General features: G+C 46.2%; 2 protein-coding genes and 1 long non-coding RNA gene across 32 annotated transcripts; 2 read left to right on the top strand and 1 right to left on the bottom strand.

Annotated features, from left to right (window-relative positions):
- Positions 1-4,699: 4,699 nt before the first annotated feature.
- Positions 4,700-9,307, top strand: LOC127331717 (uncharacterized). 17 transcript variants are annotated; one of them, XR_007869952.2, is made up of 7 exons: positions 4,700-4,944; positions 5,139-5,422; positions 5,595-6,770; positions 6,865-7,047; positions 7,907-8,100; positions 8,324-8,640; positions 8,870-9,307. It is a non-coding gene; the product is annotated as an uncharacterized lncRNA (long non-coding RNA). The 17 variants fall into 17 exon arrangements; XR_007869964.2 differs by having other exon boundaries at positions 8,512-8,640; XR_007869959.2 differs by having other exon boundaries at positions 8,544-8,640.
- A 370-nt stretch (positions 9,308-9,677) lies between these two features.
- LOC127331716 (short-chain dehydrogenase reductase 3a) lies at positions 9,678-10,946 on the bottom strand. Its single transcript, XM_051357895.2, has 2 exons — positions 10,766-10,946; positions 9,678-10,686 (listed from the first exon to the last, which is right to left on the bottom strand). The coding sequence occupies exons 1-2, from the start codon at positions 10,792-10,794 to the stop codon at positions 9,774-9,776; spliced, it is 942 nt and encodes a 313-aa protein (XP_051213855.1). The 5' UTR covers positions 10,795-10,946; the 3' UTR covers positions 9,678-9,773.
- A 4,958-nt stretch (positions 10,947-15,904) lies between these two features.
- On the top strand, positions 15,905-22,946 carry LOC139835978 (uncharacterized). Of its 14 annotated transcripts, none has more exons than XM_071825954.1 (14): positions 15,905-16,704; positions 16,895-16,936; positions 17,054-17,169; positions 17,369-17,549; positions 18,199-18,344; positions 18,427-18,870; positions 19,391-19,473; positions 19,570-19,637; positions 19,883-19,927; positions 20,015-20,329; positions 20,398-20,475; positions 20,821-20,958; positions 21,069-21,165; positions 22,609-22,946. In XM_071825954.1, the coding sequence occupies exons 1-4, from the start codon at positions 16,336-16,338 to the stop codon at positions 17,385-17,387; spliced, it is 546 nt and encodes a 181-aa protein (XP_071682055.1). In that variant the 5' UTR covers positions 15,905-16,335; the 3' UTR covers positions 17,388-17,549; positions 18,199-18,344; positions 18,427-18,870; positions 19,391-19,473; positions 19,570-19,637; positions 19,883-19,927; positions 20,015-20,329; positions 20,398-20,475; positions 20,821-20,958; positions 21,069-21,165; positions 22,609-22,946. The 14 variants fall into 14 exon arrangements, 13 of the variants coding, with proteins under 13 accessions (XP_071682055.1, XP_071682048.1, XP_071682053.1 ...); XM_071825947.1 differs by having other exon boundaries at positions 20,821-20,929; positions 21,035-21,165; positions 22,609-22,944; XM_071825952.1 differs by lacking the exon at positions 22,609-22,946 and having other exon boundaries at positions 18,427-18,609; positions 18,713-18,870; positions 20,821-20,929; positions 21,035-22,525.
- The last annotated feature ends 48,996 nt before the right edge of the window (positions 22,947-71,942 follow it).

Here is a 71,942-nt window from a genome sequence, read left to right on the forward strand (position 1 = left end):
GAATAATACGAAAATGTAGAAACTTATGAAAAACAACAATAAGGGTTTCTTTTAACAACAGTATGGTTTCTTTGATTTTAATCAAATTTAAATTAAGAAAATTGAGGGATCCACATGTGCAACGATGTGGCAACACTGAGGAAAAAAAATCTGGATTTCGTGTTTAAGAGGCCGTAGCAACGCACGGACACTTAGCTAGTCTAGTTAGTCAGCAAGCAAGTTACGGCTGCCGCTGTCACGATCAATAATTGCGATTTTGAGGTGCGCGCCTTTCGCACGAGTGAAGCTAAGGAAATCCAAGCTCATCTCGTGCAACACCACGCCGCCGTCCATCTCGTTGAAGTCTTGCTCAAACACTCACCTGACCGCCTTCTCTTCATCTTTTTTTTGACTGTAACTACGGCGGGCATGAGCCAGCCTGAACAAATATTCAGCCAAGATATCTATGAAGCTTTTCAGCCTCTACAAGATGGGTTCAAATGAACCAGAGTACACGGAGGTTACGAGGGAGAAGAAGAAATGAAAAACGCACACCACCAACACACAAGACTAAGGAGAGAAAAAAACAAAGGGCCACCCCTCAACCTGGGGATGGTTGGCCGATGAGAATTCTCATCACGGCCCAGGCACATCAATCACGAGGAAGAGCTCCAAGGACATGAAGGAGGGACAACCCAGCTCGAGGACTCGCCGGAGTAGTCGAACGGCCTTGGTCCGCTGAGATCCAGCACCGGCACTGCACCATCGACGTAATCGAAGGGCAGCGCGCATCCGAGACCACACTACGCACCGACACCACCTGTGTCGAGGGTGTGGCCGAAAGGTCGCGCGCGGCCGAGACGACGCCACGACACCTGTGTGCCACCGGCTGAAGTCGAAGGGCATCAAAGGCAGCGACACCCATAGAAAACTCTCGCATGGAGAACCCACCGCGCGCCAAAGAACCCCACCAAGAACCCGACACCGGAGCCTAGCAACCGGCAAGAAGACGCCACCACCACCACTGCCACGGCTCACCTCGCAACGGAGAGGAGACCGCACCCATGGCCGCCATCTGCATCACCATGGGGCACACCAGCACAGACGGAAGCAGCGTCCTCTGAAACTGATGGCAAGACAGAGGGGCTCCACACCCAACCACGACGGCTTCCCGCGTGGGAAGCGCGTCACCACCATGGCCGCCACTGCGAAACCATGGCACTTGTCAGCCCCAGCGGCGAACTGCTGCAGGCTGATGGCTAAGAAAGAGGCGACGACCCTCGCAGCCACGCCACCGGCCAGAAGCCGGCACAACGCAAGCAGGCACACGCCGCCCGACACCACGCCGGCCAGCGGGCCTAGGGGATGGTGCCACACTGCCACCGAGGCAGGCAACGACAACCACCGCCTTAGAGAAGCCGAACCGGAAGGCCGAGACGCCACCCACCACGGGCCCGCCAGATCCGCGGCACGCCTAGCTCTGGCCTGAACTGAAGCGCCGCCCTGCAGCCGCTCCCTCCGCCGACGCCCGCCGCCAAGAGCCGCCAAAGCGCCGCCCGGAGGCCACCTTGCCCGCCAGGAAGCAGAAGCTTCACTGCGCCGCCGTGAGTCCGACCACAAGTGGCCGGCACCCCGCAAGCAGCCTCTCCACCGCCCAACACCACGCCGGCCAGCGAGGAGACCAACTCACGAGCAACCAAACGAAGCGGTAAACGCTCGTGGTTCGTTTGCGATGGACTAACACCCACGGAGCATGCTCGGATGTCCCCGGTAAGCCCCAAAATTGACCCAGCTTATCAAGCACGCCATTTGCATCAGGCCGCTAGAAATATCTAATACAGAGGAATTACTATTGTGCTGTGTTGTGATGCAATCTTGTTCCTCTAACCAAAGACTCACATTGGAACCGTACTGTTTCATTCTATTTTAATAGTTCAATGATAGCGCATCTAAAAAAAAGTTCAATGAGAGCGGCGATTCTTCTGTGCACGGGACATCTGTGCACGAAAATATTGTGTTTCATCCCGAACCATTACATTTCAGATTTTTCAAAACATAACGGAACATAATATTACCAGCAATGCTGCCCACTGGTTAGGGTCGCAGTGGCGCACCCTAACGACCGGAGTTCGATTCCTGTCAGGGACGAATTTCGGAATTGTCACGCCAAGTCCCGCTTCTACTATATCAAAAAGTGTCTAGTTCCTCCTAGACACGGTTTCATTTTTGTGAACCGAGGCATAGCCCGGTGGTTGGGATGGGCTGATGCATCCCCGCCCGCCCAGGTTCGAGTCTCCGTACTCGCAACTTGGTGTTGTACACACAATCACTTCTAGTAAAATCACAGCGCTTTGGGTTTCTTCCCCTTAAAGCCAAACATTTATGTGACGACGTGGGCTTAGCCCAGTGGTTGGGGTCGTAGTGGCGCACCCCAACGACCGGAGTTCGATTCCTGTTAGGGACGAATTTCGGAATTGTCACGCCAAGTCCCGCTTCTACTATATCAAAAAGTGTCTAGTTCCTCCTAGACACGGTTTCATTTTGGACGACTGGGACTCCTCTTCTCCGTCCCGAAATCGTCCTCCGCCTGCACCTCTGTTCTTCGTCCGCCTTCGACGCGTGCCTCTGTTCTTCCTCCGCATGCGCCGCCTGCTACCAGATCAGGAGACATCTGCCGCGACATCGCTCCCCTATCGCTCCCTCCAAGCGACGGGCGGGGCGAAACCCTAGCCGCCGCCACCACACCCCCCACCTCTCTGTGCCCCTCCCCTCGTCGCCCCCTGAGGCTGCCGCCGGCGAAGCCGGGCGGCGCCAACGAAGGGGGCGGCGGGGCCCTAGCGCCCCTCGCGTCCCTATGTGCTGGCCTGGAGGGTGGCCGCCCATCTGGGTCTCGGGGGCTGGCGGCGGCGCACGGCGATGCGAGCTGGAGAGGCGGTGGCGCGGCCTGGTGATGCTGCGGTGGTGCGGCCTGGAGGTCTGGCGGTGCGTCCTAGGGGTGCGGCGGCTGCAGTGACGCCCTGGCGGTGGCGCGCGGCGTCTGCGGGCGATGGCGGTGCCACGGGCCGGGCCTGGCCGCGTTTTTCGCGCCGCGGCGGCGCCGCTTCGGTTCTCGGGTGGTCGCGGCGGCGGCGCAGCTTCGGGGCTACGGCGGCGGTGCTACATCGGGCGGCGCGGCGGCGGCGCTACTTCGGGAGTTGTGGCGGCGGCGTTGCATCGGGCGGCGCGGCGCGGGAATGCATCGGGAGGCTGCGGCGGCGCGTCTGCGTCGGATGGCCGCGGCGGTGGCGCCGCATTGGGAGCAGCGTGGGCGGAGGAGCCAGCCGGTGGCCATGGCGGTGGTGCTGCTTCTGGTGGCTGCGGCGTGGGGTGGGCCCCGTTTTGGGCCTGTCGGGCCTTTTTGGGCCAGTGGGCTGTGCGGTGGCGGCTTCGGATGGTGCGGTGTGTGCACGTCTGCGGACTTCGGCGGTCGTCCTCGAGCCCCGTGTCGGTGTTGTCGGCGTCCCCTCTATGTGGCGTTCCGGCGGCGCCCATGGTGATCTTCGGCGGTTCTCCGTTGGCTTCGGGATGTGTTACCCTCTGCGCGTCGGTGGCTACGGGTTAGCGGTTGCTGATGGTGGTTTTGTGCCGGTCCTTGTTGGCGGGCACGAGGTCTTGGAACTCTTCGCTGGGCGAAAGCTCTGTCTTGGCGGCCGGCCGGGACCGACGACGGTGACTCCTGTGGGCGCCGCATTCTTCTTGAAGACGTCGTCGAAGCGGGTGTTTCTTGTTCTCCGCTCGGGTTCTCCGGGGGAAACCCTAGACCCCTCGCGGGATCGGGCGTGGGCGGCGCTCTTGCGTCGCTTTGCCTCTTGGGGCCTCGCTTTGGATGTCCACCGGACAAGGGGACTTGTGGAGTGTTTTGGTGGTTTTCGGCGGAGGCGGGTTCGTCTTCGGCCAGGCGGGGCGCGGCCTCGGGGCCGGTGTGGTAGTTGGAGCGGTGGCTCCGGTCTTTCGCCTCCGCCTTTTGCGTTGAGGTGTGGTGTCGACCTGGCTGGTCGTCGACCCGTGTGGAGCGCAGCCTCGGGGCTGGCGTGTGGTGTCGTGTTGTAACGGTTTTCGGCCAGTTTTCCTCATAAACGGGCCAACTCTTTTCTCCTATATCAATGAAAGGCAAAGCTTTTGCCTCGTTTCAAAAAAAAGCAATGCTACACTTACGGGATGTAAGTTACGGGATGAGAGTTACGGGATGAGGTGGAATCAGCCGGTTGGTGCAAAAAAAAAAGCAATGCTACACTTACGGGATGTAAGTTACGGGATGAGAGTTACGGGATGAGGTGGAATCAGCCGATTGGTGTAAAATTGAGGAGGTGGGCCACGTTTTTTTTTCTCTTGGCTTCAAGTCAAGCCCCGTACAGCACGTAAGTTTATCCCGTAAGTCTAGCCCGTAAGACTAAGTGTAGCATTTTTGTAATTAGTTAACAGTATAATGAAACTAGTAGGACCTCTCCACAGCGATTTGAGTTTGCTGGCCGTCGGATATAGATGTTGAACGCTCCAGATTGGCCAAAGTTACCGAACCGTCGCTGGAGAAGTGGAGCCTCTTCGCAGCAGCGATTCGCGTCAAATGGGCTGGCCCATCTACAGGGCTGCTACTCCGCACGTCGAGTTGCCGGTTCTGTGGTTAATCGGGCGAAGAAGAATTTAAATGGGCCTATAGGTACTTTGGTTCCTTTCCTCTCGCAAAACAGGCTGATTAGGGAACCCTACCTCACCTCGTGGCACAAGCGATGGTGGCGCCGGCGGCAGCCGCAGCAGAGTCCCCTCACCCTCCTCCCAGCCAACCTGTCTCTTCGTCGTCCTCCCATTCACTGTCTACTCATCAGCGACCTGATGTGCTGATGGTTTGGGGGGGAGAAGCGGGATGGGGAAGTTGAGATGCTGCGCCGCCGGTGAAATTCTTGCAGGCTCGTGCTTGAGAAGAATAAGGTCAGGCACATGAGGAGTGTAGAGGATCCAAAACCACCTATTTTCCTTCTTCTTCCTCTCAAATTTAATGAACAAGATGCTTTTTCTGTATTTGTGCATGTCTTTTCTTCGGCTGTTACTACGTACACTATGAGCATATTCCAGATTTGAGTCTTGTTCTTGATGAAGATATTATTCCTTGGTAAGTGTAACAGATGGATTCGAATTTGCCTCCAACGTCTATGGATGGCAACGGCGAGCGGACACGCATCACGATGTCGTTTCTCTCCATAAGTTTTGGGCAACTGCTGCTGGTAAGCTCTGCAATTCTCCTCCGCGAGACTGCAATTCCCCTTGCCCAACCCTCCCTTGAGCGAACCACCATGGTAGTGTGACACCACGCCTCCACTCTCCTACGGTAGACAGACAACCTCCTGATATTAAAGCACTGAAGTCTGGATCCCAGTGAAGCGGAGGGGAAGATACGTCCTGTCTAAATGTAAACTACATGAATTCTACTCCTATTTCTTGTGAACTTTGTCGCAATTTTTTTAAAATTTGTTGGCCTTATGTTCAAACTAAGTTTTTGTTTTGATATGGCGTGATTAGATTTTTATTTAATAGCAGAAATATTGCAACTCTTCTAATGATGTGATTATCTAACATTCCAGTGGTACACTCTCGCATGGTGATTTATTCATGTGATGTCCTATGGAATTGCTAATTAGTCGCCCAAGATTTGAGCTCATTCGTCTTGGCAGTACTTACATGCTTAAGGTATATTTTACTAAGTTCACTATATTTTTGGTTCAACTAATTTCCATGCAGTCGCACTATTTTCATATGGTTACAAACTATTCACACCAGTTGTGTACTGCCATGTGAATATTAGTTATAATCAATGCTTATGCAAAAGCAGTCCTAAGGTGCTTGCTGAATGGACCTGCAATTCTCTGAACTGGTTACTGGAGGCTTTGAAGTTATGTGTGTCTATATCTCTTCTATGGTATAGAGTGCTTGAGTTTATAGTGCTGATTCTGTTCCAAATAAAGAAGGGTTTTTGTGCACATCAATTTTCTGAGATCAAGTGGAATTGTTCCATGTTATATGTTCTCAGTGGTACTGCTCATTACGTAGATCAAGGTGGAGGTAAGACAAATGAGTTTTGTCACTCTTCAATGAAACATATTGATTTTGTAATTTTCTTTAAAAAAGTCAATCTTGAAACAACTACAAAGCGGTTATTTGTGCATATCAGTTTTCTGATATCAACTGGGATTGTTCCTATGTTACATGTTCTCAGTGGTACTGCTCATTATGTAGATCAAGGTGGAGGCAATATAAATGGTAGGTTTTTGTGTTTTGTCAATCTTTAATGAAACTGAAACATATTGATTTCGTAATTTTCTAAAGAAAAATCGATCTTGAAACAACTGTATGAAGCAGAAAAGGTACATTCTATATTAGCAAATCATATCCATTGTAGATTAAAGCATGATATTTTTTTTCTGGTTTGTGCCCCTGACTCAATAAGTACTGTTAAATGTGGCGGACACAGCATCCCTGCTGCTCAGGCTTCCGGCTGGCCGGCGCAGCCTATTTTCATTGGTATTTAGCAAAAAAATAACACTCTAAGCCTTCGATTTTACTGTTTGCCTAGGCTTTAAAATATTTTTGGGTCCTCTTGTATTGTGCATCAAAATTTCCAGGTGGATAATGGATTATATCTGACATGATTTCCTGTTGTGTTGGATTTAATGCATTTCTAGGCTAGATGAACCTACTTGCCATATAGAGGGAGATCTATTGTCTGGTCTATGATAAACGATAAGGTTCGAACTTCTAAGGTATATTGTTGTGCTTTCACCTCCTTCCACGTGGATATACGTGGTAGTCTTCTTCGGCCCAATAAACCTAATCGTTGCGCTTTCTACGGGCTAGAATGTTTCCTTGTTGCAGCACGGATGTATATGACATGGTGGAAAAATAAATAATATTTGGTGACACTGCCATGGATTTTGTGCCAAGAAAAAACGGAAGTGTTCTTCCTTAGAGAAGGATAAATCTTGGAGTTGGAGCGCTTATCTGGTGCAAGGAAAGGAATTTGATGAAACAGTAGGAAAGGTACTTCCTACAGAGCAATCTAATATTCAGAATTTAGTTATCAATTTGAATCATTGTTATGAAGGGGGGGAATGAATCTTAATCAAATAGTATGTAATATATAAGCCTAACCATTGTATCTAAAAAAAATTGATGCTGGGGGACACAGGACAAAAGTATCTGTCTAGATAAGCCGCAAGTACTAAGTAAGAAAAACTTTCACTACACATTATCAAATGATTGTCCACTTTTAGTTATAGAAAGAATGTGCATTTATAAACCAGATAGCTGAAATAATTATCCGCTCATGTTCAAGCTGAAGGGCAAACAAATTGGTGGTACACTGTCACAAGACTAACTCCCAATCGGTACAAACATACATATATATTCGGTCGAGAATGCTTTGTTAGATCCATTGCTGCTGATATATCATATACTTGAACGCTTCCAAGATGCTCACACAAAAAATATGTATGCGACCAAATAACTTCTCTCCTTGGATATCCTGAACAGTTCACACATAGCCCAATAACTAACACTCATACTCTCGATCCTGGAGCAAATGGTAAGTTTTCCCTTTCGCGTTTGCCTATACGCGAAGATGCATACAGTTCTTATAATCCATCATGATCGCAGGATTGGTAGGTTTTCAGCACATACGGATCGAACATCCTACAAAAATATAATCATATATGATACAAGTTCTGAAAGCATTGTTACTCAAAGTAGTCTCGGGCATGCTATTATCATTTATTCATGTTACAAAACCATGAATATGAGATATAATTTAGGGTATGCCAAGCTGAGTAGGAACAGTTAATACCTTGAACAGCCAGTCCAATAGCATGATCAAATCTTAAGATATTCATCTCCATCTCAGAGGAACCTAATGAAGCTTAGTCTTCTGGGATGGATCGGACTCAAGGGGCTTACAAAATCACTCCAGTGTTAGCAATTATGCAGTATGGGTGTAGCAGTCCAAGTATATTGATGGTTATTTATTACCTTTGACTGAAGATGCCTCGGTGAGGGATTGGACACTTGAACTATTGTCTGGGTTCTTCCCTTGTACAGGTAACCCTCTTTTTATGGATTTATATAGTCACGTCTCTAGCTTACTACTGTTAATTTTGAGATTTTAAATAGGGATCAAAAGCTATTTTCTTATACTACCTTGCTGTAGCATATAGTACGTGGAATCAAGATACTATTTCTTTTGTGCTTAGATGTGTTTGCCGGTGATTTTTTCTGGTAAGACACAATATACAACTGATGAAAGATTTTTTTAAAAATTTAGGCAAAGGAAGATATTTTACAGGTTTAACTCGGCTCGTATCTGCCCAGCTTGGAACAATTAGCTTCGTCGATCTCTCTCCACTAAATGAGTTATGTTGTGGATTAGATGTGTTATCTGAGTCACAATATATGATAACTGACAAGCAGAAATTTCTTTTTAGCATATCGAATTTGTATGTACATGTGTAGATTCCTTGAAGCCTTGGAATTTCTCTCTTCAGTTAAGACCGAGAGTGGGCTAGCTAATGGGAGCATTGGCCTTTCTTGCCTGGTTTTACTGACTTGGAGGCTGCCCGTGAAACTAAACTTTTGAAGATGGTATGTACCACCTCCGTTCCTAAAAAGATGGCCTATAATTTTTTTTCCAAACACCATGGCAGTCAAAACATGCTTTGTGGCGGAACAATGTAAAGTTTGACCAAGATGATTTTTTGTTCTTATTCTTGCATGAGTTCCTACTCAAATAACTTCCATCTTCTAAATTGTTGTCATTCTATGCTGCAATTGTCCGGTGCTATTAAAATGTTTCTTCTCGTAATTGATGCAGGATATAAGACAATTCGGAGCAATTTGGCCCAGAAGTGCTAACATGATCAGAAGTGATGTAGGAAATATTTTGTTTTGACATGATACAAGATCCTATGAACCATTTTCTTGAGGGAATTCCACATGGCAAGATGTCTACTTTCTTTGGCCTATTTATGTTATCCCAAGAAAATCTTGTTTTCTTTGGTGGTATGCCTTTCAGAGGAAGAGCAGCTTGCTACAAACTAGATTTGGACCATCGGTCCAGTTCTAGATTCAGCCATTAAAGTTAGCTTGGCCTTAGAACATCAGTACTTATCTAATTGTACACCCCTTCTTGAATTTAGTGTACATCACTATTATGATTTTTTTCCCTGTGACATCTTGTTTTGCTTCAGCACAATCTGTAAATTGAGGAGCAACTGAATAAAGATACACATGCATGTTAATTGTTGTCCAACATGGGTACGAAATAACTGGTACATTGTTCTCCATTTTTTGGAGTTTGTATTATTATATAAAAGAAACAACCAAGCAAATAATTATTCATGGTTGCTGAAAAGTGTCAAATAAATTCATCATTTCCAGGGAGTATGCATGGTATTTTGGAATGTGGGTGGTTATGTATAAACTTCTTTTACTCTGAGCGCTAATAAGTACAAAACGCTCAAAAGTTCTAAATTCTAAGTTTAAATTGTAAGTTTTATCCTAATTATGACGGGCGCGGCAACGCGCGCATCTATGTTCTAGTACTACTTGCAGCAGGAATCACAACGCGAAAAACAATGCGATCCTGTGCACGGAAGAAAATCTTTTCTGACAGTTCAATCGATCTAAACTTCAACAATTATCTACATTCATCATTCTCTTGCGGGGATACGTTCATCATTTCATTTCCTGCAACCCAACACGACATCAAGCCGTCTTCAAATCGACGGGACGTTGAGCGGCTTCCCGACGGAGAACCCGCCGTCTACCATAAGATTATGCCCGGTGATGTACTTGGCGTCGTCAGAAGCCAGAAACACGGCCGCCCTCGCCACGTCCTCCGCGCGCAGCACTATGCCGCCACCCATCTCGTTGAAATCCTCGTCGAACACCCGCCTGACAGCCTCCTCGTCCTCGTCGCCAGCCCCCACTGACGGGAGCCCCAGCATGTCCCTCACGGACCGCGTCCCCATGGACGTCGCGATGGCGTACGGAGAGATGGCGTTCACCCTCACGCCGCGCGCCGCTAGCTCCGCCGCCGCCGTGCGCACCATGCCGACGACGGCCGTCTTGGAGACGCTGTACGCGTAAGGGCCCGACCCGCCCAGCACGCCCGCCGTGCTGGCCGTGCACAGGATGCACCCCTGGCTGCGCGGGACCATGGCCCGCGCCGCGTGCTTGATGCCGGCGGCCACGCCCCGGAGGTTGACGGCCATGACGCGGTCGAAGTCGGCCATGTCCATGGACTCGATGGGGCCGCCCGCGTAGTTCCCGCCCGTTATGCCAGCGTTGTTGAACATGACGTCGAGGCGGCCGTGGCGTGCCACGGCGAGGTCCACTGCGGCCGCCACCTGCGCCTCGTCGGTAACGTCGCAGCGGGCGTAGCAGGCCGTGTCCGGGCCGCCGAGCTCGGCCGCGACGGCGTGGCCGAGGTCGTCCTGGACGTCGGCGATGACGACCTTGGCGCCGTTTCTGACGAACTCGGCGGCCGTCGCTTTCCCGATGCCGCTCGCAGCTCCGGTGATGATGGCCACCTTCCCGGCCAACCTGCTAGAGCCGGAGGACGCGGAGAGGAGGCGAGACGAGCCTGAGCTCGCCCTTCCCGCTGCCCCACTCTTCGTCTTCGTCGCGCTACACTCTCAAAGAGCAACCCAGCTGCAGAGCATCAATATACGGCGATGACACAAAATTAACCCAATCTCAATCGTACCTGAGAAGGAGACGCATTGCTTGGAACATCCTTGACGTATCGTGAGCTCGTGATATGCGCGCTTCGTGTCTGACCAAACCTGAGCTAGGCGATCCCAGCTGATTTAACGTAGCCTCAAACCATCTCTCCAATCAGTTGGCACAGTTAAGAATCACTGGCCTCTGTGTCCCAGGCGATCGACATCGATGGCCCGGGAGAGTGACAGCAGACGACTGTGGTGCGATGCGATGTGAGTAAAGACGTACGCTACGCACTCCGTGGAGGCAGCTAGTCATCGCTGCCGCTGTCGCCACAGATAATTATGATCATGAGGTACGCGCGTTTCGCACGAGTAGACTAAGAAAATCCAAGCTTCCATCGAGCCTTAGGGCATGTACAACGCTCCTACGTCAGCCTTCCCTTAACAGCTTCACGTAGGACATTTGCAGACGTGGAGGCGAGAGATAGCGAAGAAAGGCCCAAGCCTTCCCTTCCGCAAGGGAACTTCTCTTATCAGAGCATCCCCACTCGTTGGCGCTCCCCACGCCCAAATCCGGCTAAATTTTCGTCCGGGTTGGAGGAAGATTTGGCGTGGGGAGTAGTTTCCCAGCCGCGTGCCCAGGCGAAGACGACGATGCAAATTTGAAAAACGGAAACTTGACAAACTACGGCTAAAAACGGGAATTTAGACTAAATTTAATGATATTTACTATATAACGGGCGAAGTTCATACATAGAGGCCGAATTCGACTATATTTCGAATTCGGCTAGGGGAATTCAACTGCTAATTTAAAAACACGGCGCTCTACATGCCGAAATGGCGGTAGAACACCGTGTAGTCGCCGCCGTCGTCGTCGGAGCCGTCGTCGTCGACCTGCGGCGGCGCGGCCTAGCTGCTGCTGCCCTGGCCGGCGTCTCCCCACCGAGGCGGGGATGGCTTGTACCATTCGTCGTCCGAGGCTTCGAGGTCGACGAATGGGGCGACGACGCCGGATGGAGGTGTCGCAGGCCGGCGGTAGCGAGCGACGTCGGCGGCGGCGGTTGGAGCGGCGGCGCGGGCGGCGAGTTGCTGCGCGGCGGCCAGGAGCCTGGCCTGCTGCTCCGCCTCCTGGTTGATTCCTACATTTTTGCAAGCATTTAATGTGCTAGAGAAGACCCTAAGCAACAAAGCATTGTACGGTCCATTTTCTTGCCTTCTCTTGGCTGACGTGGAAGGCACAAGGGAAGACTGCTTTCCCCACCATAGTACATGCCCTTAGATCCTCGAAATAGGCTTTCGCCCCGCTTTATAAATAAAGCAGCAACGGCCGAACCGATACCATCCAGCCTTAGATACGGATCTTGCTGACGAGTGGTTCACCTCTTGAGAAATGACTTAGTCTGCACCAAACCACTATGTTTTATTGCATCAATCTGAATCCCCTCCCTGGCAATCAATCGCTCACGCGGTTAGTTTGGCGCGGCAGCGATCTGTCCAACATGCAACGGTCCCCCTTTTTGTCGCGTAGTGTTAATTGCATTCACATGTAGCTGTGTGTTCACACTAACAGCTAGTGTTTCTACTTGCAAGTTACATGCACCCAAGCGCGTTCATGCATGCACAGAGCATCTCATGGATTTGCATTTAATGAGCCAACTTTTCATCACGTTCTTGAATGCATGCATGCACATAGCATCTCGCTCTTTTTTTCAGCACGAGGCATGCTCTCAATTCTCTTTTTTTTGCAATTCCCTTTTGACAATTCTTTTTTTTTGCAATTCCGTTTTTGTTGTTATTTCGTATGGTAATTCATGTTTTTTTGCATTAATTTTTTAATTCCCTTTTTCGGGCTATTGGTTTTTTAATTAGGGGGAAATAACGGGTGGGGGATTCACTTGCAACTCAAATGAACTACCACTTGCTACTCAAATTAAGTACTATTAAATTTACGGTTGATAAATAACAGGACACCGGGTTGAGAGCTTGTAAACTAAAAAATATTCGCTAAAATTTTTCTAAATGAAATTATCTTTTGAGGGTTGGTAGTGATTTATATTTACTGTTGATAACTAACGAGGCATCGTGTTGATAGCTTGTAAACTAAAAGAAAATTCTTAAAAAAATTTACATTCAATTAACTTTTTGGGTTGATAAGTTTTTAATTATACGGTTGATAAATTTCGTATTTCGGGGTTGATAATTTTTAGCCCGAAAAAAAGATTTGTCGAAACATATTAACATGGGTGCTAGTTTTGAAGATCTCGTCGAGACGAATTCATTAGTGAAAACGTATCTTAAATTCGAGTTATCATTTGGGAGATAAAAATTTTAAATTTAGAATTAGGAAAGATTCTCGATGATATCATTATTTTTATCTCGTAGGCAATGCATGTAACATTTTCCATGAATGGCAAATTTCGTCAATTGTTAGAAAAGGAAATATCAGCTAATAACATGTGAGCTAAAAAATCCGTCAAAATATTTCAAATAAAATTAACTTTTAGGGGCTGATAATTTTAAACATTTACCGTTGATCACTCAAGTACGGACGGTTGATTATTTAAATAGGGAGGGTTGATAACTTTTAGGCCGAAAAAAAAGTTTCTCGGAACATATCAACATGTGTGCTAGTTTTGTAGATCTCGTCGAAGCCGATTTATTGGTGAAAATGGATTTTAAATCTGAGCTATCTTAGAAGATAAAACATTTTAAATATACGAAATAGGGAAAGATTCTCGCTGAAATCAGCAAGTTCGTCTGCATGCATGCAGAACTTTCCCTGAATTCAAAATTTGCCTAAAATGGAAAGAAAATTTGGTTAGAAACTAACCGCTCCTTCTCTCCCTGGCGGTTGACCACTAGCTAGGACTGCCCGTATCAATCTGTCTACGATTTTTAAAACCTCAGGAAACTTAATTATATTTCCCAGCATGAATCCCAAAGCAAGAAACAACGTGAATTCGATGGCAATCACATGCACGGGATCACGGGACAATCTCCACTCTTTTCACCCCATGGCTATTCCCTCTCTTGTCTTCCTACTTCTGGGTGCTTTTAGATGCCTAGTAATGATGTTCTTGCACTTGAAATTTTGGATGGGTTCAAAGTTAACATAGTTATCTTTTATTTGGATGGGAATACTATGATTGAATATTATTGGTTATGTTAGGGCTAGCTATATACTCCCTCTGTTACAATGAATAAGGCTAGTATATTTTTTTAAGTCGAGTCAAATAAAATTTGACCAATTTTTTTTTAAATATCAACAAATATAATATTCTGTAATTTGTTGACGAATCTAACTATATTGATTTTATATTTTGCTTTTTAATAATTTGTAGTAAGAACTTGCATAAATTTTACATGGTTTGACTTTTCAAATTTAATATACTAGCATTATTCATTGGAACAGAGGTAGTAAATCATACACTTAAAAAACGTTGGTCTGCATCATTTGTAAATAGATGGAACATTTGCTATAAATAGAACTCTTTGGAATCTACAAGAGAAGATAAACCACATCGGCATTGATTTACGGCTTGCCAGTATGGCATCAACTACATGGCTGAAGGATCAGAAATTTAACACCCGGGGTAACTCTTCCCGCGATGTATCTTCCAGCAGCCTCTACAGCGCTGTGAGCTTTCTAGAGGTGTCTTGCTCATCGGCCAGCACTGGCTAATTTCTCTTGAAGCACAACATCTTGTCCTTCTACTGTAGCCACCGCCCACCGGCGGCTGTGTCCAGCGTGAGGCGCTCCAGCGAAGGTGCGCTCTCAAGGATGTGGATCGTCAGCTCAACCAGGCTTTTGGCTGAACTGAAGCCCGGGATCGTCACCTGCCTGAGGCTGTTATACTGGCACTCCGGCTTGCGCCTTGAGTACTTCTCGTCGTCTTGAAGAACATGATCCTGCCTCAAGGCATCTCGTTGTACCTGCATACACATAAATGTAGGATCAGTATCAACGCCATTGTTCGGGTAAACAAGCGGAAGTACACTAATAGAGATGTGGACAGAAGGCATCATAGCTTGTAGAGGCCTCTGCAGATTTGAGGACTCCGATTTCTAGCTTCTTGAGGTGGATGAGCTTGAAAGGAAGAATTGGAGTGTCCACATTCTAAAGAAGGATAAATCCCAACATTATTATTGCAAGTGTTCTTCCAATTAATATACAAGTGCTATATACCTCTTTGCGAGAGCACAGGATAAGGCTCTCAACATTTTGTGCGATGGATGGAAGCCTGGCTCGAGCATAAGATAGAATGCCGGGTGCAGACATGTAGTAAGACCACACATATCAACATTCTTAAGCTGCCAAGAATTTCAGACAGATATTTCTACCTGGGAGGTCCCACTATAGTGAAAAGTGCAGACGTTTGGAGCATCGATCTCTACCAGCTGCAACATCTCGCATGTTCTAATACAGGTGAGTTTGAGTTGCTGGAGGGTAGAAGGTATTCTCAAGCAAATTATCCCACTGCATGAGGCTACAGTCAGCCGCTCCAGGACTAAAGATTTTGAGAGCAACTGCCCTAATCCTTCTTCAGTAATGTGCACGGCACAAAGACTTAAAATCTTTAATCTTTTCAGGCAGCCAAGTGCGGATGTGCGATGGAAAGCGCAATAAAACAGGCGAAGATCCTGAATAGAACTTGCAGCTGCCTTATCAGACAAAACCAAACACGGGAATAAGCTATAGGAGCTTTCCTCAATGACAGGATACAACGTTAAGCTATGTTTTTCGGTCCTTGATTTAACAGCGTTTTGGAGCCACCTGTCCAGGTAATGGTTTGTAAGGGTGAAGAAAACGGTGAAGAAAACGGTGAAGTGTTTTCAGCTTCACCCCATTGCGGTAATGGTTTTCAAGAACTTTGTCAAGTTTGCCAATAATGCGATTGATTTTCTTTCCTCATATATCTCTTTAAAGTCAAACCAAGTGTGGTCACAGAGTATGAGGTTGGAATAGCATTTCTCCTATAAATGTTCAAAGACTACTCGGCCAAGCAGGCCATCTGAGAGGGGCACATTGATCTGGGTCGCACGTTTGTGAAACTCACCTCCCACTTTCTTCCTCAGCCGTCCGATGTGGTGAATTTTTTCTCACCAGTTGCTTCTCTGGATGAGTCTATGACGCCTAGGGCCAGCTACGTGCGGGGGCCAACGGTTAGAGACAGCCACGTACGCTCGTTCGGGTCACCTTCCGTCTCCATCCGCGGGACAGTGAAAACCTAGATCGAGGCATCCAAATCCGCGACCCAATCCCCGCCCCTCCTCCTCACCAATCCTCGTCTCACCTCCTCCCCAATCATCAGCGGAGGCCAGCGGCGCGCCGCCTCTCCCTCGAATCCGCGGCGCCGGAGAAGGAGCAGCCAGCCCGAGCAGCTTGGGCGGCCCATTCGGGTGGCGACATCGGTGGCGGCGGGTGGAGGTGAGGCGGGCGAGGCTGGAGACAGGCTGGCGCGGGGCGGATCCTCGGCAGCGGCGAACGGAGGCGTCGGGCGCGGCCGGAGACGGTCCGGCGCGTGATGGAACCGCGGCGGCGGCGACCGGAGGCGCCGGGCTCGGCCGGGGACGGACCGGCGCGAGGCCCTCCTGCTTGGGGTTGGCGGCGATGGGCAGGAAGCGGCCCATTGCTTCTCCGCCGCCACACCCCTCCTCCTCTCTTCTCTCGCGCTCATCCGTTCTCTTCTGCCTTGTGCTTGTCTACAGGCCGTCGCAACCCCTAGCCCCAGCGATTGGAGGATGCCCTGCGGCGGGATCCGTCGGGGAAGAAAATCAGTGCTCATGGGAGGAGGCGGCGCGGGGGAGACCGGCAGCGACGAGGACATATCCACGAGCGGCATTACGCAGCGCGCGCGGTGGGTCTGGGTGTGGTGCTGCTGGTAGCGAGGGCCAGGCGCGAGTGTGGCGTCAAGTGGATGCGCGTCGATTGGCGGGCGGAGGCGCGGCGCTGGTCCGAGAGGAAACATCATCTTTCTCGGTGAGCGCCCCTTCCCTCCCCTCACTTCACCTCTCATGCCGTCCGCCTCAGGTCCAGTGGAGAGGAACGGAGATCTCTCAAAATGAATTCCCTTATCTTTGATTTTTGGTTCCTACTCCTACATTCATTAGCATCACGTCTTAATGTGTAGCAGCCGCTTATGATTCAGCCTCTTTTTTCCTCTGTGCAGCAGCACACTCTATATTCGCCCTGCTTGAGTGTTGCAGTCTCGGTTGGTTTCTCCCCCTTCCTCCTCTTCTTTTCTCTCTACTTATAGATTGCCAGAACGATTCATCTTGATGTAACGTGTTAGATACTGATTTTGTTCTTTGCTTATCACTGCTTGAAGGTCAAGGACATCAAAAGTGTTGACTCCATTATGATTTACATTTCAACACTCTTACAACCGGGGATTTCACGAAAATCAACAAGCTCAGCGAAGGAGGATTCAGTGAGGTTTACAAGGTACTCCCTCTGGTCATGTTTAATTGACGAGCCGTTGGTGGTATGTACGTAGCTGTATTCCTCTGCCTAGCCCGCGTCAATTTAATCCGACCGGAGGGAGTACATATGGAGAAATCAGACAACACATTGAAATTCAGATAGCCCCGTTGCAAAAAAGGAAATTCAGATAGCACAATTTATTATTAGTTCCATTTTGCAGAGGGTACTCTGCCGAATAGGGAAGAGAAATAGCAGTGAAAAGACTGCCAAAGAGGTGTCAACACAAGGTGTGGAGGAGCAAAAGTACCTTGTCAGGCTTGTCGGCGTCTACTTGGAGCAGCAGGAGCGGCTGTTCGTTTACGAGTTCATCCCAAATCGGAGCCTTGATAAGATCCTATTTGGTACTAACACGAATCCTATTTCAGTTTATATCTCTATTTTCACTTCAGTATTTGGTGCTTTTCAAACAAATAGATGAGACATTGAAAAAAGCGTCCAGCCTTATTGGGGAAAGAGGTAGCATCAACATTCGTGTGATGCAAATTAATCATATTACATTCATGTTGTTTGCTCTGCATTTAGGATTTTTTAAAATGTTATATTGCCTATACTGATCTATGTAACGTGCCATGTGGTCGTTTTCTTCTTTTATTTTTGACGTTCTCTCTGATGCATGACCTCTCAGTTTCATAACTAAGCATTCCACAGGTTGCAACGGTGTCCAATATAATATATCGTGCTTTATATCGTGGTTTTATGTTACCACATCATTGACTCCATGTTCTTGGTGTAAAATCTAAGTGACCAGACTTATGAAAAGTTTCATTAATAGCTTGGTTTGTTGTTGTTATTACCATTCAGATAAGAGTGATAGGCTGTTCTAAGAGGAATTTGCAAAACTGAAATTCTTATGAAATTTTGTATGCTGGGTTTGTGGATGAGTTTCTATGAAGTTTTGTTTTGATTTTTTTTATGGCAGAGTACTAAAGCTTGACCATATTAAAATTGATAAATCAATATTTTTGATTGCCTGACTTACTTTTTACTCAGGTAGTTTCAAGGAGATAAAGCATTGTTGTGTTTGCTGATCAAGTATGAGAAGGAATCATGTTCAGAGACAGGTTCAATACAACATTTATAATATCTGACATATGTGGGATGCCAAATATCCGTTCTCGGAGGAATTTAGAGCTGAGGTATTTAATTCTCACAGTAGTCAACTTATTCTTTATAAATCGAGGAGAAACTAAAGTTTATCGTTCTCCTATGCGGTTAAAGGTTATTCTTTTGGAAATGGATGACATAGGAGAGGTCTGGCCAGACAAATTATTTGAGGCTAGATGTTCAGTAATACGGAATGGATAAATTCAAAAATGGATGCTGCTGTCCAGTTTTCCCAGCAGGTTACTTTCTCGAAAAGCATACAGCTGCAGCAAGCGTTGGTGTCTCCAGTCAAGAATGGTTCAGTTTCTCGGACTAATGAAGAATCTGACAATGCTCTCAACAATATTCTTCTGTTATACACTCATTCTCTCTTGTTATCTACAAAATTAACTTCTGGTAGGCATTCCTGCTGTAACAAAGGGTACACCATCTCCGCCTCCTCAGTCATCAACGCCAATATCGTTGGTGGCATCTGATGTTGTTATGATGTTCCGTGTCCCAAAACTTGTCTCAATCGTCTCAGAATCTTTGCGTTCATGGACTGCATGTCTGCTCCGGGTATGTTTATCCTCCCCCTTCCCCTTGCATAATTTCCCAACTCCATATGCAGATTGCCCCTATTTCTCAAATCAATGTAGGAAGAAAAATAGTCTTATGTGGCAGTAACTTTACTGTATGTGGTAAGCAAGCTGTTTTACAAAATTAGCATTGATTTTTTACATTCTTGAATTCTATGAATGAGATTGTGAACTTGGTGTTCCATTATCCATCACATATCTAAAAGTAGGCTTTGCCATGCATCCGTTTTATGCTTATTCAGGTTCTAATAAAAAACATACGATACCTCTGATTTTTCTTCACAATTATTCATGTTGGTGCTAACCGGCTCTCACATTTTTTCTTCTCCCATTTGCTCACCGAAAGGCTAATTGATGTTACTTTTATTTTCTTTATACAAGCGCTTTCAGTTGGTATTGCATGTTACAGATCGCGAAATATCAATTTATTTATGTGTCTCATGTCTGTAGGGCCAGTAATTGTGTATATATACTTATGCTTGGTGTGGTTTATTGTTCAGCATTGAGTTAAGAAAATCCATGGTGTGTGCACCTATCTTGTGATGTTGGCAGCAGAAAGGGTTGGTGTCTCTAGGCAAGAATGGTTTGTTTTCTCTGACTAACAAAGAATCTGACAATGCTCTCAATAATATTCTTCTGTTATACACTCATAGTCTCTTGTTACCTACTGCATTTCCAGTGAGTGATGCTGCTGAAGCTTTAGCCTTCGAAAGGAGATTTAAAGAGGCTGCACATGTTCAATGTCAGGTACGTCTCTCAAATCTGCACTAAAGAGGCTTGATGTTGTTCAGGTTGAACCTGATGTATCACCAGTCGAGTGTCAAGCGATAGATGTGTCCTGCTTCAACATTTTGTGAAGAAACCGTTACTTATCATAGTTTGGTCCTAATTTGTCTGGTCAATGATGGGCTGTGTCTTTCAGTGGAGTTTCAGTTGCGTGCTTGCATGAAACTTTGACTTGACTCAACCTCACTCTTCAACCCTTTCAACAGGGTTGTATCCACAATGGGTATCACTGGCGCATGTGGCAAAATCATGTCAGAATTTGATCAATAAATTTTATCTTGTTTTAGTGCTGAAGCATGACCATCTGTACATAAATATCTATTTCACTTACCGTGCAGGAGGTTGGGGAGGACCAGGAGAAGGCACGTGGGGCTGGGCTGGCCTGGTTCGTCGCGGGCGCGGGGAGACCGGCGGCGGCGGCCAGGACCCATCGACGAGCGCCTCCACGGGAGGAAAAGAATAAGAGGAGGTGGTGCTGGGAGACCGGCTGTGGCAATGGCCGGCGAGCTCCGCCATGATCGACCACGAGCCGCCACCGCCGTCGGGCCTCTCCCCCTCGACCCACCTAGCGCCGGAGGTGGAGGAGCGGCAAGGGGTGGCGCTGGGACGGAGGAGGAGGAGCACGGATTCGGCGCCGACGAGCTTCTCCACGAGTAAGGCCGTCGTCTTCCTCTCAATGCATCTTCCCTCTCCCTCTCTCACTTTCTCTCTTTGTCCACAGATCGGTTCATGCGTGAGATGGCGGGGGCATATGTGTGATGGCGCTGCTCCGTGAGATCCATGGACTCGAGATGCGAAGGTGAGCTCTATGTCGTTTTGTTGCCATGGGATCTGCTGACCCGTAAGACGTCTGTGGAATGTGGGGCCTGAGCTCCTTTTTTGGTAGGAGGCCAGAGGATTCCCATGGCTAGGAGGCTGGATAAAATCCCCAAGCTAAATTCCCCGGTTCTTTGATTTGATTTGATTTGATTTGAGAAGTGGAGTAGAACCACTCACCATTCCCAGGCCATCTTGCCCCCAAACTATCATTATTTGAAAACTCATTGATTTGTTTTGCTGAAAATATCAGTGCTCTTTGATGTGATGAGTAGCTTCGTATTCAACTATGCCTATTTTAATTTGGTTATTTTGTATTTACTGACAGACATGCCAAAGAGACACATGCGACCAAATGAGGCCACCGCCACGCCTGGCCGCGGGTGGTTGGATGATGGCGGCGGTCACATAGCGCGTGCCGGGCAACGGCAGTGAGTGTGCGTCGAGCGATGGCTTTGGATTTCCGGTATAATTCTTTATTTGAATTTACATGACAGTCTCAATGATTTACTTGATTTTATCTTTGTTTTGAAACTCTTTAGATAGGAAGCAACATTTGTACATGCCCCGTTCCAGAATATGCAGAGAAGATGGTCACCGCAATTGATGAGAACGAGTTGATGGAAATTAGATTGGTGGAGCGGCCACATGTATTGCAAGAAATGTTCCTCATGTAGGTACTACCATGTTATGTTCATTTTGGTGTGTTCCAGCATAATAAACCAAATAAGGCCCCCTCAATTTTTTTCTAATCACGAGCATGGTTTGGGCTACGTCGTATATAGTGACACAATGACTTTGGATTTCCGGTATAATTTATAGGCCTCACACTTCTTTTGCTATGACCCATTGAATTTTCCCCCTTAAACGCCAGTTCAATGTATATTTGAAACACTAGCTGAGCATATCAGGTAAATGAAAAGGGTAGGCCAATACTGAATGATGGCAACGCTACTTGCAGAGTTATTACAAAATGAAATTAGCTTCAGCATTTTCCTTTGTTAATCTACTTGAATTACTCCATTTGTTGTGTACCTTTAAACTCTTCTTCAAACAACTTGGTTTATTTTCCATTTGTGAAGTAATGGTTTGTAGACTAAAAACAACCCATTGGTATATTTTGTTTTAGAGATACTAACCCATATATAAACATATGTTTGATTCTTTTCGGCATAAAAAATGGTCTTAGTTCATTAATAGAAACAAATGCCCATGGTTTCCAAAAAAATCTGATAACTGTTTACACGATTGCCCACCAAGAAAATGAGATGGTACTATTTGAAATGGTACTTATTCTGTTGTTCCATATTTTTTAATGGTCCGGGCATACATAAAACTGTTTATGATAAAATTGTTGGATCTCCTTGCCATAATATTTTCGTATGCCTAAACAGAAACAACTACAATAGCACTACTTGTGGCAAAGTTACTTTTTGAAGTGAAATATGTTAGTTGGAGTTTCTGCTCCATAGTAATCCTAAAGTAGATCTACTTGTAGTAGTTCAGATTTCTATGACATTGGGAGTAGGAGTATGTGCTAATATTTATACTGAAGGATAGTCTATGGTTCTCTGTAAGAATTTGTTGATGCATTGCACGTTTTCCTGTGGGTTGCAAACTGAAGATATGGCTATAGAAATATTTGAGTCTGTTAAATCTTGATATGGTGGCCCTCCTTTCTTTTCGAAATAATTTGCATCATGTTTGCTGTTATCCTGAGTCAACTGAGATTTCTTTTTTCACAAGAACATAATATGTGATGTCAATATAGTTCTTAGATTTAGCATTGTAAGCGATAGGATGTGTCGTGTTTTGGTACATATGGTTGCAACATGCCACGTGTTTGGTTCTTGGCCTATTATCTTTGGTTTTCGCGAGTTAGATTTCTTCTCGACTCATGCCATCATGATGTCAAGCATTTCATTTTGTTAATCATGTCAGACTATTTGCGCAGATGAGCTGTACTGCATTAATTGTATGCTATTACTTTTTCTTGCACTTCGTGTGCGATCAGGCAGATTATAGAAGTGAGCACTGCCTTACAATACACAGTGCACTCTATGCCTCCATGCTCTCGAAGATGTGAACCACCTGTTCATGCAATGTTCTTTATCAGGTGAGTCCCAGATCAGACCGCGTCAAACGAAGCGTGCAGTTTTTTGGAGCCTAAAAAACGGGACACAGTCCGGGAATGGTGGTATTGGACCAGATGCCCAAGTGTAAAACACAAAGAGGTGGCGTCAATGGCGATTCCAGGGGTGATTAGTAGCCAGGATTTTGTTTCAATGGAGGTGGCTTCTAATCAATCTTGTAACTTATCTGTTCCAAATTTAATGAAATGTCAAGAAACCTTTTCCTGTTGTCTCTTGGAAAAAATACTTTGGCTTGCATTATCATGTGTGGACCATTTCCTTCTTATAACCGTTTGATGAACTTCTGCTTTCTTGATAAGGTAGGTTACTTTTTTGTGAATGTTAACAGAGATTGTTGTGTTATTTACATGTAAGTTAGTCAAAATAATTACATGTTCTGCTATTTGGCGTCAAATAATGTTCAGTATTGTGTCTTCTTCCACTATCGATACAACCATATAGTGGCATGCCTTATCAGTAACATTCCATCTGATACATACTAAGCATTGCTGATTTACTGTAGTTTTGTGCAAAGTATACTCTTCAGTCCAACTGCTTCCTAATGGAGGACTGCCATGTGTATCACCGTTTAAAGCCAATAAATCTTAATCATATATAACAATATGGATAAAACTTATGGTTACAATAAGACTCGCTTTTTTTCTTTTGCGCCGGGGACAACTAAACAAAACAGACGCTTAAAACTTATGATTGTAGTATTGTCTTTCATTTGCCTGTGCGCCGGGTCACACCGGGTCATCTAGTCTCCAGAATTGCAGAAAAACACGAGACACACGGGCAGCACGAGCAGCTGTCTTGCACATGCAGAAGAGAACGTATATGATGTAAATGGTATTGTTGCATTCGTCTTACAATTCTCTTTCATTTCATATATATCTATATACTTTTTAAACATATTATAATTAAAAATCACAGTCAGAATTATAAGTTGTTAACCGAAGGAACCACAACTTGTCGGCAGATTACGAGGGGAGGATGGAGAGTGAGAGCTCTGGCTACCGCGAAGGCGACAGCGCGTCGCCGACGCGCGACTCCTCGTCGGCCGCCGCCACGGCCTGCCTCTCGCTAGGATCCGTCCACCACAGCCTTCTCCTTCCACCCACCACACTCGCACTCCCCTTGCTCCTGTCGGCATCGTCCCCAGATGCTCCGACCGTCCCCTCGACGGAAAGAGTCATGGTGGCGGGCGTTCCTGACGTCGAGCTCCGCCCTCCCCGCTCCGACTCCACCGCTGCCGTCCCCGGAAAATCTGGCAATGTCGCTCCGTCGCAGGAGCCCCTGCCCGTCCCCAGATCGGCCGGCGTGCCGTACCCCACCCCAGGTGCGGCCTTCTTGGACTCTATGCTCCTCCGATTCCACACCATGGTTGCTAGTGTGATCGCTGGTAATGGAGAGGCTCATAAGTTCTGGATCACACCGGCAAGTCGGTCACCAAAATTCAACCGTTTCTGTGTGGCGAATGCCTTGAACTACCATTTCACCGCTCATCCCGACTCGTTCACCGTCGCCGGCCATGGCCGCGGCGTTTTCTGTTCTTTCGCTGCTTCTCCAGCAATTCGCGACTTCATCCTCGCTTACCGTCAGATACGGCTGGGGCGGTCGACGTACCTGCTTCACCGTTCGCGCGCGGAGGCGGAAGCGGCCGTCTCCAACCTTCCGGCCGGGCCTCCTTGCTGGGCGCTGGTGATGTACACCGGAGAGGACGCAGCTCCTCCTGCCGGTTCGGCACGGTCTACGAGCGTGCATGCGTCGTCCTACATGGATTCGGTCAACCCGTGTGTGGATGTGCAACAAGTGGGCCTGGCCAGGTCCCCACTTGCGGCCCAGCCCGTTTTGGTAAGGCACAGCTCTCCTTTTGACCTAGCGCTGCATGCCGACGCTCCGGCCTCCTCCCACTCCGCCCCATCCCCTACCTCCCTCCCTCCGCTGACCCGAATCCTAGACCTGCCGCTGCCTCCATAGACCCGAGCAGCAGGATTCCCGCGGCGGCTCGCCTTGATCCGCCGGTCCTCCCCTCTGCTCTGGTTTCTGGTGGGTGCTCGCGTTGGGAACCGTCGCACGAGGCCCCTTTTTCCCCATCCCTCCGGCTCTCCGGCCTGCGGCCTCTTTTTCGGTCGAGCCGCAGATCCTGGGAGATGGGGACGCCGCCCGCTGCTCCGCCTGTCGTCAGGCGTGGACAGGGCCTCCTCCTCTGGTCCGCGCTCTTATATGGAAGCCCTCCTCTCCCCCCTCCTCCCACCAAAAAACCGACGCCCCGACGCCTTGTTTTCTCCACTGTCAAAGGGAAGAAGCTCTGATTCCGTTGCCTGGCTGCCGAGCACGGGGTTGGAGTGTGCAGGGATCCCACCCGCTGCGCCGCCTGCGGCAGATCAGGTCACCGCCGGTGGGGATGTGAGTTGCCTCCTTTGACTTACTCTCGCTCTGCCCCGTCCCTTCCCCTCCCTGCTGATTCATCTCCTCCCGCTGCTCCCAGGTTTAGGCGCTCCAGGTCTTCTTCGCCAACCACGCCGCGGGTGCCGGCCGCGGCAGCCGATCCGGACTTGGCTCGGAGGCTCCGTATCCTCTCCCGCGTCCCCATCCCGTACCCGCGTGGCTGCGCCATGGAGGTTTCTGGTTCGGGCGGCCTCTCCCTACTCAGAGAGGCTCCGTCCAATGCCGTGCTCTCTGCAGCTCCGGCGACCCGCCTCCTGCATCGTGGCCCTCCAACCTTCGCCCCGATCCCTCTCCGCTTGGCCACGCCTGTGGCTCAGCATGGGCTTGGTGACTGCCAGTGTCCCCGCGCCCCGGCTCGGCCCCAGGTCGTCGACATCTACCTACATACGGCAGGCTAAAACAGCGTGGAGCGGTACGCCTACGCCCTCATCACCCCTGCTGCTGACTCCCCCGGGCACCTGCTTCAGCGCGTTTTGGAGGAAAGGGCCGGCAACCCCCAGGTTTGACTGGCGGCGAGCGACTTCGGAGCAATGATGCTCGTCTTTGCCACCGCGGAGGCCAGGGAGGAGGCGATGGGCTTGTTCCCCATTGCCTTCGATGGGCACGACATCTCCCTGGTGCGCTCGGATGAAGGGGACAACCGCTCCGACGCGCCGCTCCGGTTCTTCGCGCAGATCTCCGCCACCGGCTTCCCCCTGGAGGACTGGGAGGAAGACGGAATCCGGGCGGCTTTCAGCTCTATCGGCAGTGTTTGCTGCATTGATCCCGTCTGCCTCGGTGGGTTGGACTTCTCTGCGGTGCGGTTTGTCATCCGGCTCGCAGTAGAGGAGGCTCCCCCTATCCTCTTCGTCCACAACTCCGTCCGTGGTACCTAGACTGAAGTGCGCATCCGCACCGTCAAAGTCTGGCCTGTGGAGGAGGACTCCTCCTCCTCTAGCCCTGGTCACTTTGGCCTGTGGGCCGCTGCGCCCGCTGCGCCCTCCCCGCAGGATGGTCAAAAGGAGCATCGCCTTAGCGACGTCGACACCGACTCCGTGCCTGGTGACACTCCTCCTCTCCGGGAGAAGCCCAGGCCCCTGGCTGCGTCGGTGCTGAGTCTCTGGGGGGCGCATCGTGGCGAGGCGGCAGGCGGGTCTTGCGCGCGCCGCCGCCATGGATGACATCGACGGAGTCCCTTTGGACGGCGTCCACCACCCTGTCCCTGCTGGCCCTGCTTCGCCAGTGGTGCTGTGGGATGAGATGCTGTCCCGTCGGCTGGCTTCCCAGTTCCCTGAGACGGGGATGAGCGCTGAATAGGTCTCCACCGCTTCCTCTCCGTTCTACCCTTCCTCCTTGCCTGTTTCCTCTCCTAAAACCTTGCCCCTCTTGTTACAGTGGTACGATACGCTCAATGTGCCCGCCACGCCCCTCGTCCCCTCCTCAGGAGAAGAGGACGGTACCTCCTCCGGTTCCGCGGCTGTGGAGGCTCCTCCCGGAGCAGGATCGGTGCAGTTCGAGGAGCACGAGGACGCTGTCCGTAAGCAGCGTGTCAGGCGCAAGAGGGAGGTGGACTCGGCGTTCAAAGCTCGCCGGAGCTCTCGCCTCGCCTCCAAGGAACCGACCGTCTTCACCAACATGCTCTCCAGGGCCAAGGCTGTTAAAGCCTCTCGCTTTGACCTCTCGGGTGGGTCCCCTAGGCTGCGATCTGTGGCGGAGGCTACGGGCTTCACCAGCGGGCAGGACCCCGGACCTCTTCCCCTCCCTCGCCTCCAAGCTTTGGCGGTGGCTTGCGGTGTCGATCCTGACGCCATCGCCACCACTGCCCAGGTGTCTCCGGTGTCAGAATGATGCTGCAACCTTGCAGCATGGCGAACCTACTCCGGCCTTCGTCTTCAGTGGCGGTTGTGGGGTGTACGGATCGCCTGTCTCCTTGCGGTGCAAGGACTTCTGTGTCTGAGCGGCTGTTAAGCTCGCGGGTCTGTCGAGCTTCGTGTGTCTTTTTTCCCTGTCTTTCCCCTCCTGTTTCTTCCTTGGCATTAGGCCAAAATCCCTCTGCAGTTTGCTCCCCTTTTTGGATGTGTGCCTGGTGCTTTGCAGTGTATCAATGATGAACGGCAGTATGTGTTTTAACGTTGGCTCGTGGAATGTTAGAGGTCTGGGCGATGTTGTCAAGTGTGATAATGTTAAATCTGGGCTTATTTCCACCCGGATGGGCCTCCTGGGCCTTCAGGAGTCCAAACTTGGGCCCATTTCAGCGCCTAAGGCTGGCTCTTTCCTCCCCCCCTGCTTGTGACGGTAAAGCACACGTCCGTTGGGAACCCCAAGAGGAAGGTATGATGCGTACAACAGCAAGTTTTCCCTCAGTAAGAAACCAAGGTTATCGAACCAGTAGGAGATGAAGGCCACGTGAAGGTTGTTGGTGAAGGAGTGTAGTGCGGCGCAACACCAGGGATTCCGACGCCAACGTGGAACCTGCACAACACAATCAAAATACTTTGCCCCAACTTAACAGTGAGGTTGTCAATCTCACCGGCTTGCTGTAAACAAAGGATTAAACGTATGGTGTGGAGAATGATATTTGTTTGCAAAGAACAACAGAGAACAATGATTGCAGTAGGTTGTATTTCAGATGTAAAAGAATGGACCGGGATCCATAGTTCACTAGTGGTGTCTCTCCAATAAGATAAATAGCATGTTGGGTAAACAAATTACAGTTGGGCAATTGACAAATAGAGAGGGTATAACAATGCACATACATATCATGATGACTACTATGAGATTTACTTAGGGCATTACGACAAAGAACATAGACCGCTATCCAGCATGCATCTATGCCTAAAAAGTCCACCTTCGGGTTAGCATCCGCACCCCTTCCAGTATTAAGTTGCAAACAACAGACAATTGCATTAAGTACCGTGCGTAATGTAATCAATACAAATATCCTTAGACAAAGCATTGATGTTTTATCCCTAGTGGCAACAACACATCCACAACCTTAGAACTTTCTCACATCTGTCCCTGCATTCAATGGAGGCATGAACCCACTATCGAGCATAAATACCCCCTCTTGGAGTCACAAGTATCAACTTGGCCAGAGCCCCTACTAGCAACGGAGAGCATGCAAGAACATAAACAACACATATATGATAGATCGATAATCAACTTGACATAGTATTCCATATTCATCGGATCCCAACAAACACAACATGTAGCATTACAAATAGATGATCTTGATCATGATAGGCAGCTCACAAGATCTAAACATGATAGCACAAGAGGAGAAGACAACCATCTAGCTACTGCTATGGACCCATAGTCCAAGGATGAACTACTCACGCATCAGTCCGGAGGCGGGCATGATGATGTAGAGTCCTCTGGTGATGATTCCCCTCTCCGGCAGGGTGCCGGAGGCGATCTCCTGAATCCCCCGAGATGGGATTGGCGGCGGCGGCGTCTCAGTAACTTTTCTCGTATCGTGGCTCTCGGTGATAGGGTTTTCGCGACGGAGAGAATAAATAGGCGAAGGGGCAGAGTCGGGGGCACCCGAGGGGCCCACCCCATAGGCCGGCGCGGCCAGGGGCCCCACCGCGCCACCTTGTGGGGTGGCCGCCTCGTGGCCCCTCTTCGTCTCCTCTTCGGTGTTCTGGAAGGCTCCGTGAAAAATAAGACCGTGGGCTCTTGTTTCGTCCAATTCCGAGAATATTTCCTGTGTAGGATTTCTGAAACCAAAAACAGCAGAAAACAGGAACTGGCGCTTCGGCATCTTGTTAATAGGTTAGTGCCGGAAAATGCATCAAAACGATGTAAAGTGTATATAAAACATGTGAGTATTGTCATATAACTAGCATGGAACATAAGAAATTATAGATACGTTTGAGACGTATCAAGCATCCCCAAGCTTAGTTCCTACTCACCCTCGAGTAGGTAAACGATAACAAGGATAATTTCTGAAGTGACATGCTACTATCATAATCTTGATCAATACTATTGTAAAGCATATGAGATGAATGAAGTGATTCGAAGCAATGGTCTAGATGATGACTAAACAACTGAATCATATAGCAAAGACTTTTCATGAATAGTACTTTCAAGACAAGCATCAATAAGTCTTGCATAAGAGTTAACTCATAAAGCAATAGATTCTTAATAGAAGGTTTTGAAGCAACACAAATGATGATTAAGTTTCAGCAATTGCTTTCAACTTGTAACATGTATATCTCATGGATAGTTGTCAACATAAAGCAATATAACAAGTGCAATAAGTAAACATGTAAGAATCAATGCACACAGTTGACACAAGTGTTTGCTTCTAAGATAGAAAGAAGTAGGTAAACTGACTCAACATAAAGTAAAAGAAAGCCCTTCGCAGAGGGAAGCATGGATTACTCATGTGCTAGAGCTTTTTATTTTGAAAACATGGAAACATTTTTGTCAACGGTAGTAATAATTCATATGTGTTATGCATAAAACCTCCTATAAGTTGCAAGCCTCATGCATCAAATACCAATAGTGCCCGCACCTTGTCCTAATTAGCTCGGACTTCCATGGATTATCATTGCATTACATATGTTTCAACCAAGTGTAACAAAGGGGTACCTCTATGCCACCTGTACAAAGGTCCAAGGAGATAGATCGCATTTGATTTCTCAGTTTTGATAGATCTCAACTTGAGGACATCCATACCGGAACAACATAGAAAACAGATAATGGACTCCTCTTTTATGCTTTAAGCATTCAACAACAGATAATATTCTCATAAGAGATTGAGGATTAATGTCCAAGCTGAAACTTCCACCATGATACATGGCTTTGGTTGGCGGCCCAATGTTCTTCTCTAACAATATGCATACTCAAACCATTTAATCATGACAAATCTCCCTTACTTCAGACAAGACGAACATGCATAGCAACTCACATGATATTCAACAAAGGTGTAAAAAGTTGATGGCGTCCCCAGAAACATGGTTACCGCTCAACAAGCAACTTATAAGAACTAAGATACATAAGCGACATATTCATTACCACAATAGTTTTTAGGCTACTTTCTCATGAGCTATGTATTGCAAAGACAAGGGATGAATTTTTTTAAAAGGTAGCACGCAAGCAATTTACTTTGGAATGGCAGAAAAATACCACATAGTAGGTAGTTATGGTGGACACAAATGGCATGAGTTTTGGCTCAAGGTTTTGGATGCACGAGAAGCATTCCCTCTCAGTACAAGGCTTTGGCTAGCAAGGTTGTTTGAAGCAAACACAAGTATGAACCGGTACAGCAAAACTTACATAAGAACATATTGCAAGCATTATAAGACTCTGCACTGTCTTCCTTGTTGTTCAAACACTTTTACCAGAAAATATCTAGACTTTTAGAGAGACCAATCATGCAAACCAAATTTCAACAAGCTCTACAGTAGTTCTCCACTAATAGGTTTAAACTACATGATGCAAAAGCTTAAACATGATCTACTTGAGAGCTCAAAACAATTGCCAAGTATCAAATTATTCAAGACAATATACCATTTACCATATGAAGCATTTTCCGTTTCCAACCAAATAGCAATCAACGAAGCGGCTTTCAACTTCGCCATGAACATTAAAGTAAAGCTAAGAACACCAGTGTTCATATGAAAAATCGGAGCGTGTCTTTCTCCCACACAAGGAATGCTAGGATCCGATTTTATTCAAACATAAACAAAAACAAACAGACGCTCCAAGTAAAGCAAATAAGATGTGATGGAATAAAAATATAGTTTCACTAGAGGTGACCTGATAAGTTGTTGATGAAGAAGGGGATGCCTTGGGCATCCCCAAGCTTAGATGCTTGAGTCTTCTTGAAATATGCAGGGATGAACCACGGGGGCATCCCCAAGCTTAGACTTTTCACTCTTCTTGATCATATCATATCATCCTCCTCTGTTGACCCTTGAAAACTTCCTCCACACCAGACTCAAAACAATCTCATTAGAGGGTTAGTGCATAATCAAAAATTCACATGTTCAGAGAGGACACAATCATTCTTAACACTTCTGGACATTACCCAAGGCTACTGAAAGTTAATGGAACAAAGAAATCCACTCAACACAGTAAAAGAGGCAATGTGAAATAAAAGGCAGAATCTATCAAAACAGAACAGTCCGTAAAGACGATTTTTTTCTAGGCACTTAACAGGCTCAGATGGAAAAGCTCAAATTGAACGAAAGTTGCATACATATCAGATCACGCATGAATTTTTTCAGCATTTTACGAGTTTCCTACAGAGAGATCTACTCAAATTCGTGACAGGTAAAAATCTGTTTCTGCGCAGGAATCCAAATCTAGTATCAACTTTACTATCGAAGACTTTACTTGGCACAACAACGAAATAAACATGATAAGGAGAGGTTGCTACAGTAGTAACAACTTCCAAGACACAACAAAACAGTAGTAAAATAAAAACATCATGGGTTATCTCCCAAGAAGTGCTTTTCCTTAACGTCTTTCAGCTAGGCGCAGAAAGTGCAATTCAAGTAACATCAAGAGAAGAAGCATCAACATCATAATTTGTTCTAATAATAGAATCAAAAGGCAACTTCATTCTCTTTGTAGGGAAGTGTTCCATACCTTTCTTAAGAGGGAATTGATATTTAATATTTCCTTCTTTCATATCAATAATAGCACCAACAGTTCGAAGAAAGGGTCTTCCCAAAATAATAGGACGAGATGCATTGCATTCAATATCCAAGACAACAAAATCAACGGGAACAAGGTTATTGTTAACCGTAATGTGAACATTGTCAATTCTCCCCAAAGGTTTCTTTATAGAATTATCAGCAAGATTAACATCCAAATAACAATATTTCAATGGTGGCAAGTCAAGCATATCATAGAGTTTCTAAGGCATAACAGAAATACTTGCACCAAGATCACATAAAGCATTACAATAAAAATCATTGACTTTCATCTTAATGATGGGCTCCCAACCATCTTCTAACTTCCTAGGGATAGAAGCTTCAAGTTTTAATTTTTCTTCCCTAGCTTTAATGAGAGCATTTGTAATATGTTTTGTAAAGGCTAAATTTATAGCGCTAGCATTAGGACTTCTAGCAAGTTTTTGTAAGAACTTAATAACTTCAGAAATATGACAACTATCAAAATCTAAACCATTATGATCTACAGCATTCTGAAAAATTTCAGCACTTTTATCACAAACAGTTTCAGCAGTTTCAGGCAGTTTTGCACGCTTAATTTGGAGTAGAATTAGAGACATTGCCAACACCAATTATTTTACCATTGATAGTAGGAGGTTTAGCGACATGTGAAGCATCAACATTACTAGTGGTGGTAATAGTCCAAACTTTAGCTACATTATTCTCTTTAGCAAGTTTTTCTCTTTCTTCTCTTTCCCACCTAGCATGCAATTCAGCCATCATTCTAATATTGTCATTAATTCGAACTTGGATAGCATTTGCTGTAGCAAATGACTTAATATCTTTATCTTCATTAGGCATAACTTTCAATTTTAAAAGATCAACATCAGCAGCAATACTATCAACCTTAGAAGCAAGAACATCAATTTTACCAAGCTTTTCTTCAACAGATTTGTTAAAAGCAGTTTGTGTACTAATAAATTCTTTAAGCATGACTTCAAGACCAGAGGGTGTACTCCTACTATTGTTGTAAAAATTACCATAAGAATTACCATAACCATTACCATTATTAGAAGGATATGGCCTATAGTTGTTACCAAAATTATTCCTATAAGCATTGTTGTTGAAATTATTACTTTTAATGAAGTTCACATCAACATGCTCTTCTTGAGCAACCAATGAAGCTAAAGGAACATTATTAGGATCAACATTAGATCTACCATTAACAAGCATAGACATAATCACATCAATCTTATCACTCAAGGAGGAGGTTTCTTCAATAGAATTTACCTTCTTACCTTGAGGAGTCCTTTCAGTGTGCCATTCAGAGTAGTTGATCATCATATCATCAAGAAGCTTTGTTGCAGCACCCAAAGTGATGGACATAAAAGTACCTCCAGCAGCTGAATCCAATAGGTTCCTCGAAGAAAAATTCAATTCTGCATAAAAGGTTTGGATGATCATCCAAGTAGTTAGTCCATGGGTAGGGCAATTCTTTACCAAAGATTTCATTCTTTCCCATGCTTGGGCAACATGTTCATTATCCAATTGCTTAAAACTCATTATGCTACTTCTCAAAGATATAATTTTAGCAGGAGGATAATATCTTCCAATGAAAGCATCTTTACATTTAGTCCATGAATCAATACTATTCTTAGGCAAAGATAGCAACCAATCTTTAGCTCTTCCTCTTAAGGAGAAAGGAAACAATTTCAGTTTTATAATATCCCCATCTATATCCTTATACTTTTGCATTTCACAGAGTTCAACAAAATTATTAAGATGGGTAGCAACATCATCAGTACTAACATCAGAAAATTGCTCTCTCATAACAAGATTTAGTAAAGCAGGTTTAATTTCATAAAATTCTGTTGTAGTGGCAGGTGGAGCAATAGGAGTGCATATGAAATCATTATTATTGGTGCTAGTGAAATCACACAACTTAGTGTTCTCAGGAGTATTCATTTTAACAGTAATAAAAATAAACTAAGCAAACCGAATTAAATAAAATAAAATAAAGTAACTAATTTTTTTGTGTTTTTGATATAAAGAAAGCAAACAAGACAGAAAATAAAATAAAGTAAAGCAAGACAATAAACAAAGTAAAGAGATTGGATGTGACAGACTCCCTGGCCTTGCAGCGTGTCTTGATCTCCCCGGCAACGGCGCCAGAAAAAGAGCTGCTTGTGACGGTAAAGCACACGTCCGTTGGGAACCCCAAGAGGAAGGTATGATGCGTACAACAGCAAGTTTTCCCTCAGTAAGAAACCAAGGTTATCGAACCAGTAGGAGATGAAGGCCACATGAAGGTTGTTGGTGAAGGAGTGTAGTGCGGCGCAACACCAGGGATTCCGGCGCCAACGTGGAACCTGCACAACACAATCAAAATACTTTGCCCCAACTTAACAGTGAGGTTGTCAATCTCACCAGCTTGCTGTAAACAAAGGATTAAACGTATGGTGTGGAGAATGATGTTTGTTTGCAAAGAACAACAGAGAACAATGATTGCAGTAGGTTGTATTTCAGATGTAAAAGAATGGACCGGGGTCCACAGTTCACTAGTGGTGTCTCTCCAATAAGATAAATAACATGTTGGGTAAACAAATTACAGTTGGGCAATTGACAAATAAAGAGGGCATAACAATGCACATACATATCATGATGACTACTATGAGATTTACTTAGGGCATTACGACAAAGAACATAGACCGCTATCCAGCATGCATCTATGCCTAAAAAGTCCACCTTCGGGTTAGCATCCGCACCCCTTCCAGTATTAAGTTGCAAACAACAGACAATTGCATTAAGTACTGTGCGTAATGTAATCAATACAAATATCCTTAGACAAAGCATTGATGTTTTATCCCTAGTGGCAACAACACATCCACAACCTTAGAACTTTCTCACATCGTCCTGCATTCAATGGAGGCATGAACCCACTATCGAGCATAAATACCCCCTCTTGGAGTCACAAGTATCAACTTGGCCAGAGCCTCTACTAGCAACGGAGAGCATGCAAGAACATAAACAACACATATATGATAGATCGATAATCAACTTGACATAGTATTCCATATTCATCAGATCCCAACAAACACAACATGTAGCATTACAAATAGATGATCTTGATCATGATAGGCAGCTCACAAGATCTAAACATGATAGCACAAGAGGAGAAGACAACCATCTAGCTACTACTATGGACCCATATTCCAAGGATGAACTACTCACGCATCAGTCCGGAGGTGGGCATGGTGATGTAGAGCCCTCCGGTGATGATTCCCCTCTCCGGCAGGGTGCCGGAGGCGATCTCCTGAATCCCCCGAGATGGGATTGGTGGCGTGATGTCTACGGGTGCTTCTATTCTTGTAGACAGTGTTGGGCCTCCAAGAGCAGAGGTTTGTAGAACAGTAGCAAGTTTCCCTTAAGTGGATCACCCAAGGTTTATCGAACTCAGGGAGGAAGAGGTCAAAGATATCCCTCTCGAGCAACCCTGCAATCACGATACAAGAAGTCTCTTGTGTCCCCAACACACCTAATACACTTGTCAGATGTATAGGTGCACTAGTTCTGCGAAGAGATAGTGAAATACAAGTAGTATGGATGTATATGAGCAGTAGTAACGGCGCCAGAAAAGTGCTTGCTGGCGTGCAGTTGATGGTAGTAATATTGCAGGAAGTAAACATGCAGTAGAACAGTAAACAAGCGGTGTTTGCAGTATTGGAAACAAGGCCTAGGGATCATACTTTCACTAGTGGACACTCTCAACATTGATACATAAATAAATAAGTTCTCTTCCTTTGTGCTACATATACTCTTGTTTGATAATGAACACCATTCGTTGTGTAGGGCTACAAGAGCACCTCAATGCCGGAGTTAACAAGCTCCACAACATTCGGCATTCATATTTAAGTAACCTTAGAGCATAATAGATCTTTGCAATTTAAACCGAGTACTAACATAGCATACACACTGTCACCTTTACACTATGAAGGGGGAATAGATCACATCAATACTATCATAGTAATAATTAACTCCATAACCTACAAGAGATTATGATCATAACCTACGCCAAGAACTACATGATGCACACACTGTCACCATTACACCGTGAAGGAGGAATAAACTACTTTAATAACATCACAAGAGTAGCACATAGACTAATAGCGATACAAAGCTCATATGAATCTCAATCATGTAAGGCAGCTCATGAGATCATTGTATTGAAGTACATAGGAGAGAGATTAACCACATAGCTACCGGTACAGCCCTCAGCCTCGATGGAGAACTACTCCCTCCTCATGGGAGACAACTGCGTTGATGAAGATGGTGGTGGTGTCGATGGAGAAGCCTTCCGGGGGCACTTCCCCGTCCCGGCGGCGTGCCGGAACAGAGACTCCTGTCTCCCAGATCTTGGCTTCGCGATGGCGGCGGCTCTGGAAGGTTTCTCGTACCGTGGCTTTTCCGTCTCGAAGATTTAGGTCAGGGGGCTTCTTATAGGCGAAGAGTCGGAGTCGGAGGGGCTACGGAGGCTCCACACAACAGGGGGGCACGGGCCCTAGCCTGGCCGCGCCAGCCCCATGTGTGGTGGCCCTGTGGCCCTCCTCTGGTCCCTCTCGGGTGTTCTGGAAGCTTCGTGGAATTCTAAGATGCTGGGCGTTGATTTCGTCCAATTCCGAGAATATTTCCTTACTAGGATTTCTGAAACCAAAAACAGCAGAAAACAGGAACTGGCACTTCGGCATCTCGTCAATAGGTTAGTTCCGGAAAATGCATCAAAACGATATAAAGTGTCAACAAAACATGTAGGTATTGTCATAAAACTAGCATGGAACATAAGAAATTATAGATACGTTGGAGACATATCACGGCGGCAGCGTCTCAGTAACTTTTCTCGTATCGTGGCTCTCGGTGATCCCTCTTCGTCTCCTCTTCGGTGTTCTGGAAGGCTCCGTGGAAAATAAGACCGTGGGCTTTTGTTTCGTCCAATTCCGAGAATATTTCCTTACTAGGATTTCTGAAACCAAAAACAGCAGAAAACAGGAACTGGCGTTTCGGCATCTTGTTAATAGGTTAGTGCCAGAAAATGCATCAAAACGATGTAAAGTGTATATAAAATATGTGAGTATTGTCATATAACTAGCATGGAACATAAGAAATTATAGATACGTTTGAGACGTATCACCCCCCAATCTGCGTTGTTTTATCTCTGTCGACTCCATCGGGGCCTCGGGCGGCCTGGTTAGTGCCTGGGATCAGTCCCTCTTTGGGCTGGTTAACTCTGTTCCGTCTAGGTGGGCCCTCTCCCTGGACCTCTCCCTTAACAACGATGGGAGCCTCTTCTGCTTTACCAATATCTACGCCCCCTGCGATCATGCCGACAAAATCCTTTTCCTTCAAGATCTCGGCTCCCATGCCCCTCCCGACAACACTCCCTGGCTTATCGCTGGGGATTTTAACCTTACACGGGATCCTTCTGATCGTAACAACGGCAACTTCTCCCAGCCAGACGCGGAGCTGTTCAATGACACTATCAATGCCTTGGGGCTTATTGAGCTTCCTCTTCGAGATCGCAAATTCACTTGGTCCAATAAAAGAGATTCCCCCACTCTTATCCGGCTGGACCGTGTTTTCATCAACGCCGCCTGGAACACTCTTTTCCCTTCCTCCTCCCTTTCTTCCCTCACCCGTGACACCTCCGACCACGTTCCCCTGGTCGCCAACATCTCCACGGTCATCCCTCAGAGGGGGGGTCTTCCGGTATGAGGCAGCTTGGGGCCTCCATACTGCGTTCCGCCAGAGGATTATCTCGGCCTGGGCCTCTACCATCTGTAGAGACCCCACGTCCCAACTGGTTGCGCGCCTGCGGCTGTGCAGGTTTAAGTACAAAGGTTGGGCTAAACACACCTCTCCGGCTGCCCAGCGGGAAAAGGACTGTCGCATCCTCATCAACCTCTTGGACCCGCTTGAGGAAGGACGTCCTCTCTCTGTTCTTGAATCAAACTTGCGTCGCCTTACGATGGACGCTCTCCACCGTTCTGTTCATGAACGTTCTCTTTACTGGAAAGCGCGTGCCAAAGTCAAATTCGCCCTGGAAGGGGATGAAAATACTAAGTTCTTTCACGCCTCCGCCACTTGCAAACTCCGTCGCAACTCCATTCCGATGCTATCCGTGGATGGCGTTGAAACCTTTGATCACGCTGGTAAGGCCACCATCCTCAAGTCCTTCTACTCCACCCTCTTGGGTTCGGTCTCCACCACCACGTGGAGTTTCGACCTACACTCCCTTTATCCGGAGGCTCCATCTCTCCCCTATGATCTTTGTGCACCTTTCACTCACAAGGAGATTAGGGAGGCCTTCTCTTCCATGGACAAAACGTCTAGTCCTGGGCCTGACGGCTTCGGTCCGGCTTTCTTCTCCACTTTCTGGGACACTGTGTACCACGACGTCTTCAGGGTGTTCTCTTCCTTCTACGACGGTTCTATCAATCTCACCCGCATTAACAGGGCTTTTTTGGTCCTCCTACCTAAAACTGACTGTGCCACACACCCCTCGGATTTTAGACCTATTTCGCTCCAGAACTGTATCACGAAAGCCATTACCAAAGTGCTGACCACCAGGCTTAAAATTGCGATCCACAGCCTGGTGGACGCCGATCAAACGGGTTTCCTTTCTGGTAGGCGTATCTCCGAGAACATTGTGTACGCGGCCGACCTTATTCGTTGCTGCCACACCAGGAAGGCCCCTGCCATCGTCTTCAAAATTGATTTCCGGAAGGCTTTCGACTCGGTCAACTGGGCTAGCCTTATTGCCATCCTCAGGGCACGTGGGTTTGATGACCTCTGGTGTGTTTGGATGGAGCGCATCCTGGCGTCCGGACACACGGCGATCCTCCTTAACGGTGTTCCTGGGGACTGGATCCGCTGCAAGAATGGGCTCCGTCAAGGGGACCCGCTGTCCCCGTAACTGTTCATCATTGTGGCCGATGTCCTCCAACACCTGGTTCGTAAAGCCTGGGCATACGGTCTCCTCTCCCACCCTATTTCAGCTCACTCTCCGTGTCCTGTCCTTCAATACGTAGATTACACTCTGATCATCTGTAAGGCCGACCGGGGGGCTGCCAGCTGTCTCAAGAAGACCCTTGAGGACTTTGCTTCTGCCACCGGCCTTGCCATCAATTTCCACAAATCATGCTTTATCCCCATGCACGTGGATGCAACCTCCGCAGCTGAGATGGCGACCGCTCTGGGCTGCCCCATCTCGTCGTTTCCTCAGCCCTACCTTGGGCTCCACCTCTCCCCCACTAAGCTTCATGCCTCTGCTTATGCCCCCCTTATTCTTTCTTTCGACCGCCGTCTATCTGGATGGCGGGCGCAGCTTCTCTCTTCTGGTGGCCGACTTGTCTTGTGTAATGCTGTGCTTAATAACCTCGCTACTTATTACATGTGTTCATACTTGTTGTCTGTGGGTGTGTTGGAAAGCATAGATAAGAGACGCCGCGCTTTCTTCTGGACCGGGAAAGACTCCTGCTCAGGTGCCCGTTGCCTAATTGCTTGGGACAAGGTGGTGTTGTCTAAGCAGGAGGGCGGTTTCGGCATCAAGGATCTCCACCGACAGAACAGGTGTTTGCTTCTTAGTTTCGTTCATAGGTTACACTGCTCTGACTCCCTTCCATGGAAGGAATGGTTTTTTGCTCACTTAGGTCCGGACCTTGGCGACTGCTCTTCCACTCCCTCGTTCCTTGAGAGGATCGTTGCTGAGTCCCTCCCCCTCTACCGTGCCATCACTAGGGCGACGGTGGTGGACGGGAGATCGACGTCCTTTTGGTTGGACAAGTGGCTTCGGGGGGGGCGCTCGCGACGCGCTTCCCTGCCCTGCTCTCCCACTGCACGCGGCCGCACGCGTCGGTGGCCTCGGTGGTGGAGGCTGGACTGCACCTCCAGCCTCGCCTCTCTGCTGCTGCGGCGGACGAGCTCCTCACGGTCCGCGGCATTATTGACGCCGTCTCCCTCTCCCAGGGGGATGATCGCCGCGTCATCGACTCCCCCTCCGGCCCTCCCTTCAGCACTCGGGAGGCTTACCGGGCGCTCTCCTCAGGGCGGTCTGTGGACGCCTCTTCCTCTACGACTTGGGCTCTCCGGCTGCCAGCCAAAGTGAAGATCATCGCCTATCTTGCGGACATTGACAGGCTGAGTACTCGGGCGAATCTTTTTTACAAGAACTGCGCGCCGTCTGCTGTGTGTGATGCCTGCCCTGCTGTCGAGACTGGGCGGCACATCTTCTTCGACTGTCCCGCGGCCGCGGCTTTCTGGCGGCGTCTTCACGTTGATGTCCCGGCTGGCGAGTTCTCCGTTTGGGATCTGCCACCCCCGTTTCCGATTGCGATCGATGCTTGGCGCTCGGCGGTTGCTGTACTCCTTTGGTCCCTCTGGAAATCGCGGAACGACCGCGTGTTCAATGCCAAGGACACCCCGTGCTGCGCTGTGGTCCGTCGGGCGTGCGATGACCTCACCCTTTGGTGTTGGCGCTTCAAAGAGGAGTAGACCTCCTCTAGATATTCTCCGCTCTTACTTTCTATCTTGTACTGTATGACCGGTTGCCTGTAACTCCTCACACCCCCTGCCCTTTCCCCCTTTCCATGTAAGATGGATTGACTGCTAAGTCGTTTCGAGAAATAAAAGCAATAAGCGGTGGGGCATGTCCCCCCGTCATTCCTTGAAAAAAAAAAGTTGTTAACCAACAAAATTTAAATGTGCCTTATATTTTACTAGTAAGACGGATGGGAGGACTAGAAAATATGCGGGCTGTTTATGTCTTCAACTGAGAAGACATTTGCACCCAACAAGGCATGCACCGATGTGTTAAAAATCAAAATCTAGGCTGGAGAACAGAAAGCTAAATGTTAGCACTTCGGCCTCACAAGTCACAAATACCACCAAAGCACAAGCTCGCCCGCTCTAGAAAAACTGGCCAGAAAAGAATTAACTGTAATATCCTCCCGTCTCGTCACTGGAGGCTGCGGCTATGGATTGACGAGGAAGGAACTGGGCCGTTCTCGTATACTGCCTTCATCCAGATATATAAGACACCTACAACTTTAACTATGAATTGTAATATGTTATGAAATGAAAAAGATTTGCAAGACGAATGCAACGAAACCGTTTATACATTTGGTATATATTAGTGACCAAAGTTATGCATCAAAGACCCAAAAAAATGTGCCTTATATTATAGAATGGAGGAAGTATTTAGTTTTTTTTTTTTTTTTTTGACAAGAAGCTACTCAAAGAGTATAATGCAACGTCGTGGGATAGAAAGCAAGAACACCACTAATTATGTTTTAATAAAGAAAATGAAGGTTGTCGGATGCACTCTTGTCTGCCGGTAGGGCGACGTAGCTGACGTACATGTACCTGACCGTCAGCTTTACTGGCCAGCGAGTCAGCGACCCACAAAACAATAAAATCATTGGCACCATCAAAATGGTTAATACCTCTGGCTAGAACATCAATAATACTACTAGTAGTAATAGAGTAGTATTCATTTAAGAGAACAGTGAATCCTGATCGTCTCTCCTGTTGCAAAAGACAGCAGTACAATTCAGAGAGACACATCTGTAGTATCTAATACGAACATTCAGTAGTAAGATGTAAGTTTCCCACAATTAGGACAAGATCACAAATAATTCCCTCTGCAGCACAAAACTTTGTATAGCTGAAACTTTCAGCATAAATTCATTTGCAGATCAGCATGTAATTTAACAATTTACCAGCCAACAAACAATGCACATTTGAATAAATCGAGACATGTCACAACAACCATTAGATAGGATTGTCAAAGTCCGAAGCATAATCAGTCAATCACGGGCAGGAAATGAGAAACGAGAAGCAATTACTATGCTCCATCGAGGGAGTCGATATGTACAGTAGAACTAAAAGCTTCACGTTCAATCTTATGCAAGGAAGTGCTTTAGAGTAAGTGTTACTGAAGTAAAAGAGGTGCTTCGAAATCATGTTATGAAAGCAAAAATATCATCCCATGTAATTTATTTAGCTAGTCACTCATAATCTCATTAGAAAATCAATACACAAAATGCACACGCCGGTTCAAATTCCATCTAAGTACAGGTCTTCAGGATCGTTCTTGCTATGAATTTGGATTATGTACTCTTTGCACTCTGTCAACACAACATTTCTGTCTTTTGTAAAATAACTCTGGATTTTACTTAGGAAGTAGGAGCTTTCTTGGATCTAACCTTCAGTCATGTATTCAGGAGTCTATTAAACAAAACGACAGATGCATTTAGAGGAAAACAAGTTCGCAGATTTTCAGGAGTCTATCTTATTGGGTTTTACTTGTGCGCATGTGCCATGCTAATCTGATACGGACAATCATCCACAACCTGAACCATATTTTCACAAGCACCATGAAAATTTGCGAACTTGTTTTTTTTATCACGGGCAGTAGCTAGCCGTAAGAATTAATCATTCCTAATCACCTGTGAACTTCTATGCCATATTTCTGAAGCTTGAGGTTTAAAAAAAATATTTACCGGTTTGCAAAAGTGATAAACTCAGGGCATGTAAAATTCAGTATTCTGAAATGGAACTCTACAGTTTTAGAGGAAACAAATAAACAACCAACCCAACAGACTCAACTTCAAAGAAATCAAATATCTCACCAAAGCTCTTGCAGAACTATCTCTTCACAACGCCTCTAACAACTTCAATTGGTGTGGACAAAGCTTTATCGCACAAAGTAACAAGCCTTTTGTTTTTGTAACTGATGCCGGTAGATTTAGATTGCATGATTTCTTATAGAAAATTTTAAGTGAAGTATGTGAATTCATCACCAAAACTCTACAGGTAGATGCATCATGTATTTCAGCCCTTGCAGTCACGATAATATTTTATTTGTAAGAAGAATGTTTCACTGCCAGCAACACATACCTGTGAGAGTTTCTCTAAAGAAAGATCTTCCCTCGTATTTTGGGACCCATGAGAAGTATCACTTTGTTGGCAATTGGCACCATTTGTTTCAGCCGATGAAGGCATTGATCCCGTATCTGCATTGGCACAACAGCTCATAAGTATGCCACAGTTTTGCTCATATATACAGTTAGGTTTTCCAAGAGGGAACTGGATGTGAACTCTCAATAATCAGAGAAGTGCATGAACATCGTCGAATTAAGGGGTTAAAGCCCCTGATTTCATTCACATGAAACTAATCACAACTAGAAACTAAAACAACTCTCCAGACAACATAACTATCTGCAAGGGAAAGATTGAACAAGAAACTACAGCCAAACAGTTGCAGCACTATTGGCTAAACTTCCAACAACAATAAGCTAGCACTGTCACATACAGAATCAGGTAATGTTGCAGAATCAAGAAACATGCCCAGTAATACACCAAATCAGATTCATTACAAGTTGAATAATCAAGAACTGGACACCTACAGTACTGACAAGTGCAACGATCAAAAGCTCTATGGACAGCTAAATCTAAGCTGCTGAGCACGAATCCAGCGTATAATGACCATCGCCTCGTTGGCCATTTTACGAACTCCTGCAACATTCCCTGACTGAGCCAACAGATCTGAAATGATGTCCGGAATAGTCGCAACTTCGGCTTGAAACAACATGACATCTTCAGTGGAGACCCTCACAAGCTGCTTGGTTTCCTCAGCGATGGATTCAAGCAGTAAGCGGCTGATGGTACCATCTTCCTGCACATTGCTGCCGTTGAACACGCACTTCAACCTGTAGTTGAGAAGTACGAGATTTGCATCCAGCTTCCTAGCGTTGGCCACCTTCTTCATCAAGGGCACCTTCCATCCAAGCAGAGAGCAGAGCTGTAGCTCGTACTCGAACTCGCCGGCCTCGCTGAGGTGTGAGACGCCGCGGACGTCGAGCACCCGCGCCGCGCTCCAGACGCCGCGGGTGTGCGGCGGCGCTGCCCTGAGCGCCTCGTCGAGCCCCTCCACCGAGGAGACCTGCAGCGGCACCCGCTCCTCCTGGAGTAGCACCGGGCGCGATCTCGCGGCCCGCACCTCGCCAAGAGCGGCGCGGGCGAGACCGGCGAGGGAGTTGTCGGTGCCTTCCACTCGCGGAGAGCGGGCGAGGTCGGCCTCGGCCAGCGAGTCGTGGTCGCCCTCGACGCGCGGCGAGCGGGCGGCGAGGACGAGGCCGCGCACCGCCGTGAGGACCACGTGGGCGACGCCGCGCACTGCTGTGACGACGCGGCCGAGGTCGGGATCGGCGACGGCGACGGCGTCGACGCGCGGAGAGCGGGCGGCGCGGATGACCTCGAGCACGGCCTTGGCGACCGCGTGGACTCCCTCGTCGTCGCAGACGGACCTGTCGACGGAGAGGCGCGTTGTGAAGAAGTCGAGCTCGAGCGCCGCCTCCTCGTGAACCGCCACCGCGTCCGCCACCGAGAGATGGTCCAGCGCTTGCTCCAGCGCGCAGAGACAGTAGTCGATCTCTCGCGCGTCATCGACGTGTTGGAGGTTGAGCGGCACCAACCCGTAGTCGTGGACGGCGACCTTGAGGAGGAGCGACAACTCCTTGGAGTCGCTGATCTTGTCGATGCGGGACATGTAGATGCGCGCTCCTGGGGGGAAGAAGAAGTAGAACATGTACTTGAGGTGCACAACCTTGTCGAGGCGGTACACAGGCGGATCCATGGTTCGGCGGTGGCCGGAGTTTGGCCGGAGAAGGAGGGGTTAAGGAAGGGTAGCTAGCAAGGTGGGGAATTGAAACAGGAGTGGCTAGGAAAGGGATGTGAGTATCTCTCTGTTTTTTCTTTTTCTTTTTTCCCATATGGGATATCAAACTCCCAAAAAAGGAGAGGTGCTGTCCCCACGCACGCTGCACGAATTTATTTTTAATAATACGAATTTTCTATTAATTTTCGGAAATGTCACGACATTTGAACTATTTTTGCCATGACTCTCCCAAGCGACCTTTCGCTCCGAAACCCGACGAGAACGACGACCCCAAGCTGTGTGTCGCTCTGGCGGCGTCCATCAAGGTCCACGAACTCGAGGAGGCTGCCAAGTGGCCCCATCTCGCGGAGGTGCTCCGCACCTCCGCGCTGGAGGACGAGGCCAGGGGGCGGTCGAGGACGCCGAGGCCTGGGCGTTGCTGGCCATGGCGCCCCGACAGGAGGAGGCCAGGCGCCAGGCGGAGGAGGAGCGCCACCTCCGCCTCAAGCATGAGGCGAAGCTGCGGGCTGCTGCGGCGGAGCTACGGGAGAAGGAGGCGACACGGCTGACTAGCCTACGCAGGCCGGCCAGCCCTCCGGACCCGCGGTCGGCCTGGGAAGAGGCCCAGTGGTCGCTGTGGCCGGAGTCCCCGACGTGCTCGAGCCACAACAGCGCGTCACCTCCCGGGGGCGTCATAGACTCCCACGTCCAGGAGGACGGAGACGAGGTCAACTGGGACTAGGCGGCGCGCCGAGGGCTGTAGGATAACGTTGCATAGAAAACAAAAATTTTCCTACGGCGAACACGCAATCCAAGCCAAGATGCAATCTAGAAGACGGTAGCAACGAGGGGGTATCGAGTCTCACCCTTGAAGAGATTCCAAAGCCTACAAGATGAGGCTCTTGTTGCTGCGGTAGACGATCACTTGCCGCTTGCAAAAGCGCGTAGAAGATCTTGATCACGATCGGTTCCGGCGCCACGAACGGGCAGCACCTCGTGCTCGGCCACACGTTCGGTTGTTGATGAAGACGACGTCCACCTCCCGTTCCGGCGGGCAGCGGAAGTAGTAGCTCCTCTTGAATCCGACGACACGACGGCGTGGTGTCGGTGGCGGTGAAGAAGTCCGGCGAGCTTCGCTAAGCTACGCGGCTATATGGAGGAGAAGGGGCGGCTAGGGTTTGGGAGGGTGGCCGGCCACTCAAGGGGGCGGCCAGCTTGTGGTCTTGGGGTGGCCGCCCCCTCCCTTGGCCCCTCATTATATAGGTGGATCCCCAAGTGTTGGTGTCCAAGTCTTCGAATAAGACCGAACCAAAAACCTTCCATGAGAGGAAACCTAGCCCAACTAGGACTCCCACCAAAAGGTGGGATTTCCACCTCCCATGTGGGGGTGGCCGGCCCCCTATGGGGAGTCCACTTGGGACTCCTCCCCACCTAGGGCTGGCCGGCCATGGAGGTGGAGTCCCATGTGGACTCCACCTTCCTTGGTGGTTTCTTCCTGGACTTTTCTAGAACCTTCTAGAACCTTCCATAGAACCTTCCGCGACATTTTATTTCACATAAAATGACATCCTATATATGAATCTTATTCTCCGGACCATTCGAACTCCTCGTGATGTCCGGGATCACATCCGGGACTCAACAAATATTCGAACTCCATTCCATATTCAAGTACTACCATTTCAACATCCAACTTTAAGTGTGTCACCCTACGGTTCGAGAACTATGCGGACATGGTTGAGTACTCACTCCGACCAATAACTAATAGCGGGATCTGGAGATCCATAATGGCTCCCACATATTCAACGATGACTTTAGTGATCGAATGAACCATACACATACATTACCAATTCCCTTTGTCTCGCGATATTTTACTTGTCCGAGGTTTGATCTTCGGTATCACTCTATACCTTGTTCAACCTCGTCTCCCGACAAGTACTCTTTACTCGTACCGTGGTATGTGGTCTCTTATGAACTCATTCATATGCTTGCAAGACATCGAGACGACATTCCACCGAGAGGGCCGGAGTATATCTATCCGTCATCGGGATGGACAAATCCCACTTTGTTGATCCATATGCCTCAACTCATACTTTCCGATACTTAATCCCACCTTTATAGCCACCCATTTACGCAGTGGTGTTTGGTGTAATCAAAGTACCTTTCCGGTATAAGTGATTTACATGATCTCATGGTCATAAGGACTAGGTAACTATGTATCGAAAGCTTATAGCAAATAACTTAATGACGAGATCTTATGCTACGCTTAATTGGGTGTGTCCATTACATCATTCACACAATGACATAACCTTGTTATTAATAACATCCAATGTTCATGATTATGAAACTAATCATCCATTAATCAACAAGCTAGTTTAAGAGGCATACTAGGGACTTCTTGTTTGTCTACATATCACACATGTACTAATGTTTCGGTTAATACAATTCTAGCATGATATATAAACATTTATCATAAACATAAAGATATAAATAATAACCACTTTATTATTGCCTCTAGGGCATATCTCCTTCAGTCTCCCACTTGCACTAGAGTCAATAATCTAGATTACATTGTAATATACCTAACACCCATGGCATTCCCCGTTGGTCATGCTTTGCCCTAGGGAGAGCTTTAGTCAACGGATCTGCTACATTCGGATCGGTGTACTTTGCAAATCTTTACTTCTCCATCTTCGATGTACTCGCGAATCGAGTGGTAACGTAGCTTGATATGCTTCAGCCTCTTGTGTGACCTTGGCTCTTGTGCATTGGCGATGGCACCCATGTTATCACAAAGAATGATTAATGGGTCCAATGCACTAGGAACCACACCGAGCTCTACAATGAACCTCTTCATCCATACCGCTTCACGATGAAGCCTCTGAAGCCGCTATGTACTCTGATTGTTGAAGACTTTGCCACCGTGCCTTTGCTTCGAGCTTGCCCGAGCTTATCGCAGCACCATTCAATATAAACACGTGCCCAGATTGTGACTTAGAGTCATCGGGATCGGTGTTCCAACTTGCATCGGTGTAACTTAGTTTACAACGAGCTCTTGGTCACCTCCATAACAAAGAAACATATCCTTAGTTCTTTTCAAGTACTTCAGGATATTCTTGATCAGCTGCCAGTTGTTCCATTCCCGGATCACTTTGATATCCGCTAGTCAAACTAAAGACATGTGCTATATCCGGTCTAGTACATAGCATGGCATACATGATAGATCCTCTATCGCCGAGGCATAGGGGATATTACTCATCCTTTCTCTTTCTTCTGCCGTAGCCGGTCCTTGAGTCTTACTCAATACCTTGCACAGTAACATAGGTAAGAACCCTTTCTTACTTTCGTCCATTCTAAACTTCTTTAGAATCTTGTCCAGATATATACTCTGAGATATCCCAATTAGGCGTCTTGTGCTATCTCGGTAAAGCGTGTTGCCTAATAAATCCGATGCTTCACCAAGGTCTTTCATTGAAAAACTATTATTCAAATAACCTTTAACATCGCTTAATAGTTCTATATCATTCCCGATCAATAATATGTCATCTACATATAATATCAGAATGCTCTGAAGCTCCCACTCACTTTCTTGTAAATACAGGCCTCTCCATGACACTTGTATAAACCCGAAGTCTTTGATCACCTTATCAAAGCGCCGGTTCCAACTTCTTGATGCTTGCTTCAGGTCCATAGATTGAACGCTGAAGTTTGCATACTTTGTCAGCATTTTTAGGATCGACAAAACCTTTGGGTTGTACCATATACAACTCTTCCTCAATGTCTCCATTAAGGAACGCCGTTTTGACATCCATTCGCCAAATCTCATAATCGAAAAATGCAGCTATTGCTAACAAAATCTCACAGATTTTAGCTTCGCTACGAGGTGAGAAAGTCTCATCGTAGTCAACTCCTTGAATTTGTCGGAAACCCTTTGCGACAAGTCGAGCTTTATAGACGATAATATTACCATCAAGCATCTGTTTTTCTCTTGAAGATCCATTTATTCTCGATACCTTTCGGCTATCGTAAGTCTACCAAAGTCCATACTTTGTTATCATACATGGATCCCATTTCGATTTCATGGCTTCTTGCCATTTGTTGGAATCTGGGCTCATCATCGCTTCTTCATACGTCAGGGTCCTCATCATTGTTATCCACAATCATGACATTTAGACAAGGATCATACCAATCGGGAGTGGCACGTTCCCTTGTCGATCTGCGAGGTTCGATAGTTTCCTGCTCAAGTTTCATGATCATTATCATTAGCTTCCTCCCATTGCCGGTGTGGCGGTACAGGTACAACTTACAGGTCTTGCGCTACTCTGATCAACGAGTATAGATTCATCAATCTCATCGAGTTCTACTTTTCTTCCAGTCACTTCATTAGTGAGAAATTCTTTCTCAAGAAAGGTTCCGTTCTTAGCAACAAAAATTTTGCCTTCGGATCTGTGATAGAAAGTGTACCCTATAGTTTCCTTAGGGTATCCTATGAAGACGCATTTCTCCGCTTTGGGTTCTAGCTTGTCCGGTTGTAACTTCTTTACATAGGCTTCGCAACCCCAAACTTTCAGAACGCAACTGACTTAGGTTTCTTATTAAACCATAATTCATACGGTGTCGTTTCCACGGATTTTGATGGTGCTCTATTTAAAGTGAATGCGTCGTCTCTAATGCATAACTCCAAAATGATAACGGCAAATCAAGAAGAGACATCATAGAACGAACCATATCTAAGAGAGTTCGATTACGACGTTCGGACACACCGTTTCGTTGTGGTGTTCCCGGCGGTGTCAATTGTGAAAGTATACCGCATTTCTTTAAATGCATGCCAAACTCATAACTCAGATATTCACCTCCACGATCAGATCGTAGAAATTTGATCTTCTTGTTACGTTGATTTTCTACTTCACTTTGAAATTCCTTAAACTTCTCGAAAGTTTCGGATTTATGTTTCATGAAATAGATATACCCATATCTACTCAGATCATCTTGTGAAGGTTAGAACATAACGATAACCACCGCGATGCTACGCTCATTGGTCCACATACATCGGTATGTATGATTTCCAATAAGTCGATGGCTCGCTCCATCATACTGAGAAAATGGAGTCTTTGTCATTTTTCCCATTAGACATGCTTCGCATCTATCAAGTGACTCAAAGTCAAGTGATTCAAGTAATCCATCGGTATGGAGTTTCTTCATGCATTTCACTCCAATATGACCAAGGCAGCAGGTGCCACATATAAGTAGAATTATCATTTAATTTAATTCGCTTAGCATCAATGTTATGTATATGCGTATCACTACTATCGAGATCTAACAGAAATAAGCCATTCTTTTGTGGTGCTTGACCATAAAAGATATTATTCATAAAAATAGAACAACCATTATTCTCAGACTTGAATGAATAACCGTCTTGCATTAAACAAGATCCAGATATAATGTTCATGCTCAACGCGGGTACAAAATAACAATTATTTAGGCTTAAAACTAATCCCGAAGGTAGATGTAGAGGAAGTGTGCCGACGATCACATCGACTTTGGATCCATTTCCAACGCGCATCGTCACTTCATCTTTCGGTAGTCTTCGTTTATTCTTTAGTTCTGTTTGAGTTACAGAATATGAGCAACCGAACCGGTATCAAATACCAGTGTACTAGAACGAGAACCAGTGAGATAAACATCTATAACATGTATATCAGATATACCTTCTTTCTTCTTCTTGACAAGGCCGCTCTTGAGATCAGCCGGATACTTGGAGCAATTACGCTTCCGGTGTCCCTTCTCCTTGCGATAATAGCACTCAGCATCAGGCTTAGGGCCGTTCTTAGGTTTCATAGGAGGCGTGGCAGCTTTCTTGCCACCCTTCTTGAATTTTCCCTTAGACTTGCCCTGTTTCTTGAAGCTGGTGGTCTTGTTGACCATCAACACTTGGTGCTCTTTCTTGATCTCAATCTCAGCAGCTTTTAGCATGCCAAAGAGTTCGAGTAACTCCTTGTTCATGTTCTGCATATTGTAGTTCATCACAAAGTTCTTGTAACTTGGTGGCGGTGATTGAAGGACACGATTAATCCCCAGTCTATTAGGAATCACTATTCCCAAGTCATCGAGTTTCTTCGCATGCCCGGTCATGGCGAGCATGTGCTCACTAACGGAGCTGCCTTCTTCCATCATACGGTGAAGAAATGTTTCGATGCTTCATAGCATTCCAACTGCCGCATGAGTCTCAAATATAGCTTTCAGCTCATTCATCAACTCATGAGGATCATGGTGCTCAAAACGTTTTTGAAGATCGGATTCAGTGCACGGGATGGCACATCGAACTTGAGAGTACCGAGTTTTCCGAGTCGCGTAAACAGCTTTTACTTCATCGGTTTCATCTTCTGCAGGAGGGTCACCTAGCGGTGCATCAAGCACAAATTGCAGATTTCATGAGAGAGGAAAATCCTCACATGACGGAACCGATCGGTGAAGTTGCTACCGTTGCTCTTAAGTTTCTCTTTCTCTAGGAACTGATTAAAATTGATTGGGGACGCCATCTCTACAACATATATTTGCAATAGTTTAGACTAAGTTTATGACAAATTGAGTTCAAATTTTAATTCAACATAATTAAAAATCTAGGTGAACTCCCACTCAAAACAATATCCCTCGCATTGTCTTAGTGATCACACGAACCAAATCCACCGCACCTAAGCCCGATCATCACGAGAAAAGGTGTGACTTCAATGGCGAACACTCAAAGTATTCATCATATCAACCATATGATTCATGCTCTACCTTCGGTATCACGTGTTAGAGACCATGTCTGTACATGCTAGGCTCGTCAAGGCCACCTTAGTATCCGCATGTGCAAAAGCTGTCTTGCACCCGTTGTATGCACTTGTTGATTCTATCACACCCGATCATCACGAGATGCTTTGAAACGACAAGTCTTGGCAACGGTGCTACTAAGGATGAACACTTTATTATCTTGAAATTTTAGTGAGGGATCATCTTATAATGCTACCGTCGCGATCTAAGCAAAATAAGATGCATAAAAGGATTAACATCACATGCAGTTCATATGTGATATGATATGGCCCTTTTGTCTTTGCGCCTTTGATCTTCATCTCCAAAGCACGGACATGATCTCCATCATCTTCGGGCATGATCTCCATCATCGTCGGGCGTAGCGTCAAGGTCAATGGCGCCGTCTTCATGATTGCCCTCCATGTAGCAACTATTACAACTACTTTGAAATACTACTCAACATGAAATTTAAAGACAACCATAAGGCTCTGCCGTTGCCACAATACAATAATGATCATCTCATACATATTCATCATCACATTATGGCCATATCACATCACCAAACCCTGCAAAAACAAGTTAGACGTCTCTAATTTGGTTTGCATATTTTACGTGGTTTAGGGTTTTCGAGAGAGATCTAATCTACCTACGAACATGAACCACAACGTTGATACTAATGTTTTCAATAGAAGAGTAAATTGAATCTTTACTATAGTAGGAGAGACAGACACCCGCAAAGCCTCTTATGCAATACAAGTTGCATGTCGAACGAGGAACAAGTCTCATGAACGCGGTCATGTAAAGTTAGTCCGAGCCGCTTCATCCCACTATGCCACAAAGATGCAAAGTACTCAAACTAAAGATAACAAGAGCATCAACGCCCACAAACCATTGTGTTCTACTCGTGCAACCATCTATGCATAGACCTGGCTCTGATACCCTTTGTAGGATAACGTTGCATAGAAAACAAAAATTTTCCTACGGCGAACACGCAATCCAAGCCAAGATGCAATCTAGAAGGCGGTAGCAACGAGGGTATCAAGTCTCACCCTTGAAGAGATTCCAAAGCCTACAAGATGAGGCTCTTGTTGCTGCGGTAGACGATCACTTGCCGCTTGCAAAAAGCGCGTAGAAGATCTTGATCACGATCGGTTAGGCGCCACGAACGGGCAGCACCTCGTGCTCGGTCACACGTTCGGTTGTTGATGAAGACGACGTCCACCTCCCGTTCCAGCGGGCAGCGGAAGTAGTAGCTCCTCTTGAAGCCGACAGCACGCCGGCGTGGTGTCGGTGGCGGTGAAGAAGGCGGGGGGCGGTTCGCTAAGCTACGCGGGCTATTTGGCGGAGAAGGGGGGGGCTCGGGTTGGGGCGGGGGTGGCCGGCCACTCAAGGGGGGCGGCCAGCTTGTGGTCTTGGGGTGGCCGGCCCCCTCCCTTGGCCCCTCATTATATAGGTGGATCCCCAAGTGTTGGTGTCCAAGTCTTCGAATAAGACCCAAACCAAAAACCTTCCATGAGAGGGGGAAACCTAGCCCAACTAGGACTCCCACCAAAGGTGGGATTTCCACCTCCCATGTGGGGGTGGCCGGCCCCCTATGGGGGAGTCCACTTGGGACTCCTCCCACCTAGGGCTGGCCGGCCATGGAGGTGGAGTCCCATGTGGACTCCACCTTCCTTGGTGGTTTCTTCCGGACTTTTCTAGAACCTTCTAGAACCTTCCATAGAACCTTCCGACATTTTATTTCACATAAAATGACATCCTATATATGAATCTTATTCTCCGGACCATTCGGAACTCCTCGTGATGTCAGGGATCTCATCAGGGACTCTAGAACAAATATTCGAACTCCATTCCATATTCAAGTACTACCATTTCAACATCCAACTTTAAGTGTGTCACCCTACGGTTCGAGAACTATGCGGACATGGTTGAGTACTCACTCCGACCAATAACTAATAGCGGGATGCGGAGATCCATAATGGCTCCCACATATTCAACGATGACTTTAGTGATCGAATGAACCATACACATACATTACCAATTCCCTTTGTCTCGCGATATTTTACTTGTCCGAGGTTTGATCTTCGGTATCACTCTATACCTTGTTCAACCTCGTCTCTGACAAGTACTCTTTACTAAATGCCGTGGTATGTGGTCTCTTATGAACTCATTCATATGCTTGCAAGACATCAGACAACATTCCACCGAGAGGGCCCAGAGTATATCTATCCGTCATCGGGATGGACAAATCCCACTGTTGATCCATATGCCTCAACTCATACTTTCCGGATACTTAATCCCACCTTTATAGCCACCCATTTACGCAGTGGTGTTTGGTGTAATCAAAGTACCTTTCCGGTATAAGTGATTTACATGATCTCATGGTCATAAGGACTAGGTAACTATGTATCGAAAGCTTATAGCAAATAACTTAATGACGAGATCTTATGCTACGCTTAATTGGGTGTGTCCATTACATCATTCACACAATGACATAACCTTGTTATTAATAACATCCAATGTTCATGATTATGAAACTAATCATCCATTAATCAACAAGCTAGTTTAAGAGGCATACTAGGGACTTCTTGTTTGTCTACATATCACACATGTACTAATGTTTCGGTTAATACAATTCTAGCATGATATATAAACATTTATCATAAACATAAAGATATAAATAATAACCACTTTATTATTGCCTCTAGGGCATATCTCCTTCAAGGGCCACCTCGTCCACTTCAAACCCTAGCTAGGGTTTTATTTCTTTTTTTAGTTAAAGCCCATATAGGGTTTTGTTTTGTATAAATTTGCTCAAAATAGGGCATTTGTTAAAATGAACTATGTCACTTCCTTTTCCCCTCGGTCTTCTGGATGGCCGCACGGACACGCGGAACTGGCCGACGGCCCGTTTGGGTCGCGCAGTGCGGCCAACGCGTAGGCGCAACGCAAAACTAAAAGACCACAAAAACAAACACAAAAACAATTAAATTTAAAACATAGTTCATTTTAACAAATGCCCTATTTTGAGCAAATTTATACAAAACAAAACCCTATATGGGCTTTAACTAAAAAAAGAAATAAAACCCTAGCTAGGGTTTGAAGTGGACGAGGTGGCCCTTGAAGGAGATATGCCCTAGAGGCAATAATAAAGTGGTTATTATTTATATCTTTATGTTTATGATAAATGTTTATATATCATGCTAGAATTGTATTAACCGAAACATTAGTACATGTGTGATATGTAGACAAACAAGAAGTCCCTAGTATGCCTCTTAAACTAGCTTGTTGATTAATGGATGATTAGTTTCATAATCATGAACATTGGATGTTATTAATAACAAGGTTATGTCATTGTGTGAATGATGTAATGGACACACCCAATTAAGCGTAGCATAAGATCTCGTCATTAAGTTATTTGCTATAAGCTTTCGATACATAGTTACCTAGTCCTTATGACCATGAGATCATGTAAATCACTTATACCGGAAAGGTACTTTGATTACACCAAACACCACTGCGTAAATGGGTGGCTATAAAGGTGGGATTAAGTATCCGGAAAGTATGAGTTGAGGCATATGGATCAACAGTGGGATTTGTCCATCCCGATGACGGATAGATATACTCTGGGCCCTCTCGGTGGAATGTTGTCTGATGTCTTGCAAGCATATGAATGAGTTCATAAGAGACCACATACCACGGTACGAGTAAAGAGTACTTGTCAGGAGACGAGGTTGAACAAGGTATAGAGTGATACCGAAGATCAAACCTCGGACAAGTAAAATATCGCGAGACAAAGGGAATTGGTAATGTATGTGTATGGTTCATTCGATCACTAAAGTCATCGTTGAATATGTGGGAGCCATTATGGATCTCCAGATCCCGCTATTAGTTATTGGTCGGAGTGAGTACTCAACCATGTCCGCATAGTTCTCGAACCGTAGGGTGACACACTTAAAGTTGGATGTTGAAATGGTAGTACTTGAATATGGAATGGAGTTTGAATATTTGTTCGGAGTCCCGGATGAGATCCCGGACATCACGAGGAGTTCCGGAATGGTCCGGAGAATAAGATTCATATATAGGATGTCATTTTATGTGAAATAAAATATCGCGGAAGGTTCTATGGAAGGTTCTAGAAGGTTCTAGAAAAGTCCGGAAGAAACCACCAAGGAAGGTGGAGTCCACATGGGACTCCACCTCCATGGCCGGCCAGCCCTAGGTGGGGAGGAGTCCCAAGTGGACTCCCCCATAGGGGGCCGGCCACCCCCCACATGGGAGGTGGAAATCCCACCTTTTGGTGGGAGTCCTAGTTGGGCTAGGTTTCCCCCTCTCATGGAAGGTTTTTGGTTTGGGTCTTATTCGAAGACTTGGACACCAACACTTGGGGATCCACCTATATAATGAGGGGCCAAGGGAGGGGGCCGGCCACCCCAAGACCACAAGCTGGCCGCCCCCCTTGAGTGGCCGGCCACCCCCTCCCAAACCCTAGCCGCCCCCTTCTCCTCCATATAGCCCGCGTAGCTTAGCGAAGCTCCGCCGGACTTCTTCACCGCCACCGACACCACGCCGTCGTGCTGTCGGATTCAAGAGGAGCTACTACTTCCGCTGCCCGCTGGAACGGGGAGGTGGACGTCGTCTTCATCAACAACCGAACGTGTGACCGAGTACGGAGGTGCTGCCCGTTCGTGGCGCCGGAACCGATCGTGATCAAGATCTTCTACGCGCTTTTGCAAGCGGCAAGTGATCGTCTACCGCAGCAACAAGAGCCTCATCTTGTAGGCTTTGGAATCTCTTCAAGGGTGAGACTCGATACCCCCTCGTTGCTACCGTCTTCTAGATTGCATCTTGGCTTGGATTGCGTGTTCGCCGTAGGAAAATTTTTGTTTTCTATGCAACGTTATCCTACAGTGGTATCAGAGCCAGGTCTATGCATAGATGGTTGCACGAGTAGAACACAATGGTTTGTGGGCGTTGATGCTCTTGTTATCTTTAGTTTGAGTACTTTGCATCTTTGTGGCATAGTGGGATGAAGCGGCTCGGACTAACTTTACATGACCGCGTTCATGAGACTTGTTCCTCGTTCGACATGCAACTTGTATTGCATAAGAGGCTTTGCGGGTGTCTGTCTCTCCTACTATAGTAAAGATTCAATTTACTCTTCTATTGAAAACATTAGTATCAACGTTGTGGTTCATGTTCGTAGGTAGATTAGATCTCTCTCGAAAACCCTAAACCACGTACAAGCTGCAAACCAAATGAGCGACGTCTACCTTGATTTTGCAGGGTTTGGTGATGTGATATGGCCATAATGTGATGATGAATATGTATGAGATGATCATTATTGTATTGTGGCAACCGGCAGGAGCCTTATGGTTGTCTTTAAATTTCATGTTGAGTAGTATTTCAAAGTAGTTGTAATAGTTGCTACATGGAGGGCAATCATGAAGACGGCGCCATTGACCTTGACGCTACGCCGACGATGATGGAGATCATGCCCGAAGATGATGGAGATCATGTCCGTGCTTTGGAGATGAAGATCAAAGGCGCAAAGACAAAAAGGGCCATATCATATCACATATGAACTGCATGTGATGTTAATCCTTTTATGCATCTTATTTTGCTTAGATCGCGACGGTAGCATTATAAGATGATCCCTCACTAAAATTTCAAGATAATAAAGTGTTCATCCTTAGTAGCACCGTTGCCAAGACTTGTCGTTTCGAAGCATCTCGTGATGATCGGGTGTGATAGAATCAACAAGTGCATACAACGGGTGCAAGACAGTTTTGCACATGCGGATACTAAGGTGGCCTTGACGAGCCTAGCATGTACAGACATGGTCTCGGAACACGTGATACCGAAAGGTAGAGCATGAATCATATGGTTGATATGATGAACACTTTGAGTGTTCGCCATTGAAGTCACACCTTTTCTCGTGATGATCGGGCTTAGGTGCGGTGGATTTGGTTCGTGTGATCACTAAGACAATGCGAGGGATATTGTTTTGAGTGGGAGTTCACCTAGATTTTTAATTATGTTGAATTAAAATTTGAACTCAATTTGTCATAAACTTAGTCTAAACTATTGCAAATATATGTTGTAGAGATGGCGTCCCCAATCAATTTTAATCAGTTCCTAGAGAAAGAGAAACTTAAGAGCAACGGTAGCAACTTCACCGACTGGTTCCGTCATGTGAGGATTTTCCTCTCTGGCGGAAATCTGCAATTTGTGCTTGATGCACCGCTAGGTGACCCTCCTGCAGAAGATGAAACCGATGAAGTAAAAGCTGTTTACGCGACTCGGAAAACTCGGTACTCTCAAGTTCAGTGTGCCATCCTGTGCAGTCTGGAATCCGATCTTCAAAAACGTTTTGAGCACCATGATCCTCATGAGTTGATGAATGAGCTGAAAGCTATATTTGAGACTCATGCGGCAGTGGAATGCTATGAAGCATCGAAACATTTCTTCAGCTGTATGATGGAAGAAGGCAGCTCCGTTAGTGAGCACATGCTCGCCATGACCGGGCATGCGAAGAAACTCAGTGACTTGGGAATAGTGATTCCTAATAGATCGGGGATTAATCGTGTCCTTCAATCACCGCCACCAAGTTACAAGAACTTTGTGATGAACTACAATATGCAGAACATGAACAAGGAGTTACCCGAACTCTTTGGCATGCTAAAAGCTGCTGAGATTGAGATCAAGAAAGAGCACCAAGTGTTGATGGTCAACAAGACCACGGTTTCAAGAAACAGGGCAAGTCTAAGGGAAAATTCAAGAAGGGTGGCAAGAAAGCTGCCACGCCTCCTATGAAACCTAAGAACGGCCCTAAGCCTGATGCTGAGTGCTATTACTGCAAGGAGAAGGGACACTGGAAGCGTAATTGCTCCAAGTATCTGGCTGATCCGAAGAGCGGCCTTGTCAAGAAGAAGAAAGAAGGTATATCTGATATACATGTTATAGATGTTTATCTCACTGGTTCTCGTTCTAGTACTGGTATTTGATACTGGTTCGGTTGCTCATATCTCAGAACTCGAAACAGAACTAAAGAATAAACGAAGACTACTGAAAGATGAAGTGACGATGCGCGTTGGAAATGGATCCAAAGTCGATGTGATCGTTGTCGGCACACTTCCTCTACATCTACCTTCGGGATTAGTTTTAAGCCTAAATAATTGTTATTTTGTACCCGCGTTGAGCATGAACATTATATCTGGATCTTGTTTAATGCAAGACGGTTATTCATTCAAGTCTGAGAATAATGGTTGTTCTATTTTTATGAATAATATCTTTTATGGTCAAGCACCACAAAAGAATGGCTTATTTCTGTTAGATCTCGATAGTAGTGATACGCATATACATAACATTGATGCTAAGCGAATTAAATTAAATGATAATTCTACTTATATGTGGCAATCGTCTGCCTTGGTCATATTGGAGTGAAATGCATGAAGAAACTCCATACCGATGGATTACTTGAATCACTTGACTTTGAGTCACTTGATAGATGCGAAGCATGTCTAATGGGAAAAATGACAAAGACTCCATTTTCTCAGTATGATGGAGCGAGCTACTGACTTATTGGAAATCATACATACCGATGTATGTGGACCAATGAGCGTAGCATCGCGTGATGGTTATCGTTATGTTCTAACCTTCACAGATGATCCGAGTAGATATGGGTATATCTATTTCATGAAACATAAATCCGAAACTTTCGAGAAGTTTAAGGAATTTCAAAGTGAAGTAGAAAATCAACGTAACAAGAAGATCAAATTTCTACGATCTGATCGTGGAGGTGAATATCTGAGTTATGAGTTTGGCATGCATTTAAAGAAATGCGGTATACTTTCACAATTGACACCGCCGGGAACACCACAACGAAACGGTGTGTCCGAACGTCGTAATCGAACTCTCTTAGATATGGTTCGTTCTATGATGTCTCTTACTGATTTGCCGTTATCATTTTGGAGTTATGCATTAGAGACAGCCGCATTCACTTTAAATAGAGCACCATCAAAATCCGTGGAAACGACACCGTATGAATTATGGTTTAATAAGAAACCTAAGCTGTCGTTCCTGAAAGTTTGGGGTTGCGAAGCCTATGTAAAGAAGTTACAACCGGACAAGCTAGAACCCAAAGCGGAGAAATGCGTCTTCATAGGATACCCTAAGGAAACTATAGGGTACACTTTCTATCACGAATCCGAAGGCAAAATTTTTGTTGCTAAGAACGGAACCTTTCTTGAGAAAGAATTTCTCACTAATGAAGTATTTGGAAGAAAAGTAGAACTCGATGAGATTGATGAATCTATACTCGTTGGATCAGAGTAGCGCGATACCGAAGTTGTACTGCATCGCCTACACCGGCAACAGAGGAAGCTAATGATAATGATCATGAAACTTCGAACGAGGAAACCATCGAACCTCGCAGATCGACAAGGGAACGTGCCACTCCTGATTGGTATGATCCTTGTCTAAATGTCATGATTGTGGATAACAATGATGAGGACCCTGCGACGTATGAAGAAGCGATGATGAGCCCAGATTCCAACAAATGGCAAGAAGCCATGAAATCCGAAATGGGATCCATGTATGATAACAAAGTATGGACTTTGGTAGACTTACATGATAGCGAAAGGCTGTCGAGAATAAATGGATCTTCAAGAGAAAAACAGATGTTGATGGTAATATTACTGTCTATAAAGCTCGACTTGTCGCAAAGGGTTTCCGACAAATTCAAGGAGTTGACTACGATGAGACTTTCTCACCTGTAGCGAAGCTAAAATCTGTGAGGATTTTGTTAGCAATAGCTGCATTTTTCGATTATGAGATTTGGCAGATGGATGTCAAAACGGCGTTCCTTAATGGAGACATTGAGGAAGAGTTGTATATGGTACAACCCAAAGGTTTTGTCGATCCTAAAAATGCTGACAAAGTATGCAAACTTCAGCGTTCAATCTATGGACTGAAGCAAGCATCAAGAAGTTGGAACCGACGCTTTGATAAGGTGATCAAAGACTTCGGGTTTATACAGTGTCATGGAGAGGTCTGTATTTACAAGAAAGTGAGTGGGAGCTCTGTAGCATTCCTGATATTATATGTAGATGACATATTATTGATCGGGAATGATATAGAACTATTAAGCAGTGTTAAAGGTTATTTGAATAATAGTTTTTCAATGAAAGACCTTGGTGAAGCATCGTATATATTAGGCATCAAGATTTATAGAGATAGATCAAGACGCCTAATTGGGCTATCACAGAGTATATATCTGGACAAGATTCTAAAGAAGTTTAGAATGGACGAAAGTAAGAAAGGGTTCTTACCTATGTTACTGTGCAAGGTATTGAGTAAGACTCAAGGACCGGCTACGCAGAAGAAAGAGAAAGGATGAGTAATATCCCCTATGCCTCGGCAGAGGATCTATCATGTATGCCATGCTATGTACTAGACCGGATATAGCACATCTGTTAGTTTGACTATGAGATATCAAAGTGATCCAGGAATGGAACACTGGACAGCGGTCAAGAATATCCTGAAGTACTTGAAAAGAACTAAGGATATGTTTCTTTGTTATGGAGGTGACCAAGAGCTCGTTGTAAACGGTTACACCGATGCAAGTTGGAACACTGATCTAGATGACTCTAAGTCACAGTCTGGGTACGTGTTTATATTGAATGGTGCTGCGATAAGCTGGGCAAGCTCGAAGCGGTGCACGGTGGCAAAGTCTTCAACAGAATCGAGTACATAGCGACTTCGAGGCTTCATCGAAGCGGTATGGATGAAGAGGTTCATTGTAGAGCTCGGTGTGGTTCCTAGTGCATTGGACCCATTAATCATTCTTTGTGATAACATGGGTGCCATCGCCAATGCACAAGAGCCAAGGTCACACAAGAGGCTGAAGCATATCAAGCTACGTTACCACTCGATTCGCGAGTACATCGAAGATGGAGAAGTAAAGATTTGCAAAGTACACACTGATCTGAATGTAGCAGATCCGTTGACTAAAGCTCTCCCTAGGGCAAAGCATGACCAACACCATAATGCCATGGGTGTTAGGTATATTACAATGTAATCTAGATTATTGACTGTAGTGCAAGTGGGAGATCAAGGAGATATGCCCTAGAGGCAATAATAAAGTGGTTATTATTTATATCTTTATGTTTATGATAAATGTTTATATATCATGCTAGAATTGTATTAACCGAAACATTAGTACATGTGTGATATGTAGACAAACAAGAAGTCCCTAGTATGCCTCTTAAACTAGCTTGTTGATTAATGGATGATTAGTTTCATAATCATGAACATTGGATGTTATTAATAACAAGGTTATGTCATTGTGTGAATGATGTAATGGACACACCCAATTAAGCGTAGCATAAGATCTCGTCATTAAGTTATTTGCTATAAGCTTTCGATACATAGTTACCTAGTCCTTATGACCATGAGATCATGTAAATCACTTATACCGGAAAGGTACTTTGATTACACCAAACACCACTGCGTAAATGGGTGGCTATAAAGGTGGGATTAAGTATCCGGAAAGTATGAGTTGAGGCATATGGATCAAAATTGGGATTTGTCCATCCCGATGACGGATAGATATACTCTGGGCCCTCTCGGTGGAATGTCGTACGATGTCTTGCAAGCATATGAATGAGTTCATAAGAGACCACATACCACGGTACGAGTAAAGAGTACTTGTCAGGAGACGAGGTTGAACAAGGTATAGAGTGATACCGAAGATCAAACCTCGGACAAGTAAAATATCGCGAGACAAAGGGAATTGGTAATGTATGTGTATGGTTCATTCGATCACTAAAGTCATCGTTGAATATGTGGGAGCCATTATGGATCTCCAGATCCCGCTATTAGTTATTGGTCGGAGTGAGTACTCAACCATGTCCGCATAGTTCTCGAACCGTAGGGTGACACACTTAAAGTTGGATGTTGAAATGGTAGTACTTGAATATGGAATGGAGTTCGAATATTTGTTCGGAGTCCCGGATGTGATCCGGACATCACGAGGAGTTCGGAATGGTCCGGAGAATAAGATTCATATATAGGATGTCATTTTATGTGAAATAAAATGTCGCGGAAGGTTCTATGGAAGGTTCTAGAAGGTTCTAGAAAAGTCCGGAAGAAACCACCAAGGAAGGTGGAGTCCACATGGGACTCCACCTCCATGGCCGGCCAGCCCTAGGTGGGGAGGAGTCCCAAGTGGACTCCCCCATAGGGGGCTGGCCACCCCCCACATGGGAGGTGGAAATCCCACCTTTTGGTGGGAGTCCTAGTTGGGCTAGGTTTCCCCCTCTCATGGAAGGTTTTTGGTTCGGGTCTTATTCGAAGACTTGGACACCAACACTTGGGGATCCACCTATATAATGAGGGGCCAAGGGAGGGGGCCGGCCACCCCAAGACCACAAGCTGGCCGCCCCCCTTGAGTGGCCGGCCACCCCCTCCCAAACCCTAGCCGCCCCCTTCTCCTCCATATAGCCCGCGTAGCTTAGCGAAGCTCCGCCGGACTTCTTCACCGCCACCGACACCACGCCGTCGTGCTGTCGGATTCAAGAGGAGCTACTACTTCCGCTGCCCGCTGGAACGGGGAGGTGGACGTCGTCTTCATCAACAACCGAACGTGTGACCGAGTACGGAGGTGCTGCCCGTTCGTGGCGCCGGAACCGATCGTGATCAAGATCTTCTACGCGCTTTTGCAAGCGGCAAGTGATCGTCTACCGCAGCAACAAGAGCCTCATCTTGTAGGCTTTGGAATCTCTTCAAGGGTGAGACTCGATACCCCCTCGTTGCTACCGTCTTCGAGATTGCATCTTGGCTTGGATTGCGTGTTCGCCGTAGGAAAATTTTTGTTTTCTATGCAACGTAATCCTACAGTAGGTAGGTATGGTGGACACAAATGGCATAGTGGTTGGCTCAAGGATTTTGGATGCATGAGAAGTATTCCCTCTCGATACAAGGTTTATGCTAGCAAGGTTTATTTGAAACAAACACAAGGATGAACTGGTGCAGCAAAACTCACATAAAAGACATATTGTAAACATTATAAGACTCTACACCGTCTTCCTTGTTGTTCAAAACTCAATACTAGAAATTATCTAGACTTTAGATAGACCAAATATGCAAACCAAATTTTAGCAAGCTCTATGTATTTCTTCATTAATGGGTGCAAAGTATATGATGCAAGAGCTTAAACATGAGCACAACAATTGCCAAGTATCAAATTATTCAAGACATTTTAGAATTACTACATGTAGCATTTCCCGATTCCAACCATATAACAATTTAACGAAGAAGATTCAACCTTCGCCATGAATACTATGAGTAAAGCCTAAGGACATATTTGTCCATATGCAACAGCGGAGCGTGTCTCTCTCTCACACAATGAATGCTAGGATCCATTTTATTCAAATAAAAACAAAAACAAAAACAAACAGACGCTCCAAGCAAAGTACATAAGATGTGAGTGAATAAAAATATAGTTTCAGGGGAGGAACCTGATGATGTTGTCGATGAAGAAGGGGATGCCTTGGGCATCCCCAAGCTTAGACGCTTGAGTCTTCTTAAAATATGCAGGGGTGAACCACCGGGGCATCGCCAAGCTTAGAGCTTTCACTCCTCTTGATCATAGTATATCATACTCCTCTCTTGACCCTTGAAAACTTCCTTCACACCAAACTTCAAGCAAACTCATTAGAGGGTTAGTGTACAATAAAAATGCACATGTTCAGAGGTGACACAATCATTCTTAAAACTTCTGGACATTGCACAAAGCTACTGGACATTAATGGAACAAAGAAATTCATCCAACATAGCAAAAGAGGCAATGCGAAATAAAAGGCAGAATCTGTCAAAAACAGAACAGTCTGTAAAGACGAACCTGGAAGGGGCACTTAACTTGCTCAAACGGAAAAACTCAAAACTAATGAAAGTTGCGTACATATCTGAGGATCACGCACGTAAATTTGCAGATTTATTTGATTTTTTTACAGAGACTTCTGCGCGAATTCGTGACAGACAGCAATGCTGTTTCTGTGCAGCAATCCAAATCTAGCATCAACTTTACCATAGAGACTTTACTTGGCACAAAAACATGATAAGGAGAGGTTGCTACAGTAGTAAACAACTTCCAAGACTCAAATATAAAACAAAGTACTGTAGTAAAAACATGGGTTGTCTCCCACAAGCGCTTTTCTTTAACGCCTTTCAGCTAGGCGCAGAAAGTGTAAATCAAGTATTATCAAGAGATGAAGCATCGGCATTACCTTGGGTGTTGGGAGTTGCCTCAACAATGCATGTTATCTTATCTATGTAAGTTTCAGAGGCTCCCTTTTCATTACTCTTAGGCTTGCTATTCTCATCAAACAAATTTCAGGAACAAGCCAACCATAGTTATTTTCTAATGCCTCAAACATTCCTGCAAGCTTGTAAGGTATTGATGTCTTAATATCCCCTACATCATTAACATTATTAGTGTACTTTACTCTCTCCATGTCCATCTTTTCAAGGATACTAACAAAATTGGTATAAGAGCCAAGCATATTGTATTTAATAAAGACCTTTCTAGCCTCTCTTGCTACACCACCAAATTCTTTAAGAAGGGTTTCTAAAACAAAATCTTTCTTTTCCCCTTCCTCCATATCACCGAGTGTGAGAAACATGTGTTGGATTATAGGATTGAGATTAACAAATTTAGTTTCCAACATGCGAACTAAAGAAGCAACAGCAATTTCATAAGTAGGAGCAAGTTCTGCCAAGTGTCTATCTTCAAAATTTTCAGCGGTACTAACATGAGTGAAAAAATCTTCTATATTATCTCTTCCAATTATAGACCCTCGGCCTACCGGTATGTCTTTTAGAGTGTAGTTAGGAGGAAACATGATGAAATAAACAAAAGGTAAATAAAGTAAATGCAAGTAAATAATTTTTTTGTGTTTTTGATATGGAGAGCAAGACAAGTAAATAAAGTAAAGCTAGCAACTAATTTTTTTGTGTTTTGTTTAAGTGCAGCAAACAAAGTAGTAAATAAAATAAAGCAAGACAAAAACAAAGTAAAGAGATTGGATTGTGGAGACTCCCCTTGCAGCGTGTCTTGATCTCCCCGGCAACGGCGCCAGAAAAAGAGCTTGATGCGTGCAATTAACACGCGTCCGTTGGGAACCCCAAGAGGAAGGTGTGATGCAGACAGTAGCAAGTTTTCCCTCAGAAAGAAACCAAGGTTTATCGAACCAGGAGGAGCCAAGAAGCACGTTGAAGGTTGATGGTGGCGAAATGTAATGCGGCGCAACACCAGGGATTCCGGCGCCAACGTGGAACCTGCACAACACAACCAAAGTACTTTGCCCCAACGAAACAGTGAGGTTGTCAATCTCACCGGCTTGCTGTAACAAAGGATTAACCGTATTGTGTGGAAGATGATTGTTTGCAGAAAACAGTAAAGAACAAGTATTGCAGTAGATTGTATGCGATGTAAAGAATAGACCGGGGTCCACAGTTCACTAGAGGTGTCTCTCCCATAAGATAAATAGCATGTTGGGTGAACAAATTACAGTCGGGCAATTGACAAATAGAGAGGGCATAACAATGCACATACATGATATGATAAGTATAGTGAGATTTAATTGGGCATTACGACAAAGTACATAGACCGCTATCCAGCATGCATCTATGCCTAAAAAGTCCACCTTCAGGTTATCATCCGAACCCCTTCCAGTATTAAGTTGCAAACAACAGACAATTGCATTAAGTATGGTGCGTAATGTAATCAATAACTACATCCTTGGACATAGCATCAATGTTTTATCCCTACTGGCAACAGCACATCCACAACCTTAGAACTTTCTGTCACATCGTCCTGCATTTAATGGAGGCATGAACCCACTATCGAGCATAAATACTCCCTCTTGGAGTTAAGAGCAAAAACTTGGCCAGAGCCTCTACTAATAACGAAGAGCATGCAAGATCATAAACAACACATAGGTAATAGATTGATAATCACCATAACATAGTATTCTCTATCCATCGGATCCCGACAAACACAACATATAGCATTACAGATAGATGATCTTGATCATGTTAGGCAGCTCACAAGATCCAACAATGAAGCACATAAGGAGAAGACGACCATCTAGCTACTGCTATGGACCCATAGTCCAGGGGTGAACTACTCACTCATCACTCCGGAGGCGATCATGGCGGTGAAGAGTCCTCCGGGAGATGATTCCCCTCTCCGGCAGGGTGCCGGAGGCGATCTCCTGAATCCCCCGAGATGGGATTGGCGGCGGCGGCGTCTCTGGAAGGTTTTCCGTATCGTGGCTCTCGGTACTAGGGGTTTCGTGACGGAGGCTTTAAGTAGGCGGAAGGGCAACGCAGGGGGCCACACGAGGGCCCCACACGCTAGGGCCGCGCGGCCAAGGCCTGGGCCGCGCCGCCCTAGTGTGGCGGCGCCTCGTGGCCCCACTTCCTTTTCCCCTCGGTCTTCTGGAAGCTTAGTGCAAAAATAGGACCCTGGGCGTTGATTTCGTCCAATTCCGAGAATATTTCCTTACAAGGATTTCTGAAACCAAAAACAGCAGAAAACAGCAACTGGCTCTTCGGCATCTTGTTAATAGGTTAGTGCCGGAAAATGCATAAATACGACATATAATGTGTATAAAACATGTAGATATCATCAATAATGTAGCATGGAACATAAGAAATTATCGATACGTCGGAGACGTATCAGTAGTCTATAACGATTTTAGTTCGTCAGCGAATGTGCAAAATTCGTCACAGAGACGTCTTTCTGACGGTTTGCATGACCGTGGCGGATCTCGCGTCACATATGGCCATACTGACGGTTAGATTTTCCCGTCATGGATCCATGACGACCTTGCCAAGCCCAGCCGGCCCGCATAGTCGTGACGGCGGATATCCGTCATAGGGGCGGTACCCCCTAGCGGAGATCAAGGTGTCGGCTATGTCATACCAATGATTATGTCGTCGCGCCAATGATTAAGGTGTCAGTCTTGTCGCGTGATGTCATCACACACGTGGCCAATTTCTATTTACCATATGAGACAACTTTTTCGGCAGTAGTTTGCCAATTACATAAGGACACGTGGCAACTTTGTACTTTCCATGCCGATCAATAGGCAACCGACACGTACTGTCTACGTGTGCCATGTTTTAGCTCGACACGTGTCGAATGGCCACTCATGCCACGTTTTGATTTGATGTCGACACGTTGGCCAATCCAAAACGGACACGTGGCAGTTGGTTTGGGCCGTTTGCACCGTCTAGTTTGGCCCATTTTGCAGAAACTACAGCCCATGCTATACTTCCCTTGCGTTGGGCCTTCGCTCAGTGATCACGAACGGCCCATTATGACTTACTGCAGCCCATGAACAGAAGCCCAATTGTACAGAAAGTAAGACCCATATAGTAGGCCCAGTCATTCGGCGTCAATAAAAATTGATTATTGCCCACATGAGGATGACAGGCCATTTCGTTTACACTGTTATGGGCTATGGCGGCCCATTTAGGATATACAAAAACCCAGACAAAGAAGACCACTTTACAAAATTCGGCCCAACTAATTATTACAGCATGTTAACAGTGTATCTAGCGGCCCACCTGGGTAGAACAAACCGGTCGATAAATATTCGGGCAAAAATAGTGGCTCGAACAGACCTGCAGAACGGAACAATACAGGATAAAAATACAGGCGCCTACATATTATTACAGGTAAAATTCGCACTGTATCTATAATATAGTACAATCTTTGTCTAATGAGCAGCATCGGAACGACAGTTCAGTTAGCACCACCGCATCACCAAACAGTTCAACCGTCAAACACTGCACCACCAGGTCACCACGTTACCTGAGTTAGAATTTCTAACTTTGCGTGAGCATTATCTGGCTTAACTGCTCAATCCTTGCCTCCATGATGGCACGATTCTTCTCTCCTTCTACCTTGCTACTAAGCTCATCCATTTGATCACGCTAACTGCTCACAATATCCAGCAGCTCTGCGCTTCCCCTCTTCTCTATCTCCAGACCTACAACCAGGTTGCTAATCTTTGATCCAGAGGAACACACGAGCCCTGTATTTCGAAGAAAACTAAGTTTGGCTGTATTCCTTGAGAGGACATCGGATACAACCTGGGCCTCACTCTTTTGTCCTCCATCTGCCGTAGGTTCAGAGAGCTGCTTTTCCATTTCAGCCTTGGTTTGCAATTAAGAAATCAAAGGTTATCAAAAGCAGCAGGATACATCATTCAACTTACATGGAGGCAAAAGCTTACTTACAATTGCATCTTGTACTGTGGTGGAGAAGCCATTTTTCCGGCTGAAGTGGCACTCCTTGAATATTTCCAAAGGAGTGGGTTTTTTATTATTGTCCGGGTATCCCTGAAATAATAGACATACATGAAGCAAGCTTGCAGGTTCTACGTGGACCTGGTACAAGGGTACAATATGCACAAAAGCTCATACAGGATTTTATTTCAATCGGCCTGCAGCTGTCCATAAAATAATTAAACAGAAACCACATGAAGCTGGTAAAAACATCATGTAATGGAAATGGTACAAAAAGTTTAATACCATACGCCAGCACAGAATTGTAAATTACATTGTAGCGCAATAAATGTGATCAACGTAGAATTATCCAGCAATGCAAACTTGAAATATCCATCGCAGTATTCCGTTGAATTACAGACAGGTTTTGGCTTACCAAATTATGTAGATGCACTGCATAGCTACGCGACCCAGTTGCTTGATGAAACTGGACCATTGCACGGTTTTTTGTTGTTGTTAGCACATATCTTCTGCACGAATGGTAGAACTAGTAACTGTAGACATAATCATGTACAAGGCAAAGAATTGGTTGTAGAAAAGGAACTGACCTTCGTTTGGGGTTTATTCCAGTGGTCCACAAGCGTTTTTGTAAGAGTATATTGCCCCTATGTGTGGTTTTGGTAATTAATGACAACCCCTATGGACTAATGTTTTCATTGAGTTTATATGAAGGAATATTCCATAGGTACTACTTGCTCTCCATGTGTTGGATTCAAGTATGGATGCCATGAAGATAAAGATATACCTTGTGTATTGGCATCAAGATCATCGATTTGAAGATACATATGTGATATGATCAAGAAGAAGAAATGAAGATGGAGTTCTTATGTGGAACTCAATATTAACCATGCTCTATCTTATGTGAGTATGAGAAGATACAAGGTTGAGTTGGGCAAGTTCAAGATGAGCATCTCAAGTGGATCACATGCTTAAAGCTTGTCGTCCATTTGGTGATAATGGACTTGTGAAGGTGTGCATCAATGAACCTTTCCCATCATAGTGTATGAGGGAGCATTTGTGAGTCTTCACAAAGCAACAATGATCAAGTTGTGGCATTCCGGCTTGTGTAGAGCTTGAAGAGTTATCATCAAAATCAAGCGGGATGCGCAAGGCAAAGGTATGACCTTGATAGGTTTTCCTTTTACCGGTCTGTTATCACCAGATTTTGGCCAAATCAGGAGGTGGGCCGTAAGGGAGATGGGCTTGGAAGATTACACGTGGAAGATCTCTGAAGCGGCCTTGCACGAAGAATTTGGGCTAGATTGCCCGTGTATCTTTAATTATAGTAGATTGCATCGTAGATTAAAAGTTAGAGTTTGTCTCGTGCACGGTGGGATTATTCCCACGTTAGAAAGTCCCCTGGACTATAAATATGTATTTAGGGTTTATGGAATAAACAACAACCAACGTTCAAACAACCAATCAATCTCGGCGCATCGCCAACTCCTTCGTCTCGAGGGTTTCTACCGGTAAGCAACGTGCTGCCTAGATCGCATCTTGCGATCTAGGCAGCACAAGCTTCATGTTGTTCATGCGTTGCTGATCGAAGCCTTTTTGATGGCGAGCAACGTAGTTATCATAGATATGTTAGGGTTTGCATTGTTCTTCGTTTCATATGCTGTGGTAGTGAAACAGTTGCATATCTTGCCGCCCTTACACCTATCTTTGGTGTAGGGGGGGCACCCCGCTTGATCATTATTTAGTAGATCTGATCCGTTACGGTTGCTCCTTGTTCATCAAGGATTAGTTTAATATCTGCAATAGTTAGGCCTTACAAAGGGTTGGAGGATCCAGCGGCGCGTAGGGTGTCGTTTGCTAGTCCTAGACAGGATGTTCCGGGGATCAACCTCGTGTTGGTTTTTAGGCCCTATCTAGGATCGGCTTACGATCACCGTGCGTGGCCGCGAGGCCCAATCGTGAGTAGGATGATCCGATTATGCGGTGAAAACCCTAAATCGTTGTAGATCTCATTAGCTTTATCTTGATCAAGCAGGACCACCATATATTCGTGCACCTCGTACGAATCATGGGTGGATCGGCTCCTTGTGCCGATTCACAGGATAACCTGAGAGCCGATCGAGGCTCGTATTTAATGTTTACGTGTATGCCATGCAGGAAACTAAGCGAGGCATCTCCATCACCTTCTTGACCAGGTATAGGTCAGGTGGCACGCCCTTGCAATCAGCATCGGACGTGTGACCAGAAGGCTTTGCGGGCCGTCGCTCGGAGGGACCAGGGCCAGCCGCAGCCCTAAGTTGTTCCCGGCTCTACTGTGTTGCCCGTCGCTGCCCGCCGGTGGGTTTTGACCGCAACACATTCTGGCACGCTCGGTGGGACAAGCTTCGACATCAACCACCTCACCATCTACATCTGAGATGGCGGACGGCACCCCAGTCACGTACGAGGATCTGACGGACGAGCTCAAGAAGAAGTATGACGAGATCAAAGTCATCCTCGAAGCCGACCTCATCGGCTCTTTCCACAGAACCCGTTCACATGGCATCAGGTGGAAGGGTTTCTCGCCTAATGGTGCACTCGATGGGATAGACCTCTCTGCCCCGTCGGAAGAGCGCACCAGGTCCCTGCGGCAGGAGATCAACTTCTTGGTGGCTCACTCGCTACACCGCCACTCTGAGAACCTGGTAAACACGTTGGAGCGCGTCGCTCTTCGCGTGATCCAGGAGATCATGAGGCACCAGTATTCGCCGTCAGGACCAGCTCTCGGGACGCATCAAGGAGAGTTGCCACTCCAGTCCCGTCCACCGCTGCCATTTGCATGGGCAGCGCCAGAAGTGCTGAATTCGCCGGCATTCGTCGTCTGCAAGATTGGTGGTGACCCCAGTGACTACCAGTTCTTGCATGAGGCGCCTAAGGAGATCCCTCACGGGTACACATGCACGTATGTGCCGGATTGCGGTAACTGGGCGCTCACGAACCAGGCCACAACATCAGGGACCTCTGGGAAAACAGGAGGGACGTCAGTGACAGATCTTGAGAAGCAGACGTGGCTAACTAAGTACGCCACCCCGACGAACCTCCAGAGCTCAGCTCCTGCAGTTGGCTCAGAGCTGGAAAAGCAAACATGGCTGGCTAAGTACGCCACCCCGGCGAATCTTCAGAGTTCAACTCCTTCAGCCAGCACAGCGGATCAGATCAGTACCATACTGAGAGACCAGTTCGGCATGGTGCCGAAGAGGAGGGCAATCGGCTATTCCAAGCCATACCCCGACGACTACGAATTGATCCCGCTACCACCTAAATATCGGCTCCCTGATTTCTCCAAATTCAGTGGATCAGATGGTTCCAGCTCCATCGAGCACATAGGCCGATATTTGGCACAGCTAGGACCGGCTTCAGTGTCGGATCAACTACGCGTGAGGTTCTTCTCACAGTCCCTCAC

This window comes from Lolium perenne, chromosome 2 (assembly GCF_019359855.2).
Source record: "Lolium perenne isolate Kyuss_39 chromosome 2, Kyuss_2.0, whole genome shotgun sequence".
In the NCBI taxonomy this organism is placed as follows: Eukaryota; Viridiplantae; Streptophyta; class Magnoliopsida; order Poales; family Poaceae; genus Lolium; species Lolium perenne.

Bases quoted from the DNA above. Each gene is read 5' to 3' on its own strand.
- LOC127331716 (XM_051357895.2), bottom strand. From the start codon at position 10,794: ATGTTCCAAGCAATGCGTCTCCTTCTCAG. The intron at 10,687-10,765 runs GTACGATTGAGA...TTGAGAGTGTAG, and splicing joins GCAATGCGTCTCCTTCTCAG to CGCGACGAAGACGAAGAGTG.
- LOC139835978 (XM_071825954.1), top strand. From the start codon at position 16,336: ATGGGCAGGAAGCGGCCCATTGCTTCTCCGCCGCCACACCCCTCCTCC. The intron at 16,705-16,894 runs GTGAGCGCCCCT...TCCTCTGTGCAG, and splicing joins AGGAAACATCATCTTTCTCG to CAGCACACTCTATATTCGCC. The intron at 16,937-17,053 runs GTTGGTTTCTCC...CACTGCTTGAAG, and splicing joins GCTTGAGTGTTGCAGTCTCG to GTCAAGGACATCAAAAGTGT.